The sequence below is a fragment of the Pagrus pagrus genome, assembly GCF_965226575.1.
Source record: "Pagrus pagrus genome assembly, chromosome: 18".
Classification (NCBI taxonomy): Eukaryota; Metazoa; Chordata; class Actinopteri; order Spariformes; family Sparidae; genus Pagrus; species Pagrus pagrus.
The window spans coordinates 1,319,236-1,391,324 of record NC_140202.1 but is presented as its reverse complement, the minus strand read 5'-3'; the positions used below and the strand labels follow the sequence as shown (position 1 = coordinate 1,391,324).

Here is a 72,089-nt window from a genome sequence, read left to right as displayed (position 1 = left end):
TCTGTCCCTTCCTGTAGAGGGCATTTGTGTTCTTAACCCTGTCCAGTTTATTATAAATGTGGACCCCCAGATACTTATAATCCTCCACAATGTCCACACTGACCCCCTGGATGGACACAGGGATCAACGGCACCTTGGTCCTCCTCAGGTTCACAACCAGTTCCTTGGTCTTTGTCACACTCAGCTGTAGATGGTTCTGCCCACACCATGTGACAAAGTTGTCCACAGTAGTCCTGTACTCATCCTCAGCACCTTCATTGATACATCCAACTATTGCTGAGTCATCCGAGAACTTCTGGAGATGACAGGTCTCTCTGCAGTAGTTGAAGTCTGCGGTGTAGAGGGTGAAGAGGAAGGGAGAGAGGACAGTCCCCTGTGGGGCCCCAGTGTTGCTGACCACTTTATCTGATACACAGTGTTGTAAGCAAACATACTGTGGTCTGCCAGTCAGATAACCAATAATCCAGGTCACAAGGGGGGAATCCACCTGCATTGCTGTCAGCTTCTCATCCAGTAGAGCCGGACGGATGGTGTTGAATGCACTGGAGACACAGTGCTCACTGGTTTGTCCAGGTGGGCGTAGACACGGTTAAGCAGGTATATGATGGCATCCTCAACTCCAAGTTTGGGCTGATAGGCAAACTGTAGGGGGTCCAAGAGAGGTTTGACCAAGGGCCGGAGCTGCTCCAAGATGAGTCTCTCCAGGGTCCTTATGATGTGGGAGGTCAGTGCCACACGTCTGTAGTCCTTGAAGCCACTGTGACGCATCGTCTTCGGCACAGGGACAAGGCAGGACGACTTCCACATCACAGGGACCCTCTGTAGACTCAGGCTCATGCTGATGACATGGTGAAGTACTCCACATAGCTGGGGGGCACATGCTTTGAGCACCTTGGGGCTGACACCATCAGGACCCACAGCCTTGCCCGAGGGGAGCCTCAACAGCTGTCCCCTAAAGGGGTCAGCTGTGATGTTCACTGTAGAGGTGACAGCTAGGGGAGGGGGAGGTGTAGAGTCAATTGGTTGTAGTGTGTAGGGAGTTTGGAGACCAGGGGAGGAGGAGTGGGGAGGATGAAAGGCTGTGTTGGTAGTTGGTAGACAACAGTGGGATTGATGGTGGTGTTATCAGGGGGTGCAGGGGTCTCAGTATCAAATCTGTTAAAAAACAAATTGAGTTTGTTGGCCCAGTCCACGCTGCTTTCAACTCTTCTATTACCAGCTGACCTGAATCCAGTGATGGTCCTTATTCCTCTCAAGACCTCTCTCGTGTTGTTCTGCTGAAGTTTCCACCCAGCTTCCTCCTATAGTTTTCTCTACCCTCCCTGAACTTCACCTTTAGGTGTCCCTGTATAGTTCTCACCTCCTCCCTGTTGCCACCTCTGAAAGCCCTCTTCTTTTCATTAAGGATTTCTTTGATGTCCTTTGTTACCCACGGCTTGTTATTTGGGTAACAATGCACGGCCTCAGCTGGAACAGTGGAGTCTACACAAAAGTTGATATAGTCCGTTGTTGGGACCCACAGATGAAGTCATTCATTGTGGATTTCAAAATGGACTCTGAACTGAACTCAGTGTCCCAGAATTCCCCATTCTTCACACCTAGGTGCAAAATTCAGCTTTGAGCTACTATTGGTCAGGGTGACAGACCCCCCTCTGATCAGAGAGTCAAAACTCCAGCGCCTTCCTTTGTTCTCTCTCTTCTCCACAAGCTCTCTTCTCCACAAGCTCTCTTCTCCACAAGCTTCTCTTATCCTCAAGGGCTCCTCTCCATCCCCCACCCCCACGGGGCTGCCTGCCCTCAAGATCTCTTCTTCTGGGCCTAACAGCTGCGGAGAGCTGCAAGCTTCATTTGCAGCAGGCCCAAAGAACTTCTCCTCACTGCAGCGACACGAGGTCCTGCCAGTATTCCTGATCAGTTAGCACCAGCAGCTGCGACGCAAAGCTTGCCAGCTAACTTCACAATCTGAGGAACACCAAGCAAGTTAGCACTGAGCTGCTATCCCTGCAAAGGAAAGAAGCGAACCGTTTCCTCCTCTGCCAACTCATCAGTCCTTGCACAGCAAGAACAGCCTTCAACATTGGAATCCCAACGTTCTCCTGCAGCCACCAGCACCTTTTCTTCAAAGACTGGTAACGTTGAACTGGGCTTAGATAGCATAGCATAGCACGGCTAAGCACAGGACTTTAAACTCTGGTTGATGTAATGCATATGTGTTAAAGTTATGTGTGTCCACTGTTTGAGTGTTATTGTGATCTCACGTCAGGTTATTGGTAGTCTGCTTTCCTAGACGGCTAATTCTTAGTTAGTCGAATGATGCTTCACACAGGCTCAGGGTCTTTGCATGCAACTAACCATCTTCTATAACCTGGCATCACGTCACACATCACGTCACACACACACATACACACACACATTCCTTAAGCCTGGAGCATATCACACCCACATGTGATATCAGTGACCACCATTGTTTCTTTGTTCTGCCAGACACACACTCACACACACACACATACACACACACACACACACACACACACCTGTATATAGTACATGTTAGTTAGTGTGTTTTCATCTTTATGTTGAATAAAAGACTTTTTAACCCACATGTTGTCTATTTAATATTGTACAAGAGTGAATGTTGCCAACCTCTACTCTGTCAAGAGCTCCAAAATCCTTCAACCATTACTAGCTGTTATGGTAATATTGGTTGTAGTTATTAAGTTAATTATTAATCAGTTACAAACAGTTTAGTACCTTTTCTGAGACTGATTTGGTGAATTGGCTATATTTTCCCTTCTTCAAGGGTGGTGCCCCAAGGTGATCTAATGTAAATTGGATCTTATTAGTAATCAGAATTAATAATTATCCCTGATAATCATTAATTATTATTGATAGCCAAATTTAACCCAAAACTCTTGCATGAAGCACTACATTATGGTGCCTCGTGTGATGTAAGCACAACACCGTGATGCAGTCTGTGAGCCCATCAATGTCCTCTCCATGCGGCTCACAAAGTGACTGCCAGTCCGTGATCTCAAAACATCCCTGAAGTGTCTCATAAGCTTCCTCTGACCATCTCCTCACTGTCCTTGTGGTCGTAGGCTGGCTCTTCACCAGAGGCACATAACAGGAGTTGAGGTGCACCAGGTTGTGGTCTGATCTACCCAGTGGGGGGAGGGGAGAGGAGTTGTATGCATCCGTCACATTAGCATACAGCAAGTCCAGGGTCCTCTTGATAATAAGGGTAAATGCAGTACCAAGACTATCATTATTAATTGTGGCGATCTGCCATAAAAATGATTTTTTTTTTCTATGAATATAAATGTTTAATTTGTACATATCGTGTTCTGCCAATTACATCGCTGTAGGTAAAAGTCTGACAGCTTCTGACTTATTGGGTTTTTTTCTTTTTTGGAGCTCCTAATTGTTTATGGATTTTGTCAGACAGTGGTTTACTCGGTTAGAAGAAAAAAAGACCAATCCAACACATGGCCAGAGATTGTTTTTGCATTTGTTTGGTAAGATGTCTCACTCGAAGTGAGATTTGGAGGCTGACCTAAACTGAACTGTGCGTGTGGGTTAGTGGGGAGAGAGAGAGAGAGGGAGAGAGAGAGACAAAGACAAAAACAGCTAACGCTCTCAAAGAGGGAGAAACTGCTGTGGAGCTACAATACTGGCCTTCCTATCACTCAGTGGCCGGTGAACAAACTCAAGCTTGAATGACCTTTGGCTGATCCTTGATAGGAATGTGGCTTATTGTATGCTCACATGGCGGCAAAGCTAACACATAGCTCCACAGGGTGGAGAGGCTCGAATCAGCTTGTGATGACGCAAAGAAAAACAAGCAACAAAGAGTGTTTTACAGTGTAAAACTAGCAGCAAAAGAAAAAGATTCAGTGGTCCACAAACTCACAAATAATTTAGCTAAAAAGCATACAATACACTGTAATTTTCTAGTATCTGCCCAGACACTAATTAAGCCTCACTTGTAATGCGTGTCTTCTTTAATCCATCTCGCGTCCTCGGCATGTAGTAAAGGCGTTGCAGCATCCTGCGTTGGCTGTTCAAACAGCAGAGTCGACATGGGCAAAGGAAAAGGGTCAATGTTGGCGTTTTCTGAGGGGAAACCTCCTTCTGCAGGGATGAGAGACTGGGGTGCGCAGATCTTCTCTGGATCCTGAAGGTGTTTGGTTAACACGGGGCAATTTTGGCTCGTCCAGCGAGGTTAAAGACTGTTGCCTAGATCGGTAAAACCTTTTAGTACCAGCTGCACGAAAGCTGATGCTTCCAGCAACACATTACGATGGGACTGCTATGAAATGGGGACTTGGTTGTTTTTATCTTCTCCGTGTATCTGGTTGCTGTGGAACTGACAATGGGATGGGAGTTTTCAAACCTGGGGGAACTGTGACAACTGGCGCCACCTACTGGACATTAGGGTGGGTGCACTTTCCTTTCTTTATCGGGCTTTGTTAGTGCAAGGAGGCCGCATTTAGGCTTTGGTCTACATGCCGCTCTATTCTCGGAATCATGTGGTGAGGGTCCCAACACATCTTTAATAAAGGTAAAGGCCTTTGTACAAGAGAGAAGTCAGACGAACTCTGAAAAAAAGACTCTCTCCTCACTGACTTCATTGACACCGCTGCCACACAGTCCAAAATCATCTCCTCCATGAACCCAGCCATCGCCGACACCATCCTCTGGGACCCTTCTTTATCTCCATGTCACCGGCCCTCTTCCTGCTCAACCCCCAGCTCACAGGCCCCCTGGTCAGTGATAGTGGGCAAAGCAGGAAAGAGTGGGCGCCCTCGCACTGCCTCGCCTCCATCCCTCAACCTCAGTAACCAATTTGCCATACTACAACCTGATGTCCCTGCTGATGTCCCAACGGCCGATGCTGCCGCAGTAGCTGGTTCTCCTCCTTCTCCTCATATGGAACCAGACTCCGTCCCAGCTGTGGCGGCGGTAGCAGCGGCGGCGGTGGAAACTTCTCCCCCAGACGCAGCGGCGGTGCTTCCATCTCCGACCGCTTCATGGTTCAGGTATGGAGCCAGACGTAAGGACTCAGCCAGTTTCCCGCCTAACCGGTCTACACACCTGCCACTCTTGGCGGATGTGGTCCGTGGCGAACACTCGGCCTCCTCTCAGCAGAACAAACAGCTGGGGAAGTCCTCCTCCTTCCGCCGCAAGTTGCTGAGGGAGGCTGTCAACAGGCGCTCTGGTGGTCTTCCCCGCCCTCAGCTACCGGAAGAGCTGTCTCCAAAACTGGATCGCAGCCCCGCATCTGGAGCTCTGGCAGCCGCTGTGGGTCTCCCATCCTCCTCCTCCTCCGCCGCCTCCTCCTCCACCGCCCCCCCCCGTCGGTTGGTTTGGGAGGCAACAGGCTGCTAAGGATATTCCTGACGACCGCTCCCCTGTTCTTGTTGTTGGAACCTCCATGGTCCGACATGTGGAGATCAGCAGATGCAGCACTTCCTGCCACCCAGGTGCGCTCGTTCAGGACATCAATGACGTCATCCCGCAGCTGCTCTCTCAACGTCCGTCAGTCTCCACTGTGGTTGCTCACGTTGGTACGTGCGACCTTAAACTGCAGCAATCGGAGAAGCTTAAGGACGACTACATCTCCCTCATAAGCACCATTCTAGTCTCCAACAAACAGTGTGTAGTTTCTGGCCCTTTTGCTCCCCCCTGTTTTGGTGATGTAAAATTTAGCCGACTCAGACAACTCCACATCTGGCTCAAAGGATACTGCCGTAGCCGTGACATCCCATATGTGGACAACTTCACCTCTTTTCTCAATAGAACTGACCTCTTCAAAAATGACCGGCTCCACCCAAATCTCATTGGATCTCACCTCCTATCCCTGAACATTGAACTAACCCTGCGCTCCTGCATGGCTTACTCTGGTTGACTGTCAGCAACTCCACACTCCAAACATTATAGCAGTCCAGTCACAATCACATCTATCCCTGTTATCACAAACTTTAGGCCTAAGAAATGCACTTATGATCTCACCAGTTCAGCTAACCTCAGTAATCTTATCCATATCCCTCCAGTTATCAGCCCCTCACACAGCAATGCACCTCAAAAAATAAAAATGGCTCTATTAAATGTCAGGTCACTTACAAATAAATCATTTTTAATAAATGAACTCATCAGCACCCACAGTTTAGATTTAACTTTACTAACTGAAACCTGGCTTGATAAAAATGGAGCCGCTACACTCATTGAGACTGCGCCTCCAAACTTCAATTTCTTCCATACCACTAGGACTGATAGGAGAGGTGGTGGGATTGCTGCCGTCTTCTCTGACATTTATGGCTGTAAGGAAGTCCATCTTGGTGAATTCATATCATTTGAATATCTTGCTTTATCCGTACATTGCAAAACTACAGTCTTAATAATAACTGTTTACCGTCCACCAAAATCCAAATGTGGATTTTTGGAAGAACTTTCTCAGCTATTATCTCAGGTTTCCACTGATTATGACTGTCTTATTATATCTGGTGACTTTAATATTCACATTGACATTAAAACTGATCCAGATGCCATAAGCTTTATTAGTCTGCTGGAGGCATTTGACCTCTCTCAACATGTCCGTGGACCCACCCACAATAAAGGACATACTCTTGACCTTGTCATCTCAAAAGGACTTAACATTACAACACCTCTTGTTGTGGATGTAGCCTTTTCTGATCACTGTTGCATTTATTTTGATGTTTCTGCTTTCCCTGTACAACATAACAGTTCCCGATTACTCAAAAGACGCATAATTAATGACAATACTATAGAAAGCTTTCAAAAAATTGTAAATGGGGACCTTGTGGACAACTTCAACTCAAAGATACAGAGTGTATTTGACAAAATTGCACCACTCAAAACTAAATATGTAAAAAAACAGAAGGCTCCCTGGAGAAATGAAGTGGACATCAGATACTTAAAGAGAAAGTGTCGTCAGGCAGAGCGACAGTGGAGAAAAACAAGACTTCAGGTTCACAATGACATCTATAAGGATAAACTGAATGAATATAACAAAGCAATTAAACAAGCTAGACAATCATTCTTTTCTAAAATCATCAATGAAAACATTAATAATAGCAAAGTGCTTTTCTCCACTGTTGACAGACTCGTTAACCCACCATCCACCATTCCTTCAGAAATGTTGTCCTCAGAAAAATGTGATCAATTTGCTTCTTTCTTCAATAACAAAATCATTACTATTAGACAAAACATCACTGCTCTAAAATCGATAACTGAACTTGCCCTTCCTCTCTCCAGGAATTCCACCTGTGTCATGTCTCACTTTAAATGTTTAAATCTGACAGAGCTTGACAATATTGTTGGTCAGCTCAGGTCCTCCACCTGCTGCCTGGATCCTCTCCCAACTGCTTTTTTCAAAAATGTCTTTAACTGCTTAGCATCAGAGGTTCTACATATCATTAACCGGTCTCTACAGTCAGGTATATTTCCCACATCACTAAAAACAGCTGTCATCAAACCACTTCTGAAAAAAAAAACAGTCTACATTCAGCTCAAGAATTATCTTGCATCAAATAGCCTTTTAGATACTTATCAGTCTGGTTTTCGGCCCCACCATAGCAGAGAAACGGCACTCATCAAAGTTTTAAATGATCTACATATAAACGCAGACTCCAAAAAAATCTCCATTCTTGTTCTACTTGATCTTAGTTCTGCGTTTGATACCGTTGACCACAAAATCTTACTGGAAAGGCTTGACAGGTGGGTTGGCTTGTCTGGTCCAGCTCTAAATTGGTTCAGAACCTACCTTCATGATAGGCAGTTTTACGTCTCCATTGGTGAATTCAACTCCAACACTATGAACATTACATGTGGGGTACCCCAAGGGTCAATTCTTGGACCACTGCTGTTCAATCTCTACATGCTTCCACTCTCACATGTCATACGCAAACATAATCTTAGTTACCATAATTATGCAGACGATTCGCAACTTTACATTTCACTACACCCAGATGACCTATCACCCATAATATCCCTCACTCAGTGTATCAAAGACATTAATCAATGGATGTCAGAAATTTTTTTACAACTAAACAAAGACAAAACAGAAATACTCATCTTTGGTGCACAGGCTCAGAGACAGAAAATAGCAGCACATCTCAACTCTCTCTCTCTTGACAGCAAAACTGAAGCAAGGAATCTGGGTGTAATCATCGACAGCAATCTAAATTTCAGAAGTCATATCAACCACATTACAAGATCATCTTTCTATCATCTCAAAAATATTTCCAAATTGAGGGGCTTCCTGTCAAAATCAGACTCAGAAAAATAAATCCACGCATTTATAACAAGTAGACTAGATTACTGTAATGGTTTATTCACTGGACTCCCAAAATCAAGTATTCAGAGGTTACAACTAATTCAAAATGCAGCTGCACGTATTCTCACTGGTACCAAGAAATATCAACACATCACACCTGTTCTTAAATCTTTGCACTGGTTACCTGTTAGTACAAGAATTGATTTCAAAATACTACTCCTGGTTTACAAAGCACTACATGGCCTTGCACCTCAGTACATCACAGACATGCTCATCACCTACACCCCAACAAGAACACTTCGGTCAACAAGCAGTGGCAACTTACTCATTCCTCGCACCAGATCCAAAGAAGGGGAGGCAGCTTTTAGTGTATATGCCCCACGAAAATGGAACACCTTGCCTGACACAGTTAGACATGCCACATCAGTAGCCATCTTTAAAAACAGATTAAAAACATATCTTTTCTCAACAGCATTCTGTTGAACTGTGTGTGTATGTGTGTGTGTGCATGTGTCCATATGTGATTGTGTGAGTGGGTGCGCATGTGTGAGTCTAGTGTGTATGTGCTGAAAATGACATATATGATTGTTTACTTGCACTAGCACTCTTCTTGTTTTCTATTCGATTTCTAATTGTTTTTTATAGAACTATGTACACCTGTTGTGAAGCACATTGAGTCTGCCTTGTGCATGAAATGCGCTTTATAAATAAAGCTGAATTGAATTGAATTGAACTATGACTCAAAAAGAGCAATTCTTTTCAGACACATTGAGTCGTCAAGTTTACAATAATACCCGATCAAACACTTAGCTGTTGAGCACCCTGGCAGCTCAGTCGGTAGAGCGTGCATCCCATGTACAGAGGCCTTGTCCTTGCTGCAGTGGTCCAGGTTTCAAGTCCAACCTGTGGCCCTTTGCTGCCTGTCTTCCCCCCTCTCTCTTTCATCACATTTCCTATCATCTCTCCAAGCTGTCCTATATAGGCCAAAAACAAAAAAAACTTAACCCATTTAGCTTTAAAATCAGTCTGCTTTCAAATCTTGAGTCAGTTTTGTATGATCCTGGTGTGGTGTTCTTAATTTAAGGATTTAGAATCCTCTACAACTCTGATTCACCCCTCTTGTTTCTGACTACTCATTCATGGAAGCTAAGACTCTGACTGAAACTGAAGTTGAATTGAATAAAACTGATGGTCTAAATTATCCAGGATACCTGTGTTTTTTATGTTGAGGAACTAAGAATATAAAATTATTAAAATAAAACTTTGAAATGGTATTTACATTGGGGAAACATACTTCCAGAACAGTGGCGGCTGCTGGTCTTTCAAGGAGGGGAAGCTCTTTTTTTTTTTCCATTTTCCGGTCGACAACATTCATATTATCTGCCATGATGTGCAGCTTGCTAACGCTAGCAGCTGGAGCTGCTGCGCCAGGCTACTGTGAAGTGTGACCGCCTGTGAGTGTGAGTGATCGTGACGGGGGGAGAAGCTCCGCAGCTGCCGCTGCTCGTTGGGGAAAGAAACCGCAGAGTGACAGAAGAGAGTCGCCAAACACAACGCTAGTCGTTTTTAACAAAGACACAATCACTGGGGATCGGTAAAGTCTCCGGATCAGTTCAGAACAACAGAATGAAAAACTTGGAAAATGCTGTTTATTCTTCAAGATCGCTGATTCGCTCATTTAGCTGTCAATCAAAAAAGGATTCCGCCTCAGACAGCTCATCCAATCATCATGCAGAAGCCGATCGTCCGGGCCAGCCCACTGCCCCATAGACCCCCAGAGACGCTGAGCGCCCGATGGGCGGGACAAAGCCCAGCATTTATCCAATGAGCGTCTAGTTTCGCTGCAGTGGAACAACCCGCTCTACGCTTCTCCATTGAAGTCAGTAGAAGCTGAGCGTCCGACTGTGTAAAGCGCTGTGGCGCTGCGGGGATGAATGAGAAGGAAGTTGCGCCGGTTACCTGTGATAAGTAGCTGATTCTGAACAAAAGATGAAGGCTTTCTAGCGCGTATTTAGTCAATGAAATGTACACACAGCAGTACATATTTCACCACTTTTTTTTTTTTTTTTTGGGTGACATTTTAGGGGAAGCTGAGCTTCCCTTGCAGTCTTAGAGCAATCGCCTCTGTTCCAGAACCAATCCTCTCCATCCACTTCTCAGCTCTTTAGTGTTGATACAACAACTTTCGGAGTTGCAACCCCACTTTATAATTTAGACTGATGTGACTAAGGATCACAAGTAGCTAACTAAAAGACACATACAGTACATGTGTAGATAGTCATTCATTAAATGATACTAACAATCACTTATGCACGTCTTATTATCTGCAATGGTGACACCATTTCTTGTTACCACCAGCAACTTCCAGATCTAATTCTGTATGTGTGATCTAGTGTTGTAATCAAGACCGCACCAACCGAGACCAAGACATTACCGAGACCAGAGAGTACCGAGACCGAGACAAGGCCAAGACATTTGGAGGTCGAGACCGAGACAAGACCAAGACTTTTAGAGGTTGAGACTGAGACAAGACCAAGACCATATATATCAAAGAAAAATCATAACAAAACATCAAAATGTGAGTTTTTTTTTTTTTTTAGCTGGGGGAAATCTTTACACTACCAATGATTTGAAGTCATTTGCTGTTTTTGAGAGGGTCCTTTTCCACTCTTATCAGTAAGGCATGGACAAAAAGCCTATCAGCGGTGGTCTTGACCGGTCTTGTTCAAGAAACCAGAGTCTGCCCAGTCCGAGACTGAGACAAGACTGAGTAAAAATGCCCTCGATTCCAAGACAAGACCAAGAACCTCAAAAAATGGTCTTGAGACCGGTCTCGAGACCAAGACCGATCTCGAGTACTACAACACTAGTGTGATCCCATGGTAGACTGAAGTTACCATCTGGGTGTTTTTCTGTCACTGTCAGCAATCCTTCTCCCAGCCTGTGGGCTCTGAGACATTCCTGTTTTCATCTTTGGGCTTTCCACTGGAGCACAAATGCACAGAGAGCACATTCCATCGCCAGCAAGCCTCGAAACTCTGATCAAACAACTGTTGGCATGCAGGTGAAATGACTGTGTGTGTGTGTGTGTGTTTGTGTGTGTGTGTGAGAGAGAGAGAAGAGCCCCATAGGCTCACATAGACAGACCTATGTACACACCGCTGTCAGAGCAGTGTCCCTGCAGTAAGCAGAGCAAGAGAAGAGAATAACTAGCTGGATACTAAATGACAGCAATGACGCTCACATGAAGCTGAGATGAAGTGAGAGCAAATAAATTGGATAAATAACATAAATCAAATGTTTTGTTACCTTCAGGGAGACGGGGAAAATAATAAAGAAAATGATTATAATTGATAATCATTATTATTATTTAGGGGTGCTGAGATTAAATTTAGGCGTGTTTAAGGGTCTAAAATCGGCTATGCCACTTAGGAGTTTTTTTTTTGTGCACAAATGTGTATAAAACAGGTAGATGAAAATGCACTTTATTCTGCCCTTGCTAGGATGTAGCTGATTTCTAGCTCAGCTAAACAGGTTCCTCCCAATAAACATCCAGGAGTCAGCAGGTAAGTTTTTAGATGTTTACTGTGAGAAGTACTGTGAAACTGTAATACAGAGTAAAGAACAAATAAATTGTTACAAAATATACTGTATACTCTTTCTTTTATACCAACAAATGCTCAGTCATTAATGATCTTTAAATATCCTTCACAGAAACTTAGCGATTAGCTTAATGCTAATTTAACATTGAAAATCCCATAGACGGGCTAACGCGTTAGCATAACTCGCGGTTTTTAAACAACACACTTGAAATGATTCTCAACATCACAGGTAACGCAGGTGAGTATTACTTACAGACATATGCTCCTTAGGGTTGAGCAGAGAAAATTGAATGAAGAGTGGGTAAGCAACAGCTCTACTTCAAGCTTGCTTCATTAAAGAAAATAACTACCACAACTCTACATAGACAAACAGCACAGCAGAGTCAACACATACCTCACTCTCTTAAAGGGGCGGCACACACTTACTTTGTAAAAAGCTGATTGCTCAGCTCCTTTAATTGAAAAGAAAGTGTCATTGAGATCATGATTTTTTTTTTTTCAAGAGATACCTGTTCACAAGAATAAACACATCCAACAACAGTAACAACATACAATTCATATCCAAACAGGGATTTGTGTAAGTACTGTACTGACTTATTTGGAGGTACTTGTAATTTAGTATAAAATTAGGGAAATGCTTTAAAATTGCGTACACTCTGCTATGAATGTAGGCTGAGTACTAGGTCTGAGTGACAGATCCTCCCAACACAGCAGCTTGGTATCACCACTCTTCAGTCTAAGTGCTTGATGTTGGAGGGAATCTCCCTGCATCTCTGGCAGAAACACCAGGCTGGCCAACCACTGGCAGGGTAGGATGTGGCTGTAGGATCACCAGGTGAAGACAGTAACAACATCAGACACTGCTGCAGCAGCTGATGAGACTCGTCTTGGTCCTGAATTATTTCCTGAAATCAGAAGAATTATTAACATTTAATTAGTGGTCAAATGCAAGATTTTACTATGACCAGATGCAGTTTTCATGTTATATGTAGAGTTAGTCAATCCAGAGGTAATGCTGTTACTGATGTAATATGGCCTTATTTCACAGGATAGGAGTATTGATGTGGGGAATTTATGAAATATTACAAGCAAGCAGAGCAATATACATACTCAGCTGTAAGTCTGAGTCTCCAGCGTCTGCTCACCTGTAGATCACAGGCAGGCACACCTGAGGTGCCAGAGGTATTGAGTCACCAGGCCAAGATTTCTTTTCCAGCTGAATAAAAAACAGACATAATATTAAACATCATCTAACAAACAACATGCAGGTTTTCCAAAATTATGGTGTAGTATCGAGCTATTGTTTTCTTTAAACATACATTTCTACATTTTAGTGTTGATTTACTGTAATATTCTTTTCTTATGCAATGCCTGATGCTCTAAGTGAAGATTTTCAAAGAAATTTGGGTTCAATATCTATTTCTGTATGCATCAATCTGCATGTGTAACAACGCACAACGGAGTAAAAACTATCAGGATTTAACTGTTCAGGTTGATTTTACAAAACTACAATAAGAGTTACAGCTAAGGAAAACATAGCATTTTGTATCACTCCAAATAATCTTAATGTGATAGCAAACCTGTGTTTAAATCAAATCAAATCAAATCAAATTTTATTTGTATAGCCCAAATTCACAAATCACAGTTTGCCTCAGAGGGCTTTACAATCTGTACAGAGACTACACCCTCTGTCCTTTGACCCTCGATTCGAGTGAGGAAAAACTTGCCCCCAAAAAAGCCCTTTTAACAGGGGAAAAAAAAATGCAGAAGAAACCTCAGGAAGAGCCACAGAGGAGGGATCCCTCTCCCAGGACGGACAGACGTGCAATAGATGTCGCATGTACAGAGCAGATCAACGAGATCACAATGTATACAATTATAATAGATGGTTGACAGGAATGAAAGTACATAAAGAGGTATTACAGCAATAATAATGAAATGCACATAATGGAAATGTGACTACTAGTAATAACAGTAGTAGTGGTTAAAGGTAAGGATAGTATGTAGTAATGCATCACAACAATAGCAGTGAAACGTATGTAACAGAGATATGACTAATATTAGCAACAGTAGTGGTGGGTGTCAGGCAGGGCCATGGCAGTACGCACATCCACGATCCACGACCCGGGTGCGGCCAGGATACATGAGAGCCTGTAGGACTAGAAAGCACAAGGACTCCGGGGAAGAAATGAGGTCAGTGAGAGGTCTTCATGGTTGTAAACACTTGAAAGCAGTTAACAAACACCAGATAGACAGAGCACCTGTATAGCACAGCAAGTTATGCAGCTAACATCAGCTAATGTTTGGTTGCACGTTAGCACACTGCTAACATTAACTGCCGTGTTAACGTGCAGAGTCAGACAGCTGTAGTAACAACTCTGCTGCTACTTTACAGCTAAAATCACAATAACAGCATATCTTGACAAACTAGACAGTAAGTTGAATATCCAGACAGGTAACATTAGGCTACTGTTTATCTGAAGCACAGCAGAGCTGGTGTCACTCACCTGTCCGCTTTCACTCCAGCCCGTCGTTCCCTCAGATTGGCTCTGACCTGGAGACAGTAGGCGTTTAAAGTGACAAATCAGAAAGGAGGGGGGGTTGCGGGGCCGTCTATTCAATGCCCGCCCCCAGAGTGCCAAAACTCAGCAAAGGCGAGCGAGTGAAAGGCACAGAGTGACAGCGAGCTTGTATACAGAGACTGCGAGCGCGCAGATCGGGCTTCATGCGCGCTGATTATGTTTTTTAAGCACGCGGATTTTGGCACTGAAATGACGTCATACTTTATCCAAAGCCGTTTTTTGTTGCAGCCTTTTCTGCCTCCGGCTTTCCTTTCTTAGCCCGTTTAGCGGGACGAGCCGTTACAAGTAACGCTGGAAGTGCTACTTTGAGCTGCATTTTCTATGCCATTGTTCTCTCCTGCTAACTCGGTATGGAGTGTGCTGAATATTTCCAGCAACGGTGACACGTGATGAGTGTACGCAGGGAGGAGGGAGGGACAGAGGGGGGCGTGGGCAGGACGAGACATGAAGACATCTGATTGGTTCTTTCCACTCGGACCGAGAGGCAGGGATTGGTCTGAGTTTTTACAGGCCTGCAGCTGCCACAGAGGTCTGTTTTTTTTCGTTCCTTTTTCTGAACACATTATGGGCCGGATCTACTAAGATCCCAAATTGCTTGTACTAATCTGCGTGCGCAATCTAGAAATTTGCGTGTGGGGTTGAACCGTGGTTTGTGGGCGATTTACTAAGAGTTATTGCATTAATGATGTCGTGTCGACTTCTTCTTCTTTGTTTGTTCAAAATGGTTTTTCAGAGTTTCAAAAAGATGCCAATAAAACGAAATAATCTCCAGGAGTCCTCAAAAGCTGAGTGCAAATAATGTTTAATTGTCGACAATTAAGCATGAGATCATACAGACAAAAGTTCATCTGATAAGACCCAACTTCTCAATGCAAAACATACTCCTTTTATTCACTAAAGAGGGGGCTGGGCCTTTTGGCCTCAACCAATCCCTACTCTTGCACGTTTCTGCTGAGACTGGGTTTTTTCCATGGAAAGTCCCAAACTTTTCCACTGCACCTGGCCGTGCTGCGGACGTGCCTGATACCATTAGCTCATCTTGGTTTTTTAAAAAAACCTAGGCCCTTTCTTCAGTTTTAAAAAACCCAGGCCCTGTCTTCAGAATACACCATTAGCTTTTCCTTCTTCTCAGTTCTGCACTCTAAAAATATTACAGTGTGTTACATAATGTCATTCTTACATGTGTGGTTACATTTTATTCCAAGTTAACACAATACAGTAGTTTAATCATCAATTCAATCAATAGGTGCATGTTTAATCAACTAGTGCTGAGTAGTATATGTCTTAACCATTCATTTACGATTCCTTCCCATTTTGATTAGTTTCTTTAACATCTCAGTTTTATATTCCCAGTTGTCACTATCCACTAACTACTTATATATGGTTATATGGTTATATTACACTACATTTCCCCCCTTTGTGACTTGTAGTCACACTACCGCACATCCACCACATGATGATTCGTTAACCATGCTCAACTGGCATGGTGATCCATTTCTGTACAGGGATGGTGGGTGGTGCGCCCATGTAAATACCCGTCACAAGGCACCGGGACTGACATGCTTCTTGCCATGGGAATGATTCACGCCATGCTTTCATGTAGATCCATTCGCCAGTAACGAGAATCCGCTAGTCATTGCACTTCTGCATCATCCTATTCTACATCAAATAATGTAGGGAAAAATGCTCCCCATACAAGTTAACATATATTTGGTGTTTAGTATATGGTTCCATTATTGGCACATATATAGTGCTTTGGTGAAGATTATTATTATTATTATTATTATTATTATTATTATTATTATATTATTATTATTTTTATTTATTTTTTCTTTCAGACAACCAAACAAACACAAAAACAAAGTATAGTAGTACTTCTTCTGGTGCAGTCAAACGCTACATAGTGCAATCTTCAGTGTAGACTATATGGGTGTTCCAATATACTTCTCCTGGGGCCTGCAACTGGGTATACAGTTCAGTCCTTTTTTACTCCATCAGTAGTGGCAGTGGTGGCCGTGGTGGCAGAAGGGATCTGTCACCTCCACTATGGCAAGGTAACATTCAGCGCAGCAGTGGGGATGTTACTGTGTATTATGAGTGGCACCTTCCAGTCGAAGGCAGTGGTGGATGAAGATCCTCTCAGGGAGTGATGGCGTTCTATCACTTGACGCAGCGATGGCGTTCTATCACTTGACGCAGCAAATCTTGCTGGACTCTCAAGATGATCCACGTGAGCAATGAGACGATCCCTCTCCTGGATCAATTGGGTCTGCTGTTTTTTTTTTTTTCCCACTGCTTACCCAGCTCCTCCAGCACACCACTCTTTGTCTGCAATTGGGCGATCTCTCTGCGCAGCTTCCGTGTTGATGCTGACCGACGTTGCTTCACTGGTCTCGTCAGGAGCTTTCATAGCAGCGGTGCCGTGCGTCTAGGGTTGTTCTGGACTGTTGCTGGCACCATGCTCACAGATGACGCTGCCACTTCCATCACCACGTGTGTATCATCTTCCTCTGGTGGTGGCCATGGTGCTCCCGATGTTGAGGGGAATGTGCCAGCTGAGTCAGGCTTGTCAGTCCTGTTTGCATATGATCGTTCTGCCCGCTCACTCCATGATCAGGTGGTTGTCTGGTTGAACAGGCTGATGCTGTCTCACATGGGGTAGCCAGGAAGGTGCGCTTATTGTGGTGAGCTCAGCCGTGGTGTTGTCAAAAAGGGGGTCGTTGTCGGGGATGCCAAAGGGTCCGCTGATCTGGGATCTCCACACCGGTGGGAGTATGGGGGGTGCCAGCCAGTTGATGGCCGTTCCAGATGGTCCTGGTCCCCGGAGCCCGGACCCCTGTGGGTGGGGTGGCCAGCTGCTGCCTTGGAATGATCTGTAGGCCATTGCTCGGTCCCCTAACCCTAACCACTTGGCATTGGTTGAGGGCGTTGGTTCGGAGGGTCCTGGCTTGGCCCTGCATTTGGATATGATGTGTTCTGCCACGTCTTGTCTGCTTGGAAGACATTAATGAGAGGATGGTTTTAATTTATAACGCCAGTCATCTTTGTCACAGGAGTAGTCTTTTTGGCACCAGTACACTACCTTACCTATCCTGATATAAGGTCTGTCTGTATGTTTCCTGTACTTCTCCTCACATTAGGCGGACAGTCTTTCTATTCCTGCCTTTCCAAGCTTCTGGGCCAAGCGTGTGCTGAATAATATTTCTGACCTCAAACACACAGACTATATCTCTATTCTCCCTTTAGTAAATAGATGTGTATACACATCACACGTGACATTTTTCCTAAGCTCTACTAAATCATATTTGTACAATAGGAGTGCATTGTGGTGTTTTAGGCTTAACCCTTTGCCTAACTCATAAGTACTAATTCTCCACTGTAGGCATTGTATTGTTTCTACTCGTAATTCTGCAGTTTTATTTGGCATAGGATATTCTTTTGAATGCGCTGACCAGTTATGATGATATTGTATATAGGTTTTAGATCCGTTTAGTTGGATTGGTCCGAGTGGAAGTTTGTCTAATATTGACTGCAATTTTTCATTTTCCACCAATATCTTTTTCTTTCCTCTCTTTTGCTTTTGTTTGTCTGGTTTATCTGTCATTCTAGACACTCTGATTCTCATAAATTTCTTGTGCACTTTCCAATCCCAGCAAACAACACACCAGAACCAAACACCCCAAACTCAAAGGTGCCCAGCTCCAGTGCGCTGCCCACCGAGACAGGAAACTGCCCTGTTGTAACTTTGGTTTTATTATTGGTCAGTGCATAGTTGAGTAGTATACATCATTACCACTGCTGTCATTCCCTCTATATCATACTGTTATTAGGTCTGTGATTAATGCTTGGTCATGTGTTGCTGATTTGACGTACTTGAACTCTATTATTTTGTCAATTGGTACTTTCTTCTGTTCTGCAGCTAACACCCCTATTGCTAGTGCACATTCTGTCCATTTTTCCTGTTTTGTTTTTGGCATTGATTCTATACCTAAGTTGATCAGACATGTGCACACCATCATCCACCCTATCATCCTGATCGCCCTTACCACCTGACTTCTCATTCTCCTTCTCCTAATCCTCACTTCACTCCCATTCTCCTGTAGTCCAATTAAATGTTGAAGGTGGGTCCACATACGGGGGAAGATGTAATTGTTCTTCCTGTTCTGGCCTGAAACTTGGCCCTGCCTCTGGGCTTGACTCTCGCTCATGACCTGGTGCCTCCTGTCTGTCTGCTGCTCTTGTACCACCTGATTATTTGAGCTGCTGTCTTGACTTAGTCTGAGTGCTAGCAATCCATTACTTGCGGGGCTAATGTTTTCCCTTCTTCGTCTCCCAATCAGTCTCTGTGATCGCCTTGCTGCATGCGGGGAGGCGTCGCCTTCCCCTTGACTCTCTTCCTGGGGTGTTTGGGGCTGACTATCTTCCAGTTGGGCGGCGTCGCCGTCCCTTTCTGGTTCACGATGTACTCTTGGTCTCTTGCTTCGATCTCTGGCTCGACAGCAATGGTTTAAATGGAACCAAACGCTCTTACCTTCGACCTTGAGCGCAGTTGGGGTGGCTAGGGTGACCTTAAAAGGACCATGTCGTCTGGGTTGGTCCCACTTTCATTTTAACACCTTTATGTAGACCCAGTCACCTGGTTCGATTCTCAGCTGTGTGTGGGATAGCTGCGTCTCTGTTCTCAGTTGCACCTTTTTCCTGTTGGAATATAACTTTGTGTATTTGCGTTAGATGTCGCAGATAGTTTGTTAGTTCTTTTGTGGTGGTGGTCCATTGTAAGGACCTCTTAGGTAGGGAACCGGCATTGGTATCCCTGTCATCATCTCATGCGGTGTTAGGTGGGTTAGTCTGTTAGCTTGTGTTCGCATAGACATAAGTGCCAGTGGCAGTGCATCCACCCAATTGACCTTGTACTCACTGTTTGCCATGATTTTGGCCAGTTTTGCTTTCAGCGTTCCATTAGCGCGTTCTACAGCACCTTGTGATTGTGGATGATACACACACCAGAACTTCTGTTTGATCCCTAACATTTTCATTACTACTTTCAACATATCTGCAACAAATGCTGGTCCGTTATCAGAACTTATATAATCTGGGAGGCCAAAACGCGGAAATACTTATTTGCATAGAAATTTTGCTGCTGATCTGCAATCTGGGCCCTTTGTTGGGACTGCTTTCACCCATCTGCTGAATCTGTCAATAATAACCAAAATGTATCTGTACCCTTTAACCCGTTCTGTCATGTCTATGTGGTCCATCATCAGATGGCGAAATGGTCCACTAGGTGGTGGGATATGTGCGATTGGTGCTGAAAATGCTTTTCTTACATTATGGTGTGCACAAACATCACATTCTGCTAAAATTCTGTCTACTGTACTTGCCAAAAATGGTGCCCACCAAACATCTTGTAGCCTTCTGATCACCTCCCCCCTTGCGCAATGGTCAGAGCCATGCGCATCACGAATAGCAATTTTCAACAGTCCTGCAGGTAACACAAAATGTCCATGTATACTGCGCCATAAACCTTTTTGTGGTCCCTCTTGAGTATTTTTGATAGCACCTCGTTTAAGCCATACGATTGTTCATATATGTCAGCTTTTTCTTGGGCTGTTATTAATGATGCTAAGGTGGTGAGTGATTCAGCGTCCTCAGCTACCAACAGTGGTCCTATACATGCGCTGGTTGCAGCTTGCTTAGCGGCTTCATCTGCCAGATTGTTGCCTTTGGCTATGAGGGAATTTGTTTTTTGGTGTGCTGCACATTTGATGATAGCTACTGCGCTTGGTAGAAGAATAGCTTCTAATAGTGCAGAGATGGCCTCCCCATGTGTTACAGGTGTGCCATCTGCTCTAAGAAAACCTCTTTGTTTCCAAATATTACCATGCACATGACAAACTGCATATGCATACTGTGAGTCTGTGTACACATTTAGGTGTTTACCTTGTGCTAATCTACATGCTGCAGTTAATGCTTTAACTTCTGCAAGCTGTGCTGAGCATGGCTGAGCAAGTTTAGTTGTTTGGACTGTGGTGAACGTGTCATCTGGCAGTAACTGTACGATGGCATAACCTGCATGGTTACCGTTCGCGTCTCTGAAGCAGGATCCATCTACAAACAAAGTAAGATCTGCTGTTATTGGTTGGTTATGCATATCTTCACGAGGCTTCAGAAACACATCTGTGGCTTGAAGGCAGTCATGTGGTGACCCATCTATCGGTATCACCATCCTTGTTGCAGGGTTAACAGTAGTGCAACGTTGAACTCTTAGTTCTGGTGCTGAAAGCACAACTTCATAACCTGTTTTCCTAGCCTGTGTAAGTACAAACCTGGGACTTGTGAGGAGGGCATGTATTTGATGGGACGTGTGCAGGATGGTTGAGTGTCCCATAGTTATTGTTGAGGCTTTCTGAAAAGCAAACACTGCTGCTGCAAGTCCCTGATAACAGGGAGGCAGACCAGCCTCAATGTTGTCTAATTTGGTGCTGTAATATGCTAATGGTTGCTTACCAGTTGGAGTGTCCTGCATCAAAACTCCACATGCAAACCCAGCCCTCTCTGCAACATACAAATGAAAAGGTTTAGCATAGTCAGGGTTACCAAGTGCAGGAGCAGACTGCATATCTGATTTCAGAGCCTGAAAAGCACCTTCTGCTTCTGCTGTCCACTGTAATTCAGTGGAGGATTTTGATTGACCTGCTGCGTGGATTAAAACTCGTAAAGGAGCTGCTTTGATAGCATAATCGCAAATCCACGGCCGACTGTACCCCGCCATCCCCAGGAAAGACAACATTTGTCCAACTGTTTGTGGTTTAGGAGCTTTGGTAGCTTCGACCTGGGAGGGAGCTATGCTTCTTTTATTTCCCTTCAATAGTCTGCCTAAGTATTCAACCTCAGTTTGGCAGAACTGTAGTTTAGTTTTACTTACTTTGTGTCCCCCCTTTGCTAATGCAGTCAACACTGCAATTGAGTCTTTTTCCACGCTGCTCTTTTATGGGACTACAGATCAGGAGGTCATCTACGTACTGAATTACTGTACTTGCTACATTTAGGTGTTGCAAGTCATTGGCCAGCACTTTGTTAAAAATGGAGTGGATATCTACATAGCCTTGTGCAAGCTGTGTGTATGTGTATTGCTGACCTTGATAAGTGAATGCAAACAGATATCGTGAGTCTGTATGCAGTGGTACACTGAAAAATGCAGAACATAAATCAATCACTGTGTACCATTGAGCAGATGGAGGGATGTTTGACAATAGCTTATGAGGGTCTGGGACAATGGGTGTTTCAACATCCACAATAGCGTTGATATCGCGCAGATCATGTACCAATCGATAATCATCTGAGTGTGGCTTCTTGATTGGAAAGATTGGCGTGTTACAGGGACTACGAGTTTTAATTTACAGTACACCTGCATTTATCAGACCTTCAATTGTTGGCCTGATGCCATCTACAGCTTGTTGTCTGAGAGGATATTGTCTGGTAACACTTTACAATAAGGTACACAAAATTACAGTAGTTAATGAGGAACTAATGAAGGACTAATGAGGAACTAATGAGTAGTTACTGAGGAACTGAGGGACACAAACTTAGAGTAGTTACTGAGGAACTAAGGTACACAAAATTACAGTAGTTACTGAGGAACTAATAATTAACTAACTACTAGTTATTGGTGAGTTCTTCAGTAACCCCTGATCAAAAATCAGAGTAGTAGTTAGTAAGGGACTAATGAGTAGTTACTGAGGAACTGAGGTACACCCAATTAAAGTAGTTACTGAGGAACTAATGATTAACTAACTATTAGTTAATGGTCAGTTCTTCAGGAACTCCTGACCAAATTTTAGAGGAGTAGTTACTGAGGAACTAATGATGAACTATTAATGGTCAGTTCTTCATTAACTCATGATCAAATTTAATAGATAATTAATAGATAGTAATCACATCTTGATGATGAGTGAAATAGTTAATTCATCAGTATAGAATCATTACTCAATAACCTGTCCATTAACCTTTTTATTTTCCAAAGAAAAGTGACGCCTAATGAGAGGTCATTTCATCATCATCTTTACAATTAGTTCCTTTAAGAAAAAAACACAGACAGCAGGATTCTTGAGATGAGTCAATTCATTTATTTCAGACCACATACACATTGATATGACCATCCATGTTATTCTGTAGGCTATATTAATCAAAACATTGTTCACAGTATAGTTGTTTGAGGTGCACACAATTACCTTCTGAGTAGCTATGAAATAAATTTGGAATGAATGAGGAACTCACTATTAGTTAATGTTCAGTTCTTCAGTAACTCGTAATCAAAATACTGAGGAACTAACTATTACTTAATCATTAGTTACCCTTTTTGTGTACCTTAGAGTAAAGTGAGATATGAAAATGAGTAGGTAATGAGTACTGAATTATTACAGTAGGTACTACTTCAAAGTGGCCATTTCACTCGCAACGCGTGAAATGTCAGTGACAACTGTAGCCACTAGGTGGAAGCATAGTACTGAATTGCAGCTCAAACGATTTTGGGACAATTCCACATTTGACCACAATGTAGCTGCAATGGAGAGTGGCGCTGTTTTAGGCTACAGGTAGAGTGAATGGAGAGGGGGACTGCTAAACCGTATCAGATTGATTCAGACTGATGGTTTCACAGCGGTGGGACACCTCAGTTATCTGGGTGACCTTGGATAATCACTTGTGCTTTCTTTGTTTTACAGTAGAGCTAAAATATGGACATTAGTTGTTTTTTTAAGGAACATTTGTTTACTGGTAAAATTGCCGACCTGAATTATTGTCCCAGTCCGCCCCCGTGAGCCTATATCACGGCCTGACTGGATGTTGCTTAAATATAAGAATAGCCTATAATAATATCTGATACCCTAAAGACATCTGAGGTTGTAATTTCGCTTGCTCGCTGCAGCCACGGCTAATAAGCGGAGGCAGAAACAATTACGCACAGCCTACAGAAGTTTCTACGTCCATATAAGCATTTAAGAAATGATTCTTATCAGTTCCATAATTCAGAGAGGATTTTTACTCAACGAAAAAATGTATAAAGATCAGCTTTTAGGTTGAAGACACGACAGCAGCACGTAAGTCCAGACGCTGGTGTGTGTTTTGACTGATGTATAGCTCCCCTGGTAGAGCAGCTCCCTCAGTAAGCAGAACCTTCTGCTAGTATGAGTTCGAATCTCCGTATAGGCTGTAACTTTAGTTAATGTGTTTTCTTTTCTCATCATCATTATGATCACATATGGCTCCAAGTTTGAGCAAATAAATGAGCAAATGAGCATTAATTCTCCGCCGGGCCGCGGCACCAGCTTTCCTGCTTGTGTACATAAAATACATTAAATTCTGACACCACAACTGTAGCGTACCGAATATCAATAGATGATAACCAGAAAAAAAACGTTCTATTGATCTGATTCACCAGCTGCTTTCTTTCTTTCAGTTGTGGTGTCAGAATTTAACACAAATATTTGTGCTTTCTATTCCTTATATATTCTACAACAGGCTTATAGAAAGAAGAACGACGCCACGTCATGTCAGACAGTTTTCTCTAGCTTTATTAAAATACATAATCAGCAGCTTCACAGTAGTCGGATATACAGAAGGTTATTTAAAGCGGAGTGAGTCCCTGAAGCAGTCTCCCTGCAGGAGGAGATCCCTTGGCCAAGTGATCAATGTATTTGTTGCAGACCTCTTTGCTGTCCTCAGCACGCGGGGGTGGGGGTGGGGGCACTGGCGTAGCAAGCTTTTCAAAAGTGTGGGGGGTGGATGTGGTCTTTCCAGTTAAGCGAACTTGTTCCAGATGCCTTAACATTTGCATTCCCCCATACTGAGGAATGTGTGTAGGGGACCAGAAGTAAGCACCATCCAGGATGTGTCCATCCTGCATTCGGAGGTGGAGAAGCTCATTAAGCTGTGTCTGGCCCTGCCAATGGCCGCGTTTCCCAGATTCGTTAAGAAGCTCTTAAGTGCTAAGATCTTCTTAGGAGCGCTATTAAGAACGCTGTGAAAGAAGGATGTGTTTCCCAGAGTCGCTCTTAGCTTAAGAAGATCTTTCACTAAGAAGGAAATGTAAGATCGAGCTGACCCACTCTTAACAGCCTTCTTAGCGACCAAATGCTCAGTGATCAAGCCGCGTCAGGGAAATTTACATCCTCCACTTTTCGAAATAATAAAACAATGCTCAATGTTGAAATGCACTCATAGCTGCGGACCACTGGCGCAAGAAACATAGGTTAATAGAAGGAAAAAAAGTTTTCCACACACATCTGCATATGAGTTTATAGTACTACACATAAAAAAACAACAACCCTGTGGCATTTCACAGATATCAAGGAAACAGATGTAATTAAACTCAGCTGAACCTCATCCAGAGAGGCTTCACCTGCTACTCTATATAAATGCGTTGCCAAAGTCCGCGCGTGTGAGAAACCATGGCTGCAACACAGCACATTCTCGTTGCGAACCAACAGCGTCGCCGTGCGCGAAGCCAGACGGTTTACATAAATGCATACGTGCGTCAGCACTTCTCCCCACTGGACGTGCTGTCAGACCGGGCTGTCCAGGCAAAGTACCGCCTGCCCCGTGCGGAGATCCAATGGCTGATCACTCTGGTGTCTCCACACATCCCGAAAGCAACCCGCTGCAATTTTGCCCTCAGCCCGGAGGTGCAGCTCCTGGCTGCGCTGCGTTTTTACGCAGTGGGGAGCTTCCTGGAGGTGGTGGGGGATGGCACTGGCCTCAGCAAGGCATCGGTGTCACTGAGTATGGCAGCTGTGACACCGTTTCTCCTGCGCCATGCCATGGATGGCACCCTCATTCCAATCCACAATCCCTCCCTGGTGGATCCGTGCTGGATCGGTAGAAAGCACTACGCGGCCGTCAACACACCCACACACACACCCGCACCCACACCCCGCCCACACACACACACACAAGATACATGCGTAGCCTAATTGCACCTGTGAGTGGGGGGGTGGGGGACCACGGGGCGCTGTGTGTGACTTATGCGCTGATAAAGAGGTGGGTGATCGATTTGCCTGGCATCGCTTGATTCAGTTTCAGCAGCACCGCGGTGGACAGCTCCCACTAAGAGCTTCTTAAGAAGCTTCTTTGGCTTGATCTTAAGGTTCTCCTAAGAAGGCAGTTAAGAACGCGTCTGGGAAACACCCGCATCTTAGCGGTCCTTCTTAGCCGAACCCTTCTTAAGAGCCTTCTTAAGTCCTTAAAACGATCGAATCTGGGAAACGCCGCCAATGCTGTTATGTTCCTTAAATGGCTTGATTTAGTGATCAAAGTTTCATTTTCTTAACAATAAAGATGCCGTGTTCATCCATCTAGTTCTCTTATAACTGCACGCCATTATAAAATAACTTCAAATCAAATCCTTAATCATTGATAAAAGTGCGTGCTTCCCCCGCCCCCCCTCTCAGAAAATAGTTTCGACGTCCATGAAGCCGGTGAATCAGATCAATAGAACTTTTTTTTTCTGGTTATCATCTATTGATATTTCCATACGCTACAGTTGTGGTGTCAGAATTTAATGTATTTTATGTACACAAGCAGGAAAGCTGGTGCCGCGGCCCGGCGGAGAATTAATGCTCATTTGCTCATTTATTTGCTCAAACTTGGAGCCATATGTGATCATAATGATGATGAGAAAAGAAAACACATGAACTAAAGTTACAGCCTATACGGAGATTCGAACTCATACTAGCAGAAGATTCTGCTTACTGAGGGAGCTGCTCTACCAGGGGAGCTATACATCAGTCAAAACACACACCAGCGTCTGGACTTACGTGCTGCTGTCGTGTCTTCAACCTAAAAACTGATCTTTATACATTTTTTCGTTGAGTAAAAATCCTCTGAATTATGGAACTGATAAGAATCATTTCTTAAATGCTTATATGGACGTGAAACTTCTGTAGGCTGTGCGTAATTGTTTCTGCCTCCGCTTATTAGCCGTGGCTGCAGCGAGCGAGCGAGTAAAATCACAACCTCTTTAGGGTCTTTGACGTGTGCACAAAAAAAGACCACAGTTAAACATAAAATGGGAATATCACAGATAAATACAAAATACAAAGAATAAGACCTTAAAATACATTTAAAAGGCTTCATAGTGAGTTGTTGATGATGGTGATGGCGGATGAATGATGAATCTTTCGTGTGAGTCTTTCACTAAGTTTGTCCTTGCTAGAGGGACCCTGTAGCGACAGGCTGAAGGAAGGAGTTGGAATGAGGTGTGGAGTGGGTGAGGTATTATTAGCTACATTCTTGTATTTAAGCAACAACGAACAGAAACATAAATCAGGCAACTCTGTCCATTCCCGTTCATGGTCACTGCTCCCTGCTGCTGCATGTTGTCGTCCTCCTGCTCACAGATGCCACCTGGTGGTTGTTTGGGCATATTGCCGCTTCTCATGAAAACACAATTGATCCTCCACTAAAAAGGTGCGTGATTCATGCGAGAATCACGCGTGAACTCGGCCACAACGAAGTAGTACCTACTGTACTTAATCATTAGTTACCCTTTTTGTGTATCTTACATAAAGTGAGACATCAAAATGAGTACGTAATGAGTACTGAATCATTACTTAATCATTAGTTACCCTTTTTGTGTACCTTAGAGTAAAGTGAGATATAAAAATGAGTAGGTAATGAGTACTGAATTATTACTTAATCATTAGTTACCCTTTTTGTGTACCTTAGAGTAAAGTGAGATATAAAAATGAGTAGGTAATGAGTACTGAATTATTACTTAATCATTAGTTACCCTTTTTGTGTACCTTGCATAAAGTGAGACATCAAAATGAGTAGGTAATGAGTACTGAATCATTACTTAATCATTAGTTACCCTTTTTGTGTACCTTAGAGTAAAGTGAGATATAAAAATGAGTAGGTAATGAGTACTGAATTATTACTTAATCACTAGTTACCCTTTTTGTGTATCACATAAAGTGAGACATCAAAATGAGTAGGTAATAAGTACTGAATCATTACTTAATCACTTGTTACCCTTTTTGTGTACCTTAAAGGTATATTGTGTAAGAATTACTCCCATCTAGCGGTGCGGTTGTAGATCGCAAGCAACTCGGTCGTATTTTTCATGCTGCATTCATGTGAAATCGGTTAGATGACGGACAACAGCCGCTGCAGGTAACAGCTTAAACAAGCCTTTATGTAAACAAGTGGTCCCTCAGCATGAGGCAAATATGTTGTCATGGCGACATATGTGACTAAAATGACATCTGGTTTGTTACCGACGGCCGTTTTTCCGACTGTTTCTCACAGTCCTCACTGCGTTACCGCGGTGACTTTTCACAGACGCCACTTCGACCTGAGCCGACAGCTCCGGTGTCTCCGGTGAGTTTCCGTGGTTTCCTACCGTCTGCTGCCACTGAACGTAAAAACATGGCGATACGACATGGCAGCCAGCACCGAGCTTACCCGCTCCATGTAGATATGAATGATATGAACGGCTAATTCAGAGCTGAAAGGAACACTTCAGTTTGTTGAAAAAAAAAGTCTTTTATCAGGCACCAAAATAAGATTTTGCCTCCACAGGCACCAAAATGAAAACACAATTGTGTCCACACACAACAAATTAATATGTTCAAAAGAAAACTTTTTTTTTCAAACAAAAGTATTATACTTTGTACTGGCACTGAATGTCATGCAGCAATCTTCCAAGTGGACCGTCCTCATGTTCATTTGCCAGCCAATGTGTCCATTCAATCAAAGCGAAGTGCTCCTTCAGCTTTGTCTCAGATCTGTTCCCACGCAATCTCCACACCTGGGACTTATAGAGTGACCATGCCCGTTCAATATTTTGGGTGTGGGCTCCTGTTAGAGGGTCAACAAAGGCCCGGCTGTGATTTACAGAAAAATGGACATATCCATTATCTGCCAGTGCACGCATGTAGACCCTCCACTGATCTGTTATGATAGTTGAGCCCCGGCGAACGTGCTGTGTGATGATGGGAATTAGGTGACGCCGGGAACGCTTTTTGACAAGCCTTAGGATGGGTCTTCTCCTTTTGCCTTTTATCCCGAGCATCCCAAACACCCATTTCTTCCTCCTCCAAGTCCCTCCAAATCTCCCTCTACCGTACTGTAAGAAAGAAAAAAAAAGAAATGAAAATTACATATGACATCTGATTTCAATAAAAGATTAAACTTATTGCAAACAATCAAATTCATTAATATTAGCTAGTAAAGTCCCCCAGCTGAATATAGTTCAAACTAAAAAAATAAAATATTGCTACAGGACAAAAACAATTATAGAAAAAACAATAGGCAGCTTTACATGAAAAGATGAAAAAATCAATTAATTGTTTTTACTCTGAATTTTCAGTACGGAATTATCATGCTGAGCTACACATGCTCAACATACTGTCCAGTTGGAATTAAGTTTCGACATATAGGTTTAGGGGTCACTGATATAGTAAATGTTTGCTTATTTTTTATTTATCTGTTCAGTATTTTTACAATAAACAAATTAATTGAATTTAATGTGTTGATGTATTTACAATTACATTGTATTATATTACTGTTAGGCAATGAGCTCATGACATTATTTCAGCAATGGTTGACAAGACTGCAGTTTAAGATGAAGATGTTTCTATTGCATGTAGCCTAGTCCTACTTCACTATTTAAGTAAAAAAGTCAAAAACACCAATTGATTTTCAGTGCTGCAGAGCAGGAAAGCACAAAACATAACTTGTACAGGTCCAAAATATTTTAGCAATTAATGTATGAAGCACATTGTTTACTTGGAACATAAAATGAAATGGTTCGTACACTGCAGGATTCCATAATAGAACTTACTAAGTAATGCTGCGTTCACATGGAGTCCGGTAAACGGCAGACGGTAAACGGCAAATGCCGCTGGACGGAACGGTAAAAACACACAAACTGTCGGACGGCACGGCACAAGGCAAGACACGTCACCATGTTGCTATGGCAACGTCAACAGACTAGTACTCACACGTCACGTTCGGTTGAGTTTACCGTCGCGGCAGACGGCAAAAGTTAAAATTAGGGCCGGGACTTTAACGCGTTAATTAAGATTAGTTAATTACACAAAAATTAACGCGTTAAAAAAATTTACTCATTTTAATCGCACTTATTTTTGCACCGCGGAACGTTTCTCACTGGATGAGTTTCAGGCGGACCGATTATACTGGAGCACCAACTAGCGTTCATGACTTCAGACAACAACAAACCACAGTGAACATGAACGAAGAAGCTGATGAGACCGCTTTGGTTGGCCCCGTGGATGGGAAATTTTGTTATAAAAAACGAATGGATGGAAGCGTCGATAAGAGCATGGTTGTGTGCAAGCTATGCAACAAGGAATTCGCATATCACCGCAGCACATCGAGCCTCAAGTATCACCTCAATGCAAAACATATAGCAGCTAGCGTGGACGTTAGCCCGACTCCGAGTACAAGGACCCACACCTAACCCACACTCCACCAGATGACCAGATTGCACTGGTCTGTTGGACTTGGTTGAACAAAAATAAACAATATTTTGTTGCTTAAGCTTATGTATTCAGTCATTATTCAATGGTATACTAAAAATCCATGTGAAAAAAATTACTTCTCACTGTTCTCAGGTCAAATATTTATATGCGATTAAAATGCGATTAATTTCGATTAATTAATTACAAAGTATTTTTTGCCGTGTACCCCAAGTTTTACTGTCGTTCTCTCGTCCACTAACATAGAGTCCGGCATGCCGTCTGCCGTTTACCGGACTCCATGTGAACGCAGCATAAGTCATGTTTCGATGAAGAGCATGGCTCTTGAAATGTTACTTCATTATTCTGCTTATGTGGGGGCAGGGATCCAAGTGACTCAGGTAAGACTCCAATGTTTTATACACACCTTTCGTTTGTGGTAGAAGTTACTCTCATCAATCATGACAAACTCTGTTGTTCCTCCCAATGTCTGCTTCCCTCTTGTTTTTCTTCTTTTTACTGCATCATTGCAGACCTTCCTCAACTTCTCACTCATTTTGGATAGTGTCCTGCTACTTCCTGCCACGCCATCCTGTATCATGTCAATCTGCCGTAGTCTTAGCCCCTGGGAAAACCTGCGAAGAGAAATCATAGTTTTAGTTTAATCTTGGTTTTTCATAGGCTACAGATTAAAAAAAAAAAATCTTACAATCTGTAACACGCTAATACTCTTCTGATCTTAGTAGGCAGAGATCAGGAAATGCAAAAACAAAAGGCAGGAAAGTATGGACATTGGCATTCAGACAGGATGAAGCCGTTCACAGGCCAGGAAAGAGATTCTTTGTAGATTCATGAAAAAAACTGTACTCACAATGTAAAATGTACTCATATGCATTACTTTCAGCAAATTTCTAAAGCTGTGCATATGCATGGTTCTGTTATCTGCAAGTGTTTGGGAACATGGTCTAAAGAATGTATAAGGTGCGCACATCATGGACCTCATTTCTCACAATGACATTACTTGTTAAATTAGTTGTTTTTAACAGAGTTGGGGAAAAAAAGAAAAAATGGTATGTATGGACTCATTTTGGAGGACAACACAATTGATTTAAAGGACAATTCCAGGCGAATTCAACTCGGGGGTGTATTTTCCTATCATTTTAGGTCTAAAAGAAGGAATCTGAAGATTTTCAGTTTAATTGCTCCTGTTGTACGGTAGTTGTGTCTGTCCCCGCATCGCCACGGCAGCAATGAATGGGAGCGGATGCAAGTTCCGCTGCTTAGGCTGTTTACATCCCTCAAAGCCGCAATTTTTTTCCACAGACAGCGTCAGATGGCGACTCAAACATGCACCAAGAAGTTTATTTACTTCAAGCAAGCCGACATGTTTGTAAAACTAGATCTAATTCAAAGTCTCCCAGAGTCTCGCGCGAGACCCAGTTGCCGTGCTCGGTGTGTTCAGGTGCAGTTGGAGCTACCGTTTGTGTCATAAACACAGGAATATCAACTCTTGACCTGCTTCAAGTGTACATTTTTTTACACAGACAGCGTCAGGTGGCTACTCAAACATGCGCTGAGAATTTTTTTTTACTTGAAGCAAGTCAAGAGTTGATATTCCTGTGTTTATGACACAAACGGTAGCTTCCAACTGCACCTGAACACACTGAGCACGGCAACTGGGTCTTGTGCGAGACTCTGGGAGACTTTGAATATCTTTGGTTTTACAAACATGTCGGCTTGCTTGAAGTAAATAAACTTCTCGGTGCATGTTTGAGTAGCCATCTGACACTGTCTGTGGAAAAAAATTGCGGCTTTGAGGGATGTAAACAGCCTAAGCAGCGGTACTTGCATCTGCTCCCATTCATTGCTGCCGTGGCGATGCGGGGACAGACACAACTACCGCAAAACAGGAGCAATTAAACTGAAAATCTTCAGATTCCTTCTTTTAGACCTAAAATGATAGGAACATACACCCCCGAGTTGAATTCGCCTGGAATTGTCCTTTAAAGGGGACATATTATGCTCATTTCTGCTTGTTGACATGGGTCCTTGATGTCTAAATGGAATGATAGTAACATGCTTTGGTCGGAAAAACCAAAGGATTGAGCACAGCAGGGTTGTTTACACACCAGTTTCACAGCCCTGCTCTCAGCGGCCGGATTCAGTGACTTTTTTTCATTATGTTAATGAGCTACTGCGTGCGCTGCCCACTTCTTCCTGCCGACCGGAAGACGTGAGGAAGGCATCGCGGGACCATGGCAACAAGCACTACATAGCAACTTTCAATAAAGTTGAGGAAAAAAAAAAAACAAGGAGCAATACACAGCGCGACGCAGCTTTTCTGTGTCCGTGCCTGCATATAACTGATAGTAGCACAGCAGACATGTAGCATGTAGCCCCTGTCTCCAGCTCCAAAACAAAGTAGTGACTGCTTTACTGCAGATAACGTTTTGATACTCTCAGGTCTGGTCTCTCATGCCAGCAGCTAATGCTACAGGCTGTAGCATTAGCTGTACCGTTAGCTGTAGCCTACAGCTAACGCTACAGCTAATGCTACGGCTAACGCTACACACATATTACATGTATACCAACACACAGAAAAACGGTCAGAGGACAGTCTCCCAGAGCCATGACATCTGCCAAACTACAGCAGGTCCTCGTGCTGCCTGTCACACAGTCAGCAGTGCATTCAGACAAGACACGCTTCTAGAAGTTTGCTTACACACTGTCCTTTAGCACAACATGCTAATGAATTAACGTAGCTCACTGGCCAAGAATAACAGAGACCAGTTCATACCGTTTCCTCTGCGCGTTCACCGCGGAACAGCAGCTAAACGTCCGCGAACAACTGACACACACAACTGAGGCGATCTCACCCCGTCTCCTCTGTTTGTTCACCGCAGAGCAGCAGCTCACTGTCCGCGAACAACTGAGACATTTCACCCCGTCTCCTCCCCATGTTCACGGCCGAGCAGTGGTTCACCGGCCGGTTAGAAGCGATAAAATCTCAATATCCTAATTCATTTTCTCAATTCACCTTCATGTTTTAAAAGAGTGCTGATATGACACATTAACGTTTCGTATCATTAACATTATCGTGAATCCTACGGTCAGTAAGCCCAACATTGATAACTTCACATGTAATGTTAGTTCAGCCTCATATTTACACCCACGGTTAGCGTTAGCTCATGTGCTAAACGGCCAAAGTAACACAAACTATACTGTTTTTTAAATACTTACAGTTCCTTACTGACTTACTGACCCTGGTTGCTGAAACAGTCCGGCGTGAAGTGACTGGCACAGACCATAACGCTTCTGCTCACTGAAGCTGGGACCCTGATAAATAAAAAGTAGCCACTTCGCTCTGATATCCTCTTTGGTAGGGAGGCGATGTAGCGAAACATGAGGATCCGTGCATCCGACGACAGAGCAGCAGTGCTTGGCTTTCGGGTTGTACATGGTAGCGGTCAGGCTGTCGCGTACAAGTTAGCGAGGGGAAAAAAATGGCGGATCCTCGTTCAGGTAGCTGGCGTAATGTGGGAGGAGATACGCAAAGAGTATGCAAAAGACCGGATTGTGACGTCACAATCCGGTCGAAATCCAAACGGCTCGCTTAGAGACTCAATTCCTGACTCTGCCAGGTACAAAATATTGACTTAGTTGTCAAAACTCATGCTTAGGGGGTGGGGAGGCACTCCGGATACGCAACTATACATACTAAAGCAAGGAAAAAGTCAGTTTTGCATAATATGTCCCCTTTAAGGTTTGGTTTAGGAGGTAACAGTAATAATGTTCATTCTGCAATTTTTGCAAGATGGTGCTTGTAAAGTTACCTGTAAATATATTCAATCCAACTGAATAAGGATGATCTGCTCCTATCAAACAGTGACCCCGATCTCACTGATGTCCTCACCGTTTTCCCTCTGTGAGTTTTTCTCCGACACTGCCTGAAAAAAAATTAAAAAGATATAGGGATTATGATAATGGACCTATTTGCCAAAATGTTGAACTATTCCTTTCTTTCCTAAGAGTTAAAAAATGGGAAATGGGCTAAAATGGCAAATTTAAGGTCATTATTCATCACTGTATCCCTCGAGACAAGGATCCTATAGAAATGAAACTGAACTTGTAACAATACAAGTAGCCTAACATGTTTCCTGTGCTTGTTAGATAGTGATATTAGGACATAAGGCTTATTAACCTTCCTGCCAAATTTGAATGCTAGAAAAAATGATTTAGTGTGTGAAATTAGATTTTAAATTATAGACAAAATCCAACCCCCACCCCCACCCTCATCAAATTTCAGATGTCAATCAAATACCACCCATCCACCAGTATGTCTTAATGAATGGTCTGTCACAAGATACCCTGGAAACTACGGGTCTGAGCCTCAGAGTCAGAGTCCAGCTCTGATTCTCAATGTTTCCGATACACATAGCAGTGAAGAAAAGTAAATACAGTCTGAGTGAGGCGCTTGAGCCTGGGGACCATACCCAGACTGGAACCGCGCTAAAAAAAACATGATAGCACGGCTCAGCGGTGTCAGGGCTAGCAGAGGGCCTGCTAGAGGAGCCACTCAGCCAGCTCGGGTTTTTATTTTAAGTACATAAATGTGCAGATTATTATTTGACAAATAAATCAGACGTTACTCAACAGTTGAGTTTTTTTTTCATCAAATACATTCTTACTCTTAACCAGGGGTGGAAAGATTACCAAAAAAAATCTACTCAAGTAAAAGTACTGTTACCTTGATGAAATTTTACTGGTGTAAATGGGGGGGTAATAATGATAATTTATACAGTATTTTACTGTAGTCTCTCTCTCTCTCTCACACACCTGCCTACTGTAACTGCTCTGAAGCAGTGGGCTGCTTGTCTGTTCCTCTGAGCTCCTAGACCGTGGATCTGTGTAGGCTCCTACTTAACTCAATGGGCCGGTACCGAGAATGAAGTCGGTTCGCGCCGGTCCGGGCTTCAGCCCCGGTGTGTCTGGTAATTTAATCTGTCAGTGTCAGCGGTCCGGTTAAAAAAAAAAAAAAAAAAACGGGCGCCCCGGACAGGACGTGAAAAGTGGACATATCCGGGCAAAAGAGGACGTTTGCTCACCGTAAACGTAGCCTAAGAGATGGGCATGCCTCATAACGTTGTCTTTAATCATTAACGTCAGGCTTTAACCGCTAGCTGGGGCTAATGGCTAATAATAAGACGACAACATTGTAGCAACTAGCCCTGTTATGCACTAACTCACGTAGCGGTGAAGGGGAGAGTGTGTAGCCTACCTGGCTGCCTGCTGCTGTGTGAGGCAACCCAGGCAGACGCAGTGCAACAAATGTAACTCGTTACTTTTCACCCCTGCTCTTAACGTTACTCAAGTAATTATGTTGATGACTACTTTTAACTTTTATTGAGAGTAATATTGTTCAAAGGTATTACTTGAGTAGCCTACAATTTTTTGGCTACTCTGCCTACCTCTGAGAAACACCCACTGCAAAATCCCCCTAAACTTGCAAACCATGCCAGTAGCTAGGCTAACATACTTACCACTGGTGTCCATCAACATTAGCATGTTTTTTCATTTTCATTTTTTTTCTGCATAATCTGCATTTCACTTTAGCTTTTAACAGCTTCTGTTTCTGGAGCCATGTAATCAATTTCCTTTTCCCCTTCGATGTCTGTTTTCGCGCAATATGTCGGAGTATCCTCTTTTGCAGGGACATTTTACTACGCGCTACAGTTGTCAAGTTGCTTGCGTTATGAAGCACTAAAACAGGAAGTCGAACCAAGTGCGTACTTTCGCGTTAAATTAACAAACATAATAGCCTTAGGTCTAGCTTACTACCCTACCAAAAGTATTTCTCAAAAAGACAAAACAGTAATTATTCTTTTATTTTGGAAAACGGGATGTTCATTTCCGGGGACTTAACGGTGCACCTGTACTGTGAGGCGCAGCCGTGCAGATTGAAGGAATAGACGAACCAAGGAGGAGCAAAAGAAAGATAAAATCTCGACTGTATGTCGACAATGAGGACGAGACCACACAGTGTAAGTATATTTTAATGGTATCTGTCTTTTTTTAAGTACAAATTCAGGCTCCGCAAATTTGACTATGCCAACTTTCTCCAAAGTAAATTTAGCTAGCTTAATTTCCCGACTTCTAAGCTAACTTTTTACTGTTGCTGTTAGCTTTTTTGCATTACTTAATATTAAATAGGGGAAAATTAAAAGTCAGAAGCTGTCAAAGTCAGACGTATCCTCAATATGTTTTGCAGTTCTGTTAGGTCGAGCTACATACTGATAAAGTTACTGTAGACTACACATGTGCTCGGAGAAAATTACTTTCGTTTCGCACCCAGCTCTCCCCTCCATCTACTCCACGAAAATCTGCTAATACTGCCAAAATGGCTGCTGTCAGTTTTTATCCGTGGGCCATGAGGCTACTAAATTCTTCACACAATCATATACATTAATACTCACAATATTTTTGTTATTGTTTATTAATCTACAGTATTTATCGTTTCCAAAATTATATAATATAATTAATAAAATGCACCTTAACCTCTTCCACTCCCACCCTACTTTGAAGCAAAAACGAATAAAATTCTATGCTCAAATTATTATAGCTGTAGCTTCTGAACCACTTTGACTATATCCATAAATGAGAGCTTGCCAGGAAGGGGACACTGTAGAGTTTCTTGTGAAAGTGTCAGAAACACTTCAGGTATTAGCCTAGTTGCTCCGTGTTTTGCCCATACAGTCTACGGTTGTGACATTCTGCAGCAGGGGCAAGCGCAAATCGTGGCAGTGGCAGTTAGCCTTGGCACTTCCGGTGGCACCGTGAGGTGCCGCGGCAGCTCTCGCTGTTTGCTGTGGCATCTCCAGGTGCCACTGACATGCCGCGGCATTTACCGACCTGCCACGGCACCTGAGGCTGTTTGAGGCACTTGCCACTGACTTGCCGCGGCATTTACCGACCTGCCACGGCAACTACAGCTGTTTGAAGCAGCTGCCACAGGATGAAGTGACTGTGGGGCTGTTAAATGATAGTTTTTAATAAAAAATAATGGTAATAAAAAGTGATTCAACCATAAAGACTTGGCACATAAGAATGTAGCATTATCAGAGCACTTTCGGCTCCGTGTTTTGACATGACGTTCAACAACACCGCGGATTAGCACACACATACATTTACAATTCTTCTTCTTCTCCATCTTGTACACATTTACGATGGAATAAGTTAAATCTTTATTTATATTGTCTATTGACCTTTCCGGAAGCTGGTAACATCAACATCCGTCTTCCTGTAACTTCAAAATCAAATCGTGAGACCGCCTCCCTCAGTTGAACAGCGGTTGAAACGAGGAAAAAAAAAAGATTTATAACGACGGTTATACTTTTGGACTGATATTTCGTGTATTATTGCACAAAATAAATGAGAAATGAAATAAAGACAATGCTGAATTTGAAAAAAACAAAAACAAAAAAAAAACACGATGAAGCCACAGATACCAAAAATGCCATGTTTAGTGTTGTAGTAAGAGGGTAATAAGACAGCTGCTTGAATTCTCGTCATGCTCCATGTATTATGACCTTTAAACTTTATGTTACATTCATGAAAGTTGTTTCTATGTCATTAATTCTTTGTCTGCTCCAAAATGTTACAGCTGCTGCGAATATGCCTGAAAATCTGGCTTCAAAGAGTGGAGAGCTGGAGAGCCAAATGGTGACAGGTAATCAATTCTGATTGCTTTTATATGTTTAGCCTACAGAGCAGGGCTTTGCTTCCCAGTTTTGATGTTACTTAACGTCCTATAGGGCTCCAAAATGACGTTTGAATATTCATTGTAAAAATAACACATAATTCAAAATATTCAAATATCTATTTGCGCATTATGCCAACAGGAGGACCCACTGATCAGGTTGAGCACCCACTGGGGGGCACGCCACCCCATGCGCATTTATCTGTGCTGCGCCTCGGCCCCTCAGCTGTGTGTCTGTGGGTTGCTTGTGTGTGCGTAGCCTGTGTGAATGTGTGTATTAATCCCTCGCGCGCTCTGTTACACCCCGTCCTGATATACAGCGATGCGACAGCGATGCGACAGCGACGCGAGCGAGCGAGGAAAAGTGATTAGAATGTGTACTTTTCAATCAGCTTGTCCTGACGTGCCGTGAGCGACATCGCTCCGTCCAGCGATGTCGCTCAACCCTGAAATTATCGCTCGCGTTGTCTCTATCTGGATGACATTTCGCGGCGGTGTCCCGCCCCTAAACACTTCTTATCGGTTGATAAGTACACGCTGCTTTCTATTGACAAGCAAGTTATCAGAGAGAGGAGAATATGAGAGGAAAAAACACTCAAAGATGTGAAAAACAGCAACGAGGAAATGCCCGGAATCTCAAAATAGCGCTGCAAGTTTGTTTACGTCCCTCGATAATTTGATTGGTTTGGATTCTGAATCAATAGAATATACTCGCGACAAAATCGTCTCGCTGCATATCAGGACACCCTCGCGCGAGTTTTCGTTGCCGTTTCGCTTGCTCGCTGTATTTCAGGACAAGGTGTTAAGATGAATAAACACAAATCGCCGCAGAGGGCGAGCCTGGCACAGAGGTGCACACTCTGGCGCATATAACACAATCGGTTAACGGCACCGAAAGGAAACTGGCTCTGCTCCGCGACTATTTCGCATCCAACGTCTATGTTAAGCACACGTTGTTATTGATATTGTAGCATCCGACCCGACGTAACTACAACAACATAACACAAACTTATGCGACAGCTCTCACTTCTTCCTCTGCTCCTCCTCACTCACTCACCTACACACACACACACACACACACAGGACTCTGTCTTCCTCAGTTTCTCATCCAACCTGGCCATACACATTCACAGTTCATAACAAATCAAATCAAATCAAATCAAATTTTATTTGTATAGCCCAAATTCACAAATCACAGTTTGCCTCAGAGGGCTTTACAATCTGTACAGAGACGACACCCTCTGTCCTTCGACCCTCGATTCGAGTGAGGAAAAACTTGCCCCAAAAAAGGCCCTTTTAACAGGGAAAAAATGCGGAAGAAACCTCAGGGAGAGCCACAGAGGAGGGATCCCTCTCCCAGGACGGACAGACGTGCAATAGATGTCGCATGTACAGAGCAGATCAACGAGATCACAATGTATTCAATTATAAGCGATGGTTGACAGGAGTGAAAGTACACAAAGATGTATTACAGCAATAATGATGAAATGCACATGGAAATGTGATTACTAGTGATAACAGTAGTAATGATCAATGGCAAGGATGGTATGTAGCAATGCAGTACGATAATAGTAGTGGAACGTATGTAACAGAGATGTGACTAATATTAGCGACAGTAGTGGTGGGTGTCAGGCAGGGTCATGGCAGTAGGTGCATCCACGATCAGGCAGGGCCATAGCAGTAGGCGCATCCACGATCAGGCAGGGCCATAGCAGTGGGCGCATCCACGATCAGGCAGGGCCATAGCAGTGGGCGCATCCACGATCCACGACCCGGGCGCGGCCAGGATCCAAGGGAGCCTGTAGGACTAGAAAGCACAAGGACTCCGGGGAAGAAGCAAGTCAGTGACATGCAGAGATGGGGCATGTATACAGGCATAATGTATACAGATGGAGAGGAGAGGAGAGGGGAGGAGAGAGAAGCTCAGTGTGTCATTGTCCCCCGGACTAGGCCTATAGCAGCATAACTAAGAGCTGGTCCAGGACAGGCCTGGGCCTGTCCTGGACCAGCCCTAACTATAAGCTCTATCGAAGAGGAAGGTCTTAAGTCTACTCTTAAAGGTAGAGAGGGTGTCCGCCTCCCGGACCAAAACAGGAAGATGGTTCCACAGAAGAGGAGCTTGATAACTGAAGGCTCTGGCTCCCATTCTACTTTTGGAGACTTTAGGAACTACAAGTAATCCTGCGTTCTGGGAGCGTAATGCTCTAGTTGGGTGATAGGGTAATATGAGCTCCTGGAGATATGATGGTGCCTGACCATTAACAGCTTTGTAAGTGAGGAGAAGGATTTTAAACTCTATTCTTGATTTTACAGGGAGCCAGTGCAGAGAGGCCAGTACAGGAGTAATATGATCTCTTTTCTTAGTTCCTGTCAGTACACGTGCTGCAGCATTCTGGACCAGCTGGAGACTCTTTAGAGACTTGTTAGGGCAGCCTGATAATAGAGAATTACAATAGTCCAGTCTGGAAGTAACAAATGCATGGACTAGCTTTTCTGCGTCTTTTTGAGACAGGATGGGCCTGATTTTTGCAATGTTACGTAGATGAAAAAATGCAGACCTTGAAATTTGTTTTATGTGGGAGTTGAAGGACATATCTTGATCAAAGATAACTCCCAGATTCCTGACGGTGGTGCTGGAGGCCAAGTTAGTGCCATCCAAACTCGCTATATCATTAGATAATGCATCTCTAAGGTGTTTAGGACCAAGTACTATAACTTCGGTTTTATCTGAGTTTAACAGCAGAAAATTGCAGGTCATCCAGGTCTTGATGTCCTTGAGACATGCATGGAGTTTAGTAAGCTGATTAGTTTCATTTGGCTTTATTGATAGGTATAACTGTGTATCATCTGCATAACAATGAAAGTTTATGGAGTGTTTCCGAATTATATTTCCTAGAGGGAGCATATATAAGGTGAATAGTATGGGTCCAAGCACGGAGCCTTGAGGAACACCATGACTAACCTTGGTATACAGGGATGACTCATCATTAACATGTACAAACTGAAATCGATCCGATAAATAGGACTTAAACCAGTTTAATGCGGGTCCTTTAATGCCAATTAAGTGTTCCAGTCTCTGTAGTAGAATGTGATGATCAATGGTATCAAATGCAGCACTAAGATCTAGTAAGACCAGGACAGAGACAAGTCCTTTGTCAGAAGCGATTAGGAGGTCATTTGTAACTTTCACCAGTGCCGTCTCTGTGCTATGATGTGCTCTAAAACCTGATTGAAAATCCTCATATAAACTATTTTTATGAAGAAAGTCACATAGCTGGTTGGCGACTGCTTTCTCAAGGATCTTGGAGAGGAAAGGGAGGTTGGATATAGGTCTATAGTTGGCTAAAGTTTCTGGATCAAGATTAGGCTTTTTAAGGAGCGGTCTAATTACAGCTAGTTTAAAGGATTGTGGTACGTATCCTGTTAATAGAGACAGGTTGATCATTTCTAGTAAAGATGTGCTAATTAAAGGTAAAGTTTCTTTCAGCAGCCTAGTTGGGATGGGGTCTAGGAGACAAGTTGTTGGTCTAGATGAAGAAACCATCGAAGTTAGTTGGTGGAGGTCAATGGGAGAGAAGCAGTCTAAATATAAGTCAGAATTTAGAACTGTTTCTGAGGTTCCTGTGTTTAAAGATACAATAGTGCCAGTTGAGGGCAAGCGATGATGGATTTTGTCTCTAATAGTTAAAATTTTATCATTGAAGAAGCTCATGAAGTCATTACCACTGAGCGTTGTAGGAATACATGGTTCAGTAGAGCTGTGACTTTCTGTCAGCCTGGCTACAGTGCTGAAAAGAAACCTGGTGTTGTTTTTGTTTTCCTCTATTAATGACGAGTAATAGCTTGCTCTGGCATTGCGGAGGGCCTTCCTATATGTTTTAAGGCTATCTTTCCAGGCTAAGCGGGATTCTTCCAAGTTGGTGGAACGCCATTTCCTTTCAAATTTCCGTGATGTTTGCTTCAATTTGCGGGTATCCGAGTTATACCAGGGTGCTAACCTCCTGTGCTTTATAGGTTTCCTTTTCAGGGGGGCAATAGAGTCCAGTGTTGTTCGCAATGAGCCTGCAGTGCTATCAACAAGATGATCGATTTGTGAGGAACTGAGGTTAGTGGAGGAGTCCTCTATTATATTGAGACATGGCATTGAGTTTAGTGCCAGCGGTATAATTTCCTTAAATTTAGCTACAGCACTATCAGATAGACATCTAGTGAAGGAGTTTTTGCCTAATGGTGTGTAGTCCAGTAATAGAACTTCAAAAGTTATTAAGTGATGGTCTGATAAAAGAGGATTCTGTGGAGAAACTGTTAGATTTTCAATCTCGATACCATAAGCTAGAACAAGGTCAAGGGTGTGGTCAAAACAGTGAGTTGGTTTATGTACACACTGAGAGAAGCCAATAGATTCTAATAATGAGATAAATGCAGTACTAAGGCTATCATTAACGACATCCACATGAATATTAAAATCACCTACAATAATTACTTTATCTGATTTGAGGACTAGACTTGATAAAAACTCAGAGAATTCAGATAAAAATTCTGAGTAAGGACCAGGTGCTCGATACACTACAACAAATAGAACTGGCTGTAAAGTTTTCCACGTTGGATGTGAAAGACTCAGAACAAGGCTTTCAAATGAGTTATAATTTAATTTAGGTTTAGGAATGATTGACAGACTTAAGTCATAAATAGCTGCAACACCACCTCCTCGGCCGGAGCCTCGAGGAATGTGAGTATTAATGTGACTGGGTGGAGTGGATTCATTCAGGCTGACATATTCTTCAGGATGCAGCCAAGTTTCAGTAAGACAGAATAAATCAATATTACAATCTGAAATTAAGTCATTTACTAGTACAGCTTTCGATGACAGGGATCTGATATTTAGGAGTCCGCATTTAATTCTCTTGTCTTGTTTTGAGATTGCAGAGTTGCTGTTAATTTTTATTAGATTTTCATGCACAACTCCTCTTCTGTGGACTTTTGATTTGATTAATTTAATTAATTTAGGTGGTCGGGGGGCAGACACAGTCTCAATGAAGTTTTGGGTGTGCAACTGATCTAATGGAAGCTCAGAGAAGCGTGTAAGACTGCAGCTCTGCCTCCTGGTCTCAACTCTGGGTTGTCAGGCTGGTTGTTGGCTAATGAAATGGGTTAAATTTCTAGAGATGAGAGCCGCTCCGTCCAAAGTGGGATGGATGCCGTCTCTCCTAATGAGACCAGGTTTTCCCCAGAAAGTCCGCCAATTATCAACAAAGCCCACATCGTTGGCTGGACACCACCTCGACAGCCAGCGGTTGAATGATGACATGCGGCTGAACATGTCATCACTGGTTAGGTTTGGCAGGGGCCCAGAGAAAACTACGGAGTCCGACATTGTTTTGGCGTAGTTACACACCGACTCAACATTAATCTTAGTGACTTCCGACTGGCGTCGCCGGCAGTCATTACCGCCGACATGTATTATGATCTTACTATATTTACGTTTAGCTTTAGCCAGCAGTTTCAAATTTGATTCGATGTCGCCCGCTCTGGCCCCTGGGATGCATTTCACTATGGTCGCTGGTGCCGCTAACTTCACGTTTCGTACTATGGAGCTGCCAATAACCAGAGTTTGTTTCTCAGCGGGTGTGTCGCTGAGTGGGGAAAATTTGTTTGAAACGTGAAGCGGCTGGTGGTGTAACGTGGGCTTTGGTTTGGTATTATGCTTCCTTCGTTCAGTCACCCAGCCGCCCTGCTGTCCCGGCTGCTCGGGAGTTGCCGAGGGACGGCTAGCTGAAGCTACAGTTGCTCGGTCCGCACTAGCTAAGTGGCTAACTGCAGCAGTTACAGTCGGAGTTTCCATGCTGCGGAGCCGAGCCTCCAACTCACTGAGCCTCGCCTCCAACACTACAAATAAACTACACTTAATACATGTACCAGTATCACTAAGGGAGGCAGAGGTGTAACTGAACATCTGGCACACTGAGCAAGAGAAAAGAGGAGAGCGAGAGGGAGAGAGAGAAGCCATCGCTAGCTGATAGTGGCTAAGCTAGGACACGATAGATCAGCCAACAACACATCATAACAACATTACTGCGGGGTCGCTACAATATTTTCAGTTGTGCAGTCGGCTTTTATTAATAATGAGCAATGAGCCCGGTTCAGGTGTGCAACCCGGCGTGCATGGAAGCAAATATTATATTAACATTAACTTAAGTTTTACAGTAGGCTATACAGCACGAACATTAAATGCTCTGAGCAAGCTGTAATAAACATGGAACAACTTTTCTTTTTTAGCTTACACAGCTTGCATACAGTATAACTGTATCTCGCTCAGTCTCGTAGTTTCCGTCTACCGTGTCTGCCCAAAATCTGAAGAATTAACAAACAGAGCTTCTAAAGTTCGTTTGGAGTCCAGACCACTTTCTCTGAGTTTGGGTCCGAACATCCCGTCATCGCTCTCTGCATGTGCCATGGCCCACGGACGTTTTTTGTAGCGTCTCACTGCAGGTGCAGCTCATGTGACCTGTCCCTGACCCGCCGTCATACAGTGCGCCCACTCGCAAAGCAGTCGCTGTTTTATTTATTTTCGTTTTTTTCCCCACACTGTTTTTTTCCCCACTGTTTATTTAATAATTGAATATTAATTTTCACATTTGAATCTGGATTATTTTTTCTTAAATATTCGAATATATAGCCTATTAGAATTTAGAATATTTGTTGACAGCCCTAACGTCCTACAGCAGTTTGTAAAGTATACCTTCCTAAGGAAGAACAGAGATTTAAGAGTGTTTCCCAAACTCTTCTTTTGCAGCAGCATTAAGGGAGACCTGCTAAAGGAACACGTTACATTAGAGCTGTCTTTTCATTGTGGTGTTGACAGTGTTTGATCAATGACAAGAGCTTTGATTGCCTCACCTGTATAGCTTAAAAAATGAATAAATAAAGGTTTAAACAAATAATAATAATTAAAAAAACCATGATGCACAGTGTTGCCTAATAAGGCTCAAACTGTGACAGAATGAGTGGAGAGCATGAGATGAGATAACTGTTGTGTATTTTGACATGCTAGACACTTTTGAAATTGTTACAGCTTTGTAACCATGTGCATGCCATTAATGTAATGTTTCGATTAACAGGTTGCACTGTAGATATCATGTTGTGTTATCTCCAATAAAACCATGAACTCCTTTCCCTTCTTAAAGCTGTGCACCACATTGAGGACTCAGATTGTGACGCAACAGGACCTGGATCTAGTAAAGGTGGATTTTTTTTTCTTTTCTTGTTGTTGATGTCTATGTTTCCCTGATTCCAACATACTACTTGGAAAGAGCCTCACACCCTGAATTTTTCAGAGTAAGCTTAGTGTAAAAATGTAAAAGGCAGGTCTTCTTTAAAGTAATATTACTCTGTATAATAACCTGCTCGTTTGTATGCCTCAGGATGAATTAGCTGTGTCCAGATATATTACAGTATGTTATCAGATTTTCAGTCCTTACATGTGTCCAAATGTCTCAGTAATCCCTCGAAGGGATTTCTTCAAATATGTCATTTTCGAGTCAAGAATGAAAGACTAAGGTTTTTTGTTTTTCCTTTTTTTTTGGCAAAGCCAAGGTCAAGGTGACCTGACCTAACAACACATTTTAAGACATAACTGAAGAAATGGTTTATTATGACACAGTTTCAAACAAATGTTCAATAGAATAAAATCAGAGAAGGGATATTTCAAATGCACTTGCTCTTGGATGAGCTTAGTCACTTTGTTCAAAGAACCGCAACACAAAGTGATCGTAAGGCACACATCGCGGACGCATACAATTGGCAGCTGGTATTTCTAGTTTTTGCACCTTGCAGACTGTCAGGGTCCTACCCTATCCTTATAATTATTCAGCACTTAACCAGTTGACTCAGCTCCTCCTCTAACTTAGATGTATGTCTTCTGTTGACTCATTGTCCTGTTTGCTTCTCACACAGTAGTGCCATTGCCTCCCAAAGAGTTCAAAACAAAACATCAAGACATAGAAACACTATTATTTTTGAAATGTATTTGTACAATAACTACAATAAGTTGAATGCTAAAAGTTTTGATGACTTGTCATTCAAATGCAGCTCCGACTTTCGTGTCTTCACTGAAGAGGACCAGATTCGAAAACAATGCACTTAAAATTAAATTGGATGCTGCGAGGGAGAAAATAAAAAGTCTTCAGGAGGAAAGAGACTACCTAAGAGAGCAGCTGTCCGACGGTAAGTTAATATACTGTACTGTACATGTAAGAAATGAACCTTACTGTTACTTGTGTAAGAAGAAAAAAAAAGTAATTATTAATGCATCTTACCTGTCTTGGAGAAAAGATATTCAACTTCTGTGTTGGTTACTGTAGGAAATGTTTGGCCATCTTTGATGATTTCCATAGAATAAAGGGATTGTCGCACAACACAATGCATCCTGTAATCATAGTAATGACATGAACATTGCCTTGTTTGTTTCTTTCAGCTTTGGAAATTGCAAAAAAAAAAGGGCCCACCCCAAGCACGGCAGTTCCACGCGAGGAAGAACTGTCTGACAGTTCTTCCTCTTCCTCCTCCTCCTCCTCCTCCTCCTCCTCAAGTGAGCCTGACAGGAAGAGGAGGAAGAAGAACAAAAAAGACAGGAAGAAGAAAGGGAAGACTGCAAAGAAGAAGAAGAAGAGCAAGAGAGCAAAGAGAGGTACATATAAGAAAGATTTTTTTTTAAATTATTGAATCAGCCTTAGAATAATGGAGGTACACTTAAAGCTTCAGTTGGTAACAATTATTCAGTCATATTTGCTGGAACTGTCACTGTATTCTGATAGTAGGACAGTAAATGGGTAATTTAGGACAAAATCCAACTCCTATGACTCCACCTACAGCCTGCAATCGTACTTGACAAAATCCAACGCGACCGGAAGCTCTCCACCAGTCAGGTAGAGGCAGAGTTTCAGGTAGAGGAATGGTGAACAGTGAAAAAGTCTGAGGGCATCTATTGGACAGCTTGAGGCTGATGGGTCTCTGGACTGTGGACTGTGTTGCTTTAGAAAGGTACTAAGGAGCAGATTATGACAGTTACCTTGTTGGTTTGTTTTTCATTAGCTGGGTGTACGCAGAAGAATTCCACAAGAAAAAAAATAAAGAAAAACACAACTTCTGGGATTTTAGAGGTAACCTTCTACAGCAATCTCTGGATTGTTTGGTTACGTAACAGGGTCAAGCACTAAATATATAACATAAGTAAATACTGTTGGTTAATATTTGGCTGTTGCTTTATACTGTATGTCCACAGCTACCACCAGAGATACAGGAATTGATCTTATTGGAGGTGGTTCTTCACACAGGAGACACAGCTTATCTGACACTGTCACTAGTGTGCAGGCAGTTCAGAGACATAGTGAGCAGCAATGCTTTCAGGCGGAAGGCTCACATTTTGTGGATCAAAAGTGAGAAAAAATGTTGGCTTTCTACTTAACATTCAAAAATTCTGCTAATTTTACACAAAACGGAACTAAAGCCTTGTTAGTCATTATGCATTTTTAAATGCAGGTGTGGACAGCAAATGGGACAAACGTTCCATGTCCTACCAGAGGGAAATGGGTGACATGTACAAAATTTCAATCTGCTGCTCATGCCAGAGACAGTACAAAGAATGTTCAGGTTGGTGTACAGTTGTATCTGAGGAAGAGTATTTTATTACAAAAGAAGAATAAGCTTCAGTTGTTGACAGTTATTTTCTTATACAGGTTATGTAGGAAATGGCCAGCAAGGTAACATCCGAGGCATGTATTCAGAGTGTCTGCACCCTGGCTTCTGCAGCCATTACTGTCAAATGGATGCTGGGATTAATGATGAACAGGTACTTTATGTGTACAGTGTGGTCATTGAGGGTCAAAACAAAACATTGTGTGATAAAAAAAAATTTGATCATGCAACTTCTTAATAATTTTAATAATAATAATAATAATAATAATAATTATAATAATAATAAGGGCAACAGTGAGAATGATGAATCGCGTCTGAATCCCACTCTGAGCTGCTGTCGAATAACGACTTTTCTTGAGTCTTGGATGAGACGGTGGATCAGAAGGTTTCCGAAAAAATCACCAGGAGTCCTCAAAGTAGAGTGCAGTTAAGCTTTTATTGCCGGCAGTAAGAGCTGAGATCATACATAGACAATGTCCATGAACAAGTGATCTGATCTAACGCCCCTGTTGTCGTGTCTTAAACCCAAGAAACGGGGCACGGCCTTTTGGCCTCAACCAATCCCAACTCTTGCACGTTTCTGCTGACGCTGGGTTTTTTCCACAGAAAGTCCCAAACTTTTCCGATGCACCTGGCCGTACTGCGGACGTGCCTGATATCATGAGCTCATCTTGGTTTTTAAAAAAAACCTCAGGCACTCTTCAGAATACACCATTAGCTTCGACTCCTTCTCAGTTCTGCACTTTATGTAACACTTTAATTTCATTCTTACATATGTGGTTATATTTTATTCCAAGTTAACACAATACAGTAGTTTAATCATCAATTCAATCAATAGGTGCATGTTTAATCAACTAGTGCTGAGTAGTATGTCTTAACCATTAATTTACGATTCCTTCCCATTTTGATTAGTTTCTTTAACATCTCAGTTTTATATTACCAGTTGTCACTATCCACTAACTACTTATATATGGTTATATGGTTATATTACACTACACTGCGTACTGTATGTGTAGGGAAACAGCTAAAGTAAAATCAAATAGCAGCTCACATGCACAATCAATGAGCAATTTCAATTGCATTTGAACATAGTCAGGTAATAAAAAAGACAGCCCTATCTCACACACACCGCTGCTGTACACATATGCCCCCACCTCCTCTCACTCAGGTTAAGTATATTACTGTAATTTGAAGGTCTGACTTCAAGTCTTCTACACAATTCAGGGGTGCGTTTCCCAATATTTTATTTATTTTGTAAAATCCTTGGTGGCACGGTGGTGGAATGGTTAGCACTGTCACCTTACAGCAAGAGGGTCATGGGTTTGAACCAATGTCTATTGCACAGTCACAATCTTTATAAGCATAATTCACATGTTTAACATCATATCTCTAAAATTTGTTGTTTCAGTCTTAACCCCTGAGCAGGCCATGGACCGGTATAACAAAGTGCTGCAGGCTGTTAGAGCGGGAAGATCCAAAACAGCAGCATACCAGAAGCTGGGGGTTGACCGCAAAACAATAGCTGACATGGCAGCGATTTCAGAGCTGCATGCAGCAGCTCGTGACACATATCAGGAGATGCGGTCTGCCCTTGGAAAAAAGGAAACGTTAAGCGCCTTCTCTGCCCGGTGCAGAGAAAAAATAATAAGTGTTTCACTGGAAAACCTCATAGAGGAAAAAAAAAAATCAGGGAAGTTGCTTGAAATTCACTCGAGAAGCAAATAATTCTGATAGTCCAACATTTTGGCAAATTGGCCCATTGCCATAATCCCTATAGTCATAGCAGTAGGTTCGTTACCTTTAATTGTCGGTGCAAGCTATTTTTAGAACGGCGGAGCAGAGCCATGAGCTACTCAGAGCTATGCTACAGAGGCTAATGGGATTTCTTGGTTTCCCTCATCAAACTCATCAAATACACAATCCAACAACTCCAAAACGCTCTGGTGGACAAGTTGTGACCATGAATTCCCCTCTCAACAACTCTGTCTGGTAACGTTCTGTTATTAGTCTCATAGCGTGGTGAAAGTGCAGGTCACAACTTGTCCACCAGAGCGTTGTGGAGTTGTTGGATTGTGTATTTGATGAGTTTGATGAGGGAAACCAAGAAATCCCATGAGCCTCCGTAGTGTAGCTCTGAGCAGCTTGCGGCTGCGCTCCGCCGTTCTAAACATACCTTGCACCAACAATTAAAGGTAACAAATCTACTGCCATGACTACAGGGGTTATGGCAATGGGTCAATTTGCTCAAATGTTTAACTATCCCTTTAAGATGTTTACAGTTACAGCTAACCTGAAGTTTTTTGAGAAATCAATGATCAGTTTCAACAATATTGTACCTCTTCTGTCTTCTATGTGATTTTCACACTTGGCATCATGCTGCAGGCCAGTTTTGGCCCTCATGTTGGACACTCCTAATCCAGACAAAACAACAAAAGGAAATGTTTAGAAGCATCAATGACAAAAACTACAAATAGCCTTTGATACACACAAACACACACACACTACACATCCAACACATTTGTCTACTTTTTGGGCCGTCTGATACAAGTCACTCACATCCAGGACTAACTTTGTGCCGTCGTCCATCAGCTTCATTAATATTTCCGAAAGCTTGAGGCTCGATTATTCATTCATTACCACTTACCTGTGGGCTGATTTGCTAACTTTAAATGTTTACAAAGTAAAATTATTGATTTTTGTTTACAAAGTTAAATTATTGAAATGTTTACAAAGTAAAAATATTGATTTTTAGTTCTGATTAACATTGATTTTCTGTTGTACTTTTTTGAACTTGTTTTGTTTGGACATATTGTTAACAATAAAGTTTGTAGTTTGACTGTGTGTAGTCATAACTATGTATTGTACACAAAATGGTAATTAATGGTCAGGTAATGATAATGATAACAATAACAATGCTTTGTCTCACTTTATGTAAGGTACACAAAAAGGGTAACTAATGATTAAGTAATAATTAAGTACTCATTACCTACTCATTTTGATGTCTCACTTTACTCTAAGGTACACAAAAAGGGTAACTAATGATTAAGTAATAATTCAGTACTCATTACCTACTCATTTTTATATCTCACTTTACTCTAAGGTACACAAAAAGGGTAACTAATGATTAAGTAATAATTCAGTACTCATTACCTACTCATTTTGATGTCTCACTTTACTCTAAGGTACACAAAAAGGGTAACTAATGATTAAGTAATGATTCAGTACTCATTACCTACTCATTTTTATATCTCACTTTACTCTAAGGTACACAAAAAGGGTAACTAATGATTAAGTAATAATTCAGTACTCATTACCTACTCATTTTTATATCTCACTTTACTCTAAGGTACACAAAAAGGGTAACTAATGATTAAGTAATGATTCAGTACACATTACCTACTCATTTTGATGTCTCACTTTATGTAAGATACACAAAAAGGGTAACTAATGATTAAGTAATAATTCAGTACTCATTACCTACTCATTTTTATATCTCACTTTACTCTAAGGTACACAAAAAGTGTAACTAATGATTAAGTAATAGTTAGTTCCTCAGTAATTTGATTAGGAGTTACTGAAGAACTGAACATTAACTAATAGTGAGTTCCTCATTCATTCCAAATTTATTTCATAGCTACTCAGAAGGTAATTGTGTGCACCTCAAACAACTATACTGTGAACAATGTTTTGATTAATATAGCCTACAGAATAACATGGATGGTCATATCAATGTGTATGTGGTCTGAACATCTCAAGAATCCTGCTGTCTGTGTTTTTTTCTTAAAAGAACTAATTGTAAAGATGATGAAATGACCTCTCATTAGGCGTCACTTTTCTTTGGAAAATAAAAAGGTTAATGGACAGGTTATTGAGTAATGATTCTATACTGATGAATTAACTATTTCACTCATCATCAAGATGTGATTACTATCTATTAATTATCTATTAAATTTGATCATGAGTTAATGAAGAACTGACCATTAATAGTTCATCATTAGTTCCTCAGTAACTACTCCTCTACAATTTGGTCAGGAGTTCCTGAAGAACTGACCATTAACTAATAGTTAGTTAATCATTAGTTCCTCAGTAACTACTTTAATTGGGTGTACCTCAGTTCCTCAGTAACTACTCATTAGTCCCTTACTAACTACTACTCTGATTTTTGATCAGGAGTTACTGAAGAACTCACCAATAACTAATAGTTAGTTAATTATTAGTTCCTCAGTAACTACTGTAATTTTGTGTACCTTAGTTCCTCAGTAACTACTCTAAGTTTGTGTCCCTCAGTTCCTCAGTAACTACTCATTAGTTCCTCATTAGTCCTTCATTAGTTCCTCATTAACTACTGTAATTTTGTGTACCTTATTGTAAAGTGTTACCTATTGTCTCTGATATGGCAACACTATTCCACTTTTTAGTTTGATCTGAATGGGTTGTGCTGATCTCACCAAACCTACATCTGTTTTATGTTGTAACCATAATACCTGTGATATTTGTTTTAGCAAAACCTCTTGTTCTATGGTTGTCATCATTCGTGTGTGTGACCTGCTACTTACTAATACCCTTTCTGCTGTCCCTTCATCACTTGCCCTCAATGACATCCTCATATATTGTTTATTAGCAGCAATGTGAATGTTTTTGTTTTTTGTTGGCAGCCACTGTTGCTCCTGTAATGCTGACTTCATCATGGGCCCGAGGTTGTGTGACTCATGACCGTCCGCTATCATGAGTGTGACATGTGGGACGGAATCTGGGACCTGGAACCATGATTGTAATTCAGTCGTGAGCGTTACTGCGGCTGCTGCTCCATGTGGTCCTACGTACACGTTCGAGCTGACCACATAGAATGGTTTCTTGTTGATCAGTTCTTCCCAACACTCCTTATAGTCTGTATGTGACTGGTCTTCATCATACATCATGGTGCAGTGTGGTGGTAACTCTGGTTCATATGCAGTTCCCATTTGTTTCACCATCCAGTCTTTCCAGGCCTCCCATTTCTGTTTCAACTCTGATGCTGAGGGCCAGTGGATCCAGTAAACAGCGGGTTTAACTTCGGTGACAGGTTCTTTTATTACTTGCACTGTCATCAGTCTGTGGATGGGGTCGTTGGAGAAATCCACACTCAGTCCTTCCTGTGTGCATATTATGTTAGCCTTTAATGGGCATAAAATGTCTCTTCCTAGTAGGTTGATGGGCGTGTTTTCTGAGTACAACAGGGGCGCTGTTATGGCTTTTCCAGCGATCAGCATTGAGACGGGCTGTGTTAGGGGTATTACCTGTGTTTTCCCAGAGAAGCCTATAGTTTTTATCGATGATCCTGATAGGGGGAGTCTAGAGCTGGCGTTTCCAATACAGGAATAGGTGGCCCCTGTGTCCACCATAAATATGTGTTTTTGATTTTGTATTATTACCTGTATTGTTGGCTCATCTTGTGGCTGCATAGAGACCATTGGTGTCATAAGCTCCCCTTTAGGCTTCTCTGGGCATCCCTATTGCCACTCTCTTGCTGGTCCTTGGCATGGTTTTGTTGGACAGTCTCTTCGGTAGTGTCCCTTTTTGTTACATCCCCAGCAGACCTGATCGTCTTTCTGGTTCATATTCAGGTGACTTTGGGGTCTTGACCGTCCATATTGGTTTAGGGCATAGCCCCGTCCTCTACGATATGGACCTCCTCTCTGTAACGTTTGCCCTCTGTAGCATATGTCTCCATCAGGTAAGTGTTCTTCTTTGACCTGCTTCTCATATTTTTCTCTTGCTGTTCGGGTTCCAGAGTTGCATGTGTTCTTCCTGCTCTGGCGCCCTCTCGTGCTGGCTCCGCTTTTTCCTGATACTATGCTGCCAGTGGATATGCTGACATCATCTTCCTCTCTCAGGCTGATCGATTCTTGTTCGCTGTTATCTTCTGTTACTTTTGTTTTTGAATTCCAATTTATTTTTATTTTTCCCACCATTTCTCCCTCCATGGTGCCCTGGGCTCCTCTGACCAGAAATTGTCCTGTTGGAGCTTCAGTGGTACTGCACCTTCCAGTTGTATTTGGTGCATATTGGGTGGAGCTGGCCACTGTGGGGCAGTAGGTGTGGCCTGTGGGCTATCGCTGGCCTCTTGAGTCTCATTGCTCTGTAGTGCTGGCATTTGTCTGATATTCAACACATATCTGTGCAGCCTGTCTAAATGATCTCAGCACCTCGCTCTCCCTGGCTCGTGTGCCCTCTCTTATGCTGCTTGTGTCCTCTGCATTGTAGTGTTTGATGTTCGCAACACTCCCTCGTTACAACAAGCTGCTTCAAATGTTCCTTCCAGCGGCCACTGTAAGTTTCCTGATGTCCGTTTATGCCTTTTTTATGCAGAGTCTATTCTGCTTTTCGTAATCTGGCTGCATTCTTACTACCAATACCAGCGGAGTTAACACCCCTTCCCTCTTTATCATTTTAGCCCCCGTATATCCCTGATCTGCTTCTCCCTTTACTCTAGACCTCTCTTGATATCTTTTTTCCTCTTTTGTTCTTATCCACACCACTGTCTTACTAACTGTTTCACGTGGTTTAAGTCTTTTTTTTTTCCTTTTTAGTTTTATTTATTTGTGTTTGTTTCTTCTAAGTTGGATTCTACTTTAAATCTTCATCCAACTGTCTTCTGTGACTTCTTTAATAATGCTATGAAATTTGCCTGTTTCTCACTCTACCTTCTCGGAAGATAACAGCACTGTCCAGCCGCAGATCTACCGCCCCTCTATTTCTCCTTGCAAGAGTTAACCCCTTCAGGGATCCCTAGAATGGGATTTAATGGAATAATTGTTTTAGGTAATGGATTTTTGCAAAGATGCTCCAATATTGATGATAATATTCGAGGGGTTCACAATCCCCTTAACACCTCTCTCCACGCTACTACAGGAAACTCTTTTTCAGTTAATGCTAAATTGACAACTTTAGTCAAATGCCACAACTTTTGGCTAATTTCTTGTTCAGTTTGCCAATGTTCTATTCCCTCCTCATCAATATATGTCTGTTCAAGCCAAAAATGAGTTCTGACTCCTGTTTCCCTGTCTCCTTCTGCAGTATAATAATTATCAGTTATAATCTCATATTCACTGCTGTCTCCTCCATGTGTCTTATATAATATATATAGTATATAATATTTTTATCATCCACTTATTTTATTATCAACTTATTGTACTATTATAATAATATAATATATTTTTATTCTATTTAGTTTATGATTATTAGCTTATTATTGTTCTATTATATTCTTTTTACACTTTATTGCATCAAACTACAATTATTTTTATAACATTAGTCTAATATTCCAACATTTAACACAGCACATTTAATACTTTAAGCCTTAATCATACAGCATAGTTATACTTTAAGCCTCAATTACACAGCATAGTTATACTTCAAACGCACAACAAACACGCTAGTGATGCCAAAGTGCCTAGGACTTTTAATTCTTTTGATTTTATCCTATTTGCAAATAGCAAACTATGTTTTTGATTTAGTTTTTTACAGGGATATTCAATTTGCCCTGTCTCTACAACTTGACCTTTCGTGGTTGTAGGTTTTTTATCTTATCTTAGAGCTCTTCACTCCCCTCACTCCTGGCCAGTCTCCCTTTTGCATGCAGTTACTCTCTACTCCGTCACTATGCCTTAGCGACGTTTGTGCACATTAAATCATATTCATATGACAGCGCTCTTCCCTGGCGCTCATTAAGCCTTCTGCCTTTACAGACCTATCTCCCCGCTGGCTTCTTGCCACTGACTGGAGGTACAGGCTGCAACTACAGTGCTTACTCTATTTCTCTTATTCTCTTTTAAGTCACACTCTTGTGACACATTACCGCCAATTGTGCGTGCAGACCCCACGCATCATTTGGCCTCTTTAAACCCTGAAGTCGAGGGCGACCGTACTGCTTTTATCTCTTTTTCCTTATTTTACAACTTTACAAACATCATACAACATATAACAACTGTGCCTTGTTTGTACTGATATATCACGATAAATATACCCTCTTGGTTCCTTATTATGCACAACCTTTTTATTGGTCCTAATCTTGAAAACTCTTTTTTCTAAGAATCAAAACAACTAGCTTCAACTTTTTCACGCTGATTTTTGGTGATACTTTAACATCAAACTATCATGAACTACACAATTATGACAACACTTTCATTACATCAGGGATTTTTACACAGTCTATTTCACTGTACTTCAATGCAACAGGTTGCTCTGCTCTGTTTTGCTTCTGGCTTTTAATGAAGTATTTGACCTGCTCTTACTGCTAGCCAAAACAATCCCCCCGCGAACACCACTGTAGCAATAAGCCAGCATGCAATACACACATTCAGTGTTACCCTGTCCCAATATTCTGCGTCATTCATTCTTATTCCGCACCATTTGGTAATATTCAGTTACAAACATGAACACAGTGACATACAAGACAACACCACACAGAGTGCACAATACAATAACTTCCGATTTAATCTTGAGATACACTTCCTCTACACTCAAGGTTATCCTTCTGCCTTTAAACTGAAACATAGACACAGTAACATACAAGACAAACACAACACTGAGTGCACCCAGCTTTTTCTCCTCATGGAGATGTGTTTATAGTTTGTTAATTTAATATCGGATTAGGTTTCGGACGAGTGAGCCTTTATGGGGTTTTACCTTTGGGTGGAAATCACACCTGCATTCAGTCACCAATTCAAATTTGCAGATATTAAAGGCTCTGCTTACCTTTTAAACTTTGAAGGCCGTGGTGCTGAAATGCAGGTTGATCCCCTCCCTCTGGCGGACCCCTCTTGGTGGCTCGATCTCGTCCCATCTAGGGGTGCCAAAATGTCGTGTCGACTTCTTCTTCTTTGTTTGTTCAAAACGGTTTTTCAGAGTTTCAAAAAGATGCCAATAAAACGAAATAATCTCCAGGAGTCCTCAAAAGCTGAGTGCAAATAATGTTTAATTGTCGACAATTAAGCATGAGATCATACAGACAAAAGTTCATCTGATAAGACCCAACTTCCCAATGCAAAACATATTCCTTTTATTCACTAAAGAGGGGGCTGGGCCTTTTGGCCTCAACCAATCCCTACTCTTGCACGTTTCTGCTGACACTGGGTTTTTTCCATGGAAAGTCCCAAACTTTTCCACTGCACCTGGCCGTGCTGCGGACGTGCCTGATACCATTACTTGGTTTTGTAAAAAAACCTAGGCCCTTTCTTCGGTTTTAAAAAACCCAGGCCCTCTCTTCAGAATACACCATTAGCTTTTCCTCCTTCTCAGTTCTGCACTTTAAAAATATTACAGTGTGTTACATAATTTCATTCTTACATGTGTGGTTACATTTTATTCCAAGTTAACACAATACAGTAGTTTAATCATCAATTCAATCAATAGGTGCATGTTTAATCAACTAGTGCTGAGTAGTATATGTCTTAACCATTCATTTACGATTCCTTCCCATTTTGATTAGTTTCTTTAACATCTCAGTTTTATATTCCCAGTTGTCACTATCCACTAACTACTTATATATGGTTATATGGTTATATTACACTACAATGACAACAGGTGCAAACGTGTTGGAGACACGCCTATTTAAATGAGGGTTTAGCGTGTTTCATGGTTTTCAGCATGGCGAGTTTGAGAGAGCGAAAGCGCAAAGTGAAATTCGACCCTTTGGAGTTAGAAGTATTGGTAGAGGAAGCGAATAAACATGTCAATGAGCTGCAGCAAAGGAATCTGACGGTCGCGCAAAGGAACGCCATGTGGGAGAAAATCGATGAAAAAGTTAATGCTGTTGGAAAAAACAGGCGAACAGTGGATGAAGTGAAAAGGAGATACCAAGACATCACAAGAAGAACAAAAGGAAAATTGGCGTATAATAATATAACTATAATAATAGAACTATAATAAAACTTGCAAGAAGTTTTGTTATTGCAGGTATTGCGTGACTCCTTCTCGTAGCTGGCTCCAAATCCGCTCTGAGTTCCTCCAACAGCTCCAAAGTGGCAAGGCTGGTAGTTTCCTCATTCATCCCAAAAATGTTCACACGAGGGTGAAAAATGCGTTTCGGCATCTCCTTCTTGCAACAATAACCGCAGCCATGTGTGCGCAATTACGCATACAAACCGTTTGCACCTCCCTTTGAGATGTGTTAAATATAGACGCAGTTTCTATTGACAAAATTGCTTTCAGGTTTGATAAATCACTTTGCGTGTGCTAAATTAATATATTTACATTTTCTCCACCCACAACACGCACAATTGCGTGTAAACGCCCCATGTTGTATATTCATAACTGGATGCAGACGCGCTATTTTGCACCTTTGACAGATGCAACCCTTTTTGCGTACTGTTAGTAAATCAGTTTGTACATTTTTTTTCCGTGTGCAAGGAGTTTGCACACATTTTAATACACGCAAACCTTTAGTAGATCCAGCCCTATGTATTGACTACTCTCAGTATGGAAGGACCATTTCACCCAGTATAACAAAAAGTGTTTCTGAACAGGATTACCAACTATAGCTTCAAGTTAAAGATGGAAATATTTCCATCACTGCCCAAAAGATAAGCATTTATTGACAATATACAATTCTGATCATAGTAGATAATGACTAACCTGCCTAAGTGCTTGTGTTTCCTGTTGCATTTGTCACGGTCTTCTCATGTCTTAGCAATTTCTGTAGTTAGCACAATGTTATCATAAACAATAAAGATAAAGGCCAAACCTAAAATAAACAGCTCCATGTTGTACTAAACCAGAATTATCCTTTTCATTAACATTTTGATCTTTTTCCTTTTGATCAGCTTGTCCATTAAAAATCTAAACTGCACTGAAAGAAAAGTGACAGATTTAAGAAGTGGGCAATGTGTACAGGAGTCTAGTCAGTTGATGTGGATCGTCAGTGACTTTGGTGCTGTATGATTGAGCTAAGAGTCTGCCTATGGCCCAGCAGTGGAGACTGTTACACAGTCATTTCATGGAGCTCTGTTTCTTTCTCTGCCTTTCTATGTGCCGGGCCCAGGGGAGGGGAGCAGCCTCCACTGATGCTGTCTGAAGGACACTGGGAACCTGTGGAAAAGTGTCTGTGTGTGAAAGACGGAGTGAATGAGACATAAAAAAAAATTAATTGTAAAAGTTGCCTCCTCTCTGCACCCCTCCACATGTATGACACCCTGCCTGTATTGCTGTGCAGATAATGCTATGCAGAACTGAACAGACACCGCAATAGCTTTAAGTTGATAGTGACAATGGTTGAGTGGGGAGTCCACAGCTTTGAAGCCACTAGCACAGCAGAATGGTGGGATTGATACAATACAGTGGTAGTCGCATGAATAGAAGCCCGAGCAAGGCCAGCACCGCAGCACAAAGAGACAAGTCTTGACAAGAATGTTAAACAGGTGTGTCCTCACACACACACACACACACACACACATTCTGATGATTTTTTTCACGTCATATGTACTTTGTGAGGCAGTACATAACAAAGAGACAAGAAGAGAGAAGAGGACTGTGTTGGCATATGACACACTAAAGTGCTTCCATGCTTTATTATTACACCCAGAAGAAATCTCTTATCTTCCAAGTTACTTCTTAAAATCTCAACCACAGATTAAACCAAATGTAACTTTTTTTTTTTTTTTTAAAGCACTTACACTACTAAGGGTGTCACAATTTCGATTTTAAATCCACAAATTTTAAATTCACAATCTCGAACTTCAAATTAAAAAATACAATCGTCAATGCTGCCATACCCCTATGTCACGTCCAGTCGGCTTGCCAAGGGGGAAAAAACACACACGTGTTGAAGTGCTGCGAGTCAACCTCCTCTAACTTAGCTACTAGCTAAGCCAGCAGCTATTAGCTACAGCCAGTCAAACGATAGCATGGTGTTACACCATTCCTGTTCGGCTCCCGGACCGTGGTCGGGAAGCACAGGGGAGATGATTTCCTCCAGGGCCGAAGTTTCTTTTTACCTTCGGGGTGAACCCCCTTTCACGTGTTAAGCTGGTTGGGAAAAAATACCAGGGAGCTTTGTTGTATCTTGAGGAGCCGTCGCCTTTATTCACAGCCAAACTGCAGCCTATATTGTACACTTTATTGCTGTAGCTACTACTGCTGCTCCTTTCGCTTCTCCTTCCTCTCCCATTCATTCACTGTCCGCATGTACGCACGCTCCCTCACTCTCGCTCGCCCACTCACACCTTACGCACCTTGTATATGTCCAACTGTTCGGAAAGTTTGTTAAGACACTTAATTGTTCAGAGAAGACTATGAAACTAGATGGCAGGTTATTTTGTTTAAGTTTCCAATTGACTGTAGATATAAGTTATTGTTACATTATGTTGTTAATAAATGTTTTAAATTTGACAATGTAGTTTGGTACATTGCTAACAAAGGTCAGATATTATATTGCATAAAAGTCTAGTCTAAAAATGGCATAGCAACCTGTGCTTTAAAAAAAATAAATGTAAAAATCGAGAATCGAATCGAACCGTGACCTTAGAATCCAAAATTGAATCGAATCGAGGATTTGGAGAATCGTGACACCCCTAGACACTGCTACAATAGCACTACTGTAGTATGATATCACCGACTTGGGTGTAATTCAAGATATACTGTAATGTATAATATTTCCACATTAAACCTTTGCCATATATTTTGTTAAGTTTTACATTGCTTACATTATCCCAAATGTTTCCAACTATGTTCAAACCCAGTGGAATCTGTCATTTTATTCAAGGTAATGGTGTATTTCATTTGGTCACCTGCTGCTATCAATAATACAATAATTCTTCTGGGAGAACTAATTACCCTAACAAACACATACATTAACAATGAATATTAATAAAGACAATACCAAAAGCTTAGCATATAAGGACGGAGGTTGGGGTTGTGGAAGGAGCTGGGACAGAAAACAGCATTGACTTGAGAGGACAATAGTGGAAAGTGTAATGTTATAATGGCTGCGCTGTACACAACAACAGTCAGCTGATAGGCATTACCCTGTTGAATGACTCAGCGATTGTAAAGCATGAATCAAAACAGTGGAGGCCAGTCAACAAATGCAAGTGCAACGTCAGTGTTCTGCCTAAACTAACGGTATGCTCCATTTGTTAGCTGTCATAAAAACTAACCAAAACAAAACACTTCCGATTCAACTTTTAAATGAAGGCCTAATCAAAATGAAACACAAACACTAATGAACAGAATCAGTAGTCTAATCAAATGAAAAATCAAATGTTGGAGACGATGTCTCTGTCTCCTGCCCTAGGACTACAGATGTACAATAGCTTTTAGCTAACTCTGGTACAGCTAAGAAGCTGTGCACTGCCCCTGTCCCTGTCAAAAAAACAAATACATATTTATATGTTATGTTGCTGTAAACCACAAGTATATAAAATTTGTACAAATGATATGTAACATATCAATATTTCTGCAAAGTCACATCAAGTTTGCATTACCTGTATAAGCTGACTCTCATGTTGTGAGGCAAAGGGGATGGTGGTGATCTAACACCTAAGCAAAATGGCTGCCAGGCAAGCAATCACCGTTTGAGATGGCATTTCAAAATGTGTCAAATGTCAAACCACTGGATATTTTTAATGCAATGTTGGCACACATTTTCAAGCTGTATTTGTGACAACAGAAGCAGGTAAGCCAAAATATGTTCTTTTCCTAACCCTTTCAAAGTGTTTTTTATGCCTTAACCTAACCAGACCAAGCGCAGTGTTGTCAACACATACACATACATATACACAACAAAATACGAAAAGTAACATTAAAAAAGTTTTAACATTTTGGTGGTTTGCAGAAACGTACATTGCCAACATTTATTCTGTCGGGCTTGGTGGAATCAGCTTTCTTTTATGCGCTTGGTTTTATTTCTTTTACTGCTGGTGTCGTCATTTCCATTACAATGTTCAGCCCGTCCTCATCAGAAAAATTACTATATAGGTTGACTTTGAATACAGCTTATTATGACCCATATTGGCATTTGTTGTTATGGAGAGGCATATAGGGAGGTCGGGTGGATAGTTGAGGTGAAGAAGCACAGGACTTTAATTCAGGAAAGTGCTGTTTGTGTCCAGTGTGTAACTAAAAGTCAACAGTTATTTTAACTTACTGACATCATCAAGCTATGTTAAGTACGTAATGTAATTTAAGTTATGTACGTAATGTTGGTACATTTGTAACTAAACTTACATAAGTAATGCAGTTAAACCACAATGTTTTCCTGAACCTATCCAAGTAGTATTAGTGCTTTAACCTTGACTAATGTTAGTGGATTAGATATAAGGGTGTTTTATCAATGTTGTTATATCACAATAAAAAAGAAGAACAGTGTTAAAATGTTTTTTGAATCAAACTTTATATCAAATGTTATAACTTATTTGTTTGAGTTATTCATGGCATCATTGCTCCTTATTACAACAGAAACTATAAACGATTTAGACCTGATTTTAATAAATGTGACATTTATGTGCCATTCATGTTTATTTCATATGAACATTTTATACAAATCATGCATGGTAAGAGGTGTAAAGAATGAGGCCGATGTATTGTTTTTAAATACTTTTGTTAATTTTATTGTTGAAAAAAAAAATGAGTAGAGTTGAAAAATCACCTATATGTGTCGCAGGCCTCTACACCACAGCCCCAACAGGGGTTTGTTAAAGGGCATAGGGAATGTGAGCCTGGCATTTACTCACACGCCTTGCTAGATAATATACAGGAGAAGTCCATAGATCAGAGAAAGAGAGAGAGGGCACAGAGAAGCCTCAAACAGACTTTAAAGATGATGTTGACTTTTCTCACACCACACATGCCAGTGCAGTGGGGGCACACACACACATACACACGCCTGCGCACAGTCAAATCCATGCATACATTACTAGTTGAGGGAGCACGCATACACACATATGCATAGATGACCACAGGCACAGAATCAGTAGCAAACATACACACTGCACAGTCACCCATATGCAAACAGATATGTATATGGTAGGAGAGTAACCTTGTAAAAGGGGGAAGACACACACACACATACACACACACACTCAAGTTGACAAGAACTAATTACATTACATCTCATTAGTTGTTTCTGTGTATTCTTCTGTTTAGGATGCAGAATGAATCTGGAGGCCACAAATACATTGGCTCTGCTACAGCCCCTTTTCAATTTCATATATGACCCAGAAGAAATGTCTTGCCAGTTTTTCCACAGATGGATGTATGATATTTTTTATCAGCAGAACAGCCAGGTTCAGGTGAGAGTGAGGCTTTGATGTTACCTAAATACTGTGTTGCCCATAGCAGCGCAGTATTCAATCAGAATAATGTTATAAATTGATATGGATTGGGCCTTCCTACCTCTTATAAATACTGTTACTGAAAAATAATACAAAATGAAGCTCTGCTGTTTCTAAATTTCACATTGATTTATTGATTGATTGATTGATTGATTGGTTAAAATCTTTATTTCCAACAAACAAACATTTTTTAAAGACCATAAACAAACAAACCAACAAAAGAATAGTGGGTCGCACTATTTTACAGTACATTAATAAAACGTAACAGGCCGTACTTTGTATCAAGTTGGACAAAAACAATACGCTAATAAGACGTAACAAGCCGTACTTTGTATCAAGTTAGACAAAAACGATACGCTAATAAGACGTAACAAGCCGTACTTTGTATCAAATTAGACAAAAACGATACGCTAATAAGACGTAACAAGCCGTACTTTGTATCAAATTAGACAAAAACGATACACTAATAAGACGTAACAAGCCGTACTTTGTATCAAGTTAGACAAAAAACAATAGCCAATAAGACGTAACAAGCCGTACTTTGTATCAAATTAGACAAAAACAATAGCCAATAAGACATAACAAGCCGTACTTTGCATCAAGTTAGACAAAAACAATACGCTAACAAGACGTAACAAGCCGTACTTTGTATCAAGTTAGACAAAAACAATATGCTAATAAGAGGTAACAAGCCGTAGTTTGTATCAAATTAGACAAAAACAATACGCTAATAAGATGTAACAAGTCGCACTTGTTGGCCTTTATAATAGGCATGGCCTTTATAATAGGCTATTCGGACAAAACACACAGAGTTCAGAGGAAAATACATTTATTTGAGCTTTAGTTAACATAGTTTCACTTTCTTACAGTCATTTATAGATCAGACGCTCTACTCCCATAGTTAAGACATCAGACCATTTAAAGCCATGTCACTATCCAACCCCAGTAACATTAGACCAGCTTTTGAAGCTGCCAGGACATTGCATCTTTATTTCTCACTGTTAGTCCCTTATTACAGTCTTATTAGACTTACTTAGAGGATAATTTGTGGCACATTACAACAGAACCGCACTGTAAAATAAAGTGGTCCTTCTCACTGTTAGACCCTTATTAGACTTCCTTTAAGGATAATTTGTGGCACATTACAACAGAACAGCACTGTAAAATGAAGTGTTCCTTCCCACTGTTAGTCACTTATTACAGTCTTATTAGACTTACTTAAAGGATCATTTGTGGCACATTACAACAGAACAGCACTGTAAAATGAAGTGTTCCTTCCCACTGTTAGACACTTATTAGACTTTCGTAGAGGGTCGCTTTTCTGACCCTTGTGGGCGGCCTCCAGTGCTCCAGAGCCCTGCCAGCACAGGGCTAAATGGCGCTGTGCGGCTCACCATACGTCACTGTGGCCCTCTCTTCACACAGGTGCCTCCACAGCTGTTTGTAGCCGAGCTCCAGCTCAAACACACGCTGCTTGTGAGGAGCTGATGGTCGCTCTCTGGAAGTCCTTCTCTGGAGGTTTGCTGAGCAATCGAAGCTTCCAGAAAAACGTTATCTCCTAAATTTAGGAACAGTCAAATAACTGAACTGCTCAGTGACGTTCACTGAACAGCTAACCAGTGTAGCATCCCCAGCTGAATGATGGTCAGACTCTCTAACTGATGGTCCAATGTGTTTATTGCAGGAACCTTGTACACTTGAACACACAGTAAGTGCTATGAAAAAAGTATTAAAAAAAATAAAGGAAATTATCTTCCTTCATGTCCTTTTTGCATCATAAATTCACTCCAAATAAAATTATGTATTTTTGTATTTAGCTGCTTCAATCACTGTTCCATTCACGGAAAAATCACATTTTAATCTGCTTTAACTTAAATGACAACCTCTATTAGAGAGCTGTAATACAAACCACACAAAATGCATTTCTTTATATTAATAAACATAGAAATGAAACGACCAGCCTCATCTCTGTTCTTCTGACCCAACAGGATAGCTGAGCTAATGCCAATTAGCATTCCCGGTAGCTCAAACAAGCTATATCAAACTGTACAAACCATAAAGTTACCGCGATCTGAACTAAACATTGAACATATCATGAAACGATATGACAACAAACCTTGTGCCCTTCATCAGCTAGGTGCTAAGTAAACAAAATGATTGTTTTCATCACTTTCAGCAAACACCGTGCAGGCACACTTGTTCCAACACGCAGACACACACTATCCACAAGAACACTGGATGTTTTCGGTTCACAGCGAGACGCTTTCAAAATAAAAGTCCCACATTTAGCGTCTAATATACAGGTAATTAATGAAATAATAACCCGGCTTCAAACAATATCAGTAAACTAAATGAAAACAACACGTTCTTAGAAACAAGTGCATGTTGTCCGATATAATATGGCAGTACATACGTCTAATTAAGCTGTAGGCCGATGTTGGTAGCATTAAATGCATAATTTGGTAGTGAGGGTAGAATAGCGTCTAACTAGCATATTTTGGATCTGATATGGCATTGTGTGTGATTTCTAATTAGACTAAGATCTTATAAAATGGTGTCTAATAGTGTATTAGGATCTCCGATTTGGTTTGCAATGACCGTATAATTTGGTATAATAGTGTCTAAGTATAGTAGCCTATATTTTAAGTAATAAGACTTTATATGCGGTTTCTGATTACAGCATAATTTGGGTAGGCTATATGGTGTCTCATTACAGTATAGCTTTTCTTGTTTACTGTCTAATTAACATTACATTATTTCTAGTTGTCTAATTTGATACAAAGTACAGCTTTTTACACCTTATTAGTGTATTGTTTTTGTCTAATTTGATACAAAGTACGGCTTGTTACGTCTTATTAGTGTATTGTTTTTGTCTAATTTGATGCAAAGTACGGCTTGTTACGTCTTACTAGCGTATTGTTTTTGTCTAACTTGATACAAAGTACGGCCTGTTACATCTTATTAATGTACTGTAAAATAAAGTGCGACCGAATAGTGCATAAGAAAACAGTCCATTCTAATTAAATGTTCAAAAAGGGGTGGGAAGAAGCGTGGATATTTTCTAATCCCACCCCCACTCCATTAATCTTAAACTAATAATTAAATCATAATTTATCAATACATATACAGTATATATATAACATACAAATATATATAATTTATAACCAATTATGTCCTGCAAAATATAATTTAATCGACCATTTATTTTATATATTATAACTTATATATTGATTTATTTTGTCTTCTATGAACATGTAATACTTATTATATGTGTTAAAGTAATTTCAGTATGTATTTTCTAGGACCTACTTACCACTCACCATACATATCTACATATTTACACATATATATATACTTACATTCATATCTGCAAAAAATACAAATAAATGAACAATAAATACAATAACCATCATAACCACCCAGTTAATTTTAAAGCCCTGCTGCATCCCTGAACCTTGTGAAAACCATGTTTTTGTACATTTTTTTAACCTGTTATTTACATGTAAACTTATACTTGTGAGCAAATATGTCAAGTGTTCCCTTTATTACGATACCTTGATTATTCAAATAGACCTTGTAGTTGCAGAGATACACTGTTTATTACGGGCATATAATTTTTGAGCAGAGACCCAAAATAGAGGCTAGTTCTTAACAGGTAGTGTCTGAAGTAAGATGACACCACCTCAGAGGAAGTTCAGAAGTAACAGCATTCAAGTTAAAGCCCAAATCATGAATAAAAATCAGTGATGGAGGCTGTTCACAATGCTCCAGCTGATTTCCACCACACCCACACCCAGCCATTCATTTCTCCCTTTTAACTAGCGCAGTGCTCCTCCCTTTTCTCATTTCAGCTTCAGAGGGGAGGTGCAGCCGAATATAGAGGTTGGGAAACCGTCCATCAGAGGCGGGCTGAGCCGGGACACAGCCCATAAGGAGCAGCATGAAACCCCACAAGTTATTACCCCTGCTACCCAGGCCCATTTTGTCTTCATCAATTCTTAAACTCATAAGACTCCCTGCCTCTCTACTTTTCCAAATTGTACCATCTATCAACCCTGCTGCTACTCTCGCTACCTCTCCCTTCTTCCTCTCTTTTCCTCTCTTGCTCTGTGGTCTTCTCTCCTGTGGTTCTCGCTCTCAATGCAGAACAAGGCAGTGCGGCGGCAGTTTGTCAAATTATCCCCAAGCATGAGAGGATGAGCTGTTTTTTTTTTACAGGTGGTATTGACTACAACACCTTTTTCTTTCTTCCTTGCTTTCTTTCTTTCTTTCTTTCTTTCTTTCTTTCTTTCCCCATCTCTTCATTTTATTCCCTTTCCACCCCTAAAATCTCTCCTTCCCTTGATCCCCCTCTCCATCTTACTTTATCTTCCTCCCTCCACTTTATCAACCTCCTCCCCTCCTCATCCCCCTCCCTCATCTCTCTCCAGCCTGTCTTTCTTTTATCTTTTCCATCTTGCTGCTGGTTTCTTATTGTGGTGGACTGGCTGGTCTGTTTTCTTTCTCCCTCTCCCCCTCTCTTTCTCTCCATCTCTCTAATTACGTGTAGAGACAAAGGCGTCTGATTCTCCCTCCTCCCACTCAGAGCTGTCAGGCCTAGTGTAGGAGAGAGTTAATTTCACAGTTACTGCATGCTTTAATTAAAAAGGGGTGATGGGGGTGTGAGAGTGGGGGAAAAAAAGGATGGATACATACGCCCAGACACACATCATACAAAGGCTGGACTGTGTGCCCTTACGTGTGTGCACATGCATCATGTATGTGGTGTGTGCCTACAGGTATGTACGCACAGTTTAGAGCCAGATGTATGTATTTTTATATTTTTAGCTGTGTAGGTGTGCACCTTGCTCTTCGGTCCTCAGGTGAATGACATGAATACCGTCGTTTCTCCCTTAGTGACAACAGGCTGTATTTTTAGCTGGGGGCTTTAATGAGGAATCAGTAGGATTGTAATGGCTTGTTAGAAGGGCTACAGGCCCACTCAGCTCCACACACACACACACACACACACTGGCATTATTGGTTTGGTCTTCTGTATTGTCAGCTGGAGTGCGCACACACATGCAAACACACAACATTTCACACATACTCGAGCATGTGCTAAAACTAACAGTGTATGCACACTCACAGATCACAAAACATGCACAAATACACACACACTGTACAAGACCACCGCCAACCATACAATCATTCTCACCACAACAGCACATGATAACCCTTGTTAAGCTATTGAGATATGGATGATAGTGGTTACACCCTCCATTGTCACATCAGGTAATTTATCACCCCCCATCTACTGCATGTAGCAGCAAGGCAGTGATATCACAACAGTGATGTTGTGTCTGTCTTTGCTGATGTGTGTTGATTTCCAATTATTTGTAATGGAAAATGTCTTATGGGGAAAATCTTCCAAACGCGAGGCTTATAATTGCTATTGCCAACATTTTTACATGGTGAGAGAAAGTAGGAGTTACTGAACGCATGGATGTATATTTTATTTTTGTAGTGTCAAAATGAGGATTCAGATTTAGAAAATCAGGACTGTCTGCTTTCGACCAGAAATTTTGGGTCTAAATTAACACTGGACCTTATGGGGGAGTTGGTGTTTGTCACTTGAAAGCCTGCACAGCCAAAAGTTGAGTCTGTTTGCTTCCATAATTACATGCCTGCATCCAGCACAAAATTTCCCAAATTATTGATGTATAAATTATGTGTGTGGAGTACAAATTGTGGCATCTTAATCAACATGAAGGGAAAAGTTCTAGAATTTGTTGCCGCATTCTCCACTATAGCAATGATCTCATCCACTCTAGCTCCCGCAATACACACCCATTATGAAATCTGAAACGGACCTGAAATTTCACGAAATGTAAACCATTCAAGTTATCAAAATGACCATATAGGTCAGCGATGTGCCAAGTCTTGAGTCCCATTGAAACTTTGAATTACTTTTCTATGTTAATATATGGCGAGCCAACAAGGCCCCAAAGGGGGTAGGTTTCATTCTTATGGGAAACATTTTTGAATTGTTTTGAAATTTTCATGAAACAGTTTGGCGAATTTCTATCAAAAGTCTCACCTAACACAAAGCTGAAAAGGCAGAAATGTGAAAAATAATTGCCTGAAATGTCATAAAACTTTAAGGCATTGCACTACACTGCTGAAAAACCCTCATGTCAAACTGCCCTAGCTTAAGAAGGTAAGAGTTGAAAAAACATTGCTATAAAAGCTGGGAGGTAACTGTAAGCTGGAAGTTCAAATGAGATACCTGAGAAGGCTCAATATTGCAATGAAGGAAAAAAGCTGATATAATAATATTTGAAAAGGCCTAACAGGATGAAGGAAGAAGGCTTCTCTTTGCTTAAAGGCCAAAAAATCTAAAACTTTAAGTCCTATTGCTGAAGTAGTCGTAGTACATGAAGTAGTGGTTGTTGTATCACTAGTAGTAGCAGTGGTAGCAGCAGTAAAAGAAGGAATAATATTTGTAGCAATAGTTGTAGTAGCATAAGCTGTAACAGTAAAAGTAGTGCTAGTCATTGTAGCTGAGTAGTATTGGTAGTAGTAGTAGTAGTAGTAAAAGGTGTAACAGTAATATCTGTCTAAGTATTTGTAGTAGGAGTATTAGCAGCAATAGTACTAGTAAGTTTACTAACTAAGCTTGGATACCACTATCCGTCTCATTGGACCCACTTAGTTTCACTCAGTTTCTGCAGTAGCAGTAGTAGTAGTTGAAGTAGTGGTAATAGTAGTAGTAGTAGTCTTGGTAGTACAAGTAGTAGTAGAAGTAGTCATAGTACTAGTACAAGCACTAGTAGTGGTAGTAGTAGAAGTAGTAGTAGTAGTAGTAGTACTAGTAGTAGTAGTTCTAGTAGCACCAGTAGTAGTCGTAGAGAGAGAGAGCTTAAACCTGAAGCAGATCAAGGTTTGAATTTATTAACAGTTAAACCCAACAGAAAGAATGTAACATCAGTCCACCAATCAGAACAGAGGAACACTCTGATTGGGGGATCAGTCTAAGGCTTGAAATTGCTGTATCATTGAGAGAGAAATGGGGAGAGAGCTTAAAAAAGTTTACTTAAAAAAAGCTAATATTTTTTACTGCTATTGCATATATCTATCAACAAAATGAGCAAGAGGACACATTTCAGTCTATTTTATTGTTGTAGTGTCTAAAATGAGCAAATGACAGTGACTTACAAAACGGGTTCTGTCTGCTGACATTTAGGCTAAAATTTTAAAATTGGGGCTTATGAGGGAATTGCTGGGGTGCTTGTCGCTTTTAAGCGTCCACAGCCAAAAGTGGAGGTCCTATTGCTGAAATCAGACAAGAAGACAAGATTTCCTACATTTTTCTGTTTTATTTGTGTATGAGAGGTGAAAATTGTAGAATATAGCAAAAAAAATACAAAAATAAATAAAACTGAAAAAAGCAGAAGAGCAGAAGAGTGCAGTGTGTAGAGCATCATTGGTGTTCTTACTCACCTTAAAGACTGCAATACACACCCATTACAAAAGCAGAGGAAGAGCTAAAAACATTCAACTAACACTGTCATAATTTAAAAACCTGAATACAAGAAAAATTGTTTAAACTCTTGTAACTGCTTTCAAGTTGGAATGGTGTCTGCAGCTCGATCTATCAAGAAGCAAAAGATTCACAAGATTTACAAAGTAGCATTGGTTTGAAGAGGATATGAAGATTTCTCCATAAGAATGAATGGGCAAAATTTTGCAGAAAAAGCTTAAAATTTTTAGAAATTATAAAAGGCAGAAATACCAAAGCCATAGCAGTCATCTCCTTAACGAGCTGAACGTTTTGATAGTTGAATGGTTTCTGTGGCCCAAAAGATGCAGAAGGAGTAGCAGACCAAAAAACGACAGAAGAGGGAGTAATAAGTCGAAGTTGTATTTCTAAAGTGATTTTGAAAAAAAAACTATGTATACATACATACATATATATATATTTATATATACACACTGTCACGGTTCGGCTGTGGCAGTCTGGTGGTTTTGTTGTTTTACTTGTCTTTCCCCTGTCTGCTTTTCCCCCCTCCTTTTCTCCCTCACCTGCTCCTTCCCTGTGTGTGTGTCCTGTGGGCGTTGCAGCGGCAGCAGCAGCAGAGTGGCGCACCTGCTTCTCATCATCTCATCACCCTCCGACTATATCTACCCGGTCTCTCCACAACCTCGGCGCCAGATTATTCCGTCCCTTACGGTGATATTATGTGCCACGTATTTGTAGCTTTCTCGTGATTAAGACGTACACCGATGTTCCTGTGTTTTTGCTTTTTGCTAACGCTCGTTAGTTTTGGCTCACCCTTCAGAATACCTCCAGCGCTCCTCCGCTCAGTTTTCCTGCCTGCCTACCTGCCTACCTGCCGACCTGCCAGTCTGGTCTCCTCGCCCGCGCTAAGTGTCTGAACACATCAGCTCACTAAACCCTTTGCTTCCTGAAGTTCAGTCTCTGGTCTCTGCATTCGGGTCCACTGAAAACTCAGACTTAACAGAATAATCTGGCCACATGGACCTGGCAGAGACCGAGCACCTCAGCAACGCCATCTTGGCTCAGGGAGTAATGGTCGGCCACCATGTGAACAGACCCTCCGCAAAGTGAGCTGACCTCCAGTGTCACCCATCTTGGTACCCTCCTGGACCAAGTGTGCAGCCAGCTGTCTGACATCGCTTCTGGAGCTCATCCCCCGACACCGCCACCTGCTGCTCCACTACCTGCTCCAGTGAATTTCCCCCCCTCCTCTCCTGAGCCTTTCATCCCCATACCGGTGAGTTATTCCGGTGGGTTAGGTAAGTGTGGACAGTTTTTGCATCAGTGTTCTCTCGTATTTTGACCAACAGCCCAGCACATATGCCACTGACTGAGCTAAAATAGCTTTTGTTAAGAGTTTGTTATGACAGGGAATCCCAGTGGGCTGTAGCCGCCTCAAAATCTCAGGCCCCTTTTTGTCACTCTTTCTCCCTGTTTACTGTTGAGCTGCTTAAGATTTTTGATCAACCCATGCAGGGAAGGGAGGTCTCTAATCGATTGTTAGCTCTTAAGCAAGGGGCAGGTTCTGTAGCTAATTTTGCGGTAAATTTCAGAATATTGGCTGCTGAGACTGGGTGGGATGAGGCTGCGCTCCAGGGAGTGTTTTCACAGGGATTAGCAGACAATATCCAAGATGAGTTGGCCGCCTGTGATGGCACTACTTCTTTGGAGGAATTAATTTCACTAGCTATGTGACTAGACAATAGACTAAGAGAGAGACGTAGGGAAAGATCCCTTAGATCCCCTCCTGCCTTCCCTCAGCCCAGAACCCCCTCAGTTGTGCCTTCCCGTCCCCCTGCGGAGGAGCCAATGCAGCTTGGCCAGATGCACCTC

The 72,089-nt window shown here is 41.7% G+C and overlaps 1 protein-coding gene across 1 annotated transcript; it reads left to right on the top strand.

The window, feature by feature from the left end:
* The first annotated feature begins 35,938 nt into the window (after nt 1-35,938).
* LOC311273650 (uncharacterized protein) lies at nt 35,939-66,886 on the top strand. Its single transcript, XM_084380787.1, has 7 exons — nt 35,939-36,000; nt 37,620-37,685; nt 44,900-44,956; nt 45,804-45,938; nt 46,189-46,401; nt 62,529-62,674; nt 66,568-66,886. Exons 2-7 carry the CDS (start codon nt 37,631-37,633, stop codon nt 66,646-66,648), a joined length of 687 nt encoding a protein of 228 aa, XP_084236913.1. The 5' UTR covers nt 35,939-36,000; nt 37,620-37,630; the 3' UTR covers nt 66,649-66,886.
* Nucleotides 66,887-72,089: the final 5,203 nt, after the last annotated feature.

Bases quoted from the DNA above. Each gene is read 5' to 3' on its own strand.
- LOC311273650 (XM_084380787.1), top strand. From the start codon at position 37,631: ATGCCTGAAAATCTGGCTTCAAAGAGTGGAGAGCTGGAGAGCCAAATG. The intron at 37,686-44,899 runs GTAATCAATTCT...CCCTTCTTAAAG, and splicing joins GGAGAGCCAAATGGTGACAG to CTGTGCACCACATTGAGGAC. The intron at 45,939-46,188 runs GTAAGTTAATAT...TGTTTCTTTCAG, and splicing joins AAGAGAGCAGCTGTCCGACG to CTTTGGAAATTGCAAAAAAA.